This window comes from Bos taurus, chromosome 3, assembly GCF_002263795.3.
Source record: "Bos taurus isolate L1 Dominette 01449 registration number 42190680 breed Hereford chromosome 3, ARS-UCD2.0, whole genome shotgun sequence".
Lineage (NCBI taxonomy): Eukaryota > Metazoa > Chordata > Mammalia > Artiodactyla > Bovidae > Bos > Bos taurus.
Genome location: NC_037330.1, coordinates 106,016,821 through 106,079,393, shown reverse-complemented (window position 1 = coordinate 106,079,393; position 62,573 = coordinate 106,016,821). Strand labels below are relative to the sequence as shown.

Genomic DNA, 62,573 nt, shown 5'->3' with positions numbered 1-62,573 from the left:
CATGTACTTCTGATTTTCTGCTACCCCTCTGGTTGCCCCTTCTCATTTTCCTCTTCTGGATTCTTTTCTAATACACTATTTATATAGATCAATATCTCTGAATGACCCTTTTCTATAGTCTGTCAATTCTAGGATTTCTAAACCAACACCTCCTGCCTAGACTTGTCTTCTGAGCTCCAGTTCTATATGTCTACTTGCATATTCAAGAATCCAACAGATAAACAAACTGAACGTGTGAGTGTAGGAGTCATCACTTTCCCCAACAAACCTACTCTTCCTCCAGTGTCCCCAGTCTCTATAAGGAAATACCATCTACCCAACTGCTCAAGCCAGAAAGCTATAGTCTTGGCTACTCACCCTCTCTTACACACAGACAATCAATCACTAGTTCCTGTAATTCTACGTCTTGGATCACTCACTCTCAAATCTGTCCATTTCTTTTTGTCTACTGCTGCCAAGCAAGATGTAGGCCAAGCCATCATCATCCCTTGCCTGGACTTTTGTATCAGCCCCCTGCCTCTATCCAGCAGCCTCCTTGTACTCACTTTAGCTCTCCATGCTATTTGCTTGTTTAGGCACAAACAGGACGGTGCATTCCCTCAGTTTAAAGTCTGTCAATGATCTCCTACATCCTTGGAATTTACTACAAATTGCTTAAGATAGCTCATAAGACTTTGCATAATCTGGATTGTGCTGTCTCTTTCACCTCAGCCTCATATCATTTTCCTTTCTTTTCTGGAACCCGTCTCAATGATCTGCTCTCAATCCCTTGAACATACCAAGATTTTCTCACTTTTGGACCTTCACACTTTCCCTCTGCTTAAGCAGCTCTTCTCCATTCTCTTTGTCTGGCTCTCACTCATCCTTCAAGCCTCAGATTAATAACACTTCCTCAGGGCAGTTGACCCTAGCCCCCAGATTACGTCAGCTCACTCTGTTGCGTGTTTTCTTAACCTTTTGAACTTCTGCTTGGCAGCACTTTGCTTGTGATTCTTCTAATAAGTTAGTAGAGTATCTGTTTCATGTCCGCTTTCCCCACCAGAGTATTAGCTCCGTTACAACAGACCCTGCTTATTTTATTCATCATCGTAGATAAGCATGTAGTTAGATACTGAGTATTTCTGGACTGGCTGACAGCTGGGGGGCCCAAGTAGCACTGGTCTTGGGCACAGACTAGACTTGCCTGAGGCTATAACCCCCAACCTTTCCTCTCTTAAAGGAAGTTATAAGGACCAGAGGAAAAAAAAGTACTGGGTGACTTCATGCACTGTCTAGTACAATATGAAAGAGTATTCATCACAATTTTACTCATTAGAGTGAAAAATTTTAAAAAAAGCCAATAGCCCCTAAATGTCCAGCAATATGGGAATGGCTTCATACATTAACCAGTGGTTTAAAATAACTGCCTAATATATCTAAGCCTTGTTTTTCAAATAGAACCTCACATAGGACCCCAACGTAAGATGCATTAAAATTTGGCTATTCTGGTGAACATGGGAGGGGGCAGAGCTTCATCTTTTCGGCCTCCCCAGCTTTCCCTTTCTCTCACCTCCTCCACTCTTCATCCTTTCTCTTACAGGTCTTGAAGGTGTTCCAGTTCCTGGCTCTATTCTCTCTTTTCAAGTCAGGACATCATTTTCTGGGTTTCCATGAGACACTCCCAAATACTTTGTTGTGTCGTTGTTATGCTGACTCAAGTTGGTTTTCTGTTACTTGTAATTTTCAAAAACAAAAACATCTTAATACTGTTGCAGCTTGAAATTCATTTATGTAATGGAAAGAGAACTGCATTTGGAGTCAGAAAACTGTTTTTAAATCAATGTTCTGACTTCAGGCAAATAATCATTTTCAACTCAGTTTTCTCATCTGCGAACGGAGCTGAATTTTTGCAAGTATTAAAAAAACAATGTTAAAAAAAAAAAACATTGTTAATATATTAAAAAGATCAGTATTAAGCAGGCTTTCAACAAATGCTTAACAAATAAGATTAAAGTCTTGTTAGAGGTCCCTCCTACCCACTATAACTTGAAGGAGCATATTTAGTGCAGCCAAAGTTAGCAAGGCTGCCATCTTGTGGTAATTTACTGACGCACTGAATAGCGTCACGACACATTTGAAGTAAAACGTTCATGGTCACATCTCTCTCTTTTAAAAAAAAAAAAAAATTCTTTGGCAGCACCACGCAGCATGTGGGATCTTAGTTCCCTGACCAGGGATGGAACCTACAACCCCTGCATTGGAAGCACAGAGTCATAATCACTGGACTACCAGGGAAGTCCCATATCTCTTTTTCTGACTGACTCTCCTGCTTCCTTCTTTCTCTTATAAGCCTCCATGTGATTGTATTTGGCCTACACGAATAACCCAGGATCACCTCCCCATCTCAAGATCCTTAATTTAATCACATCTTCAAAATCCTTTTTGCCATGTAAGGTAGCATATTCACAGGTTCCAAAGATTTGAACGTGAACATCTTTGGAGAGTCATTATCCCACATATCACAGTGCATTTTTCTTCAGTATAACATTGGTAGCTTAAAACTGGCCATGATAGGAGTATTTACAATACAGAAATTGGCAAATGCTACAAATCAGGTATTTCCCCAGGGGAGCACATACTGCTAAAGTCTTACTGCATACCTCTGGTCCTGATGGTTTATTGAGGTGAAGAGCCATTAGAATTACGATATAATCCAGAGGATTCCTAGGGCACCTCCTAGTTCTGCCATGTTTAATGCAAAAAATTGTGGGAATTTTATGTAGGCAGGAGCACCAAGGTCTTCAATCCCTTAAGAAAAAAGTTTTGGGTGACCTACAGAAAATCAGTTATGGCTCCATCTAGAGGCTATATGATTAAGTTAAAGTTAATGCAGTATATGTGGAAGTGATATCTACCATTTATGGATCAGGACTTTTCCTTCATGCCCTACCTCTTTTTCCATCACTATGATCCTGATGAACGTAGGTGTTGGTTGAAAACAAAGAGAATATGGAATGTGTAGTGAATACGTGAAATCAAAATTATCAACTAAGGCCTTGTGATCAGTTCCAGAAAGATTGTGTCATGTCAGCTCAATAGGTATGCGTGTGGGCAGGCTAAGTTGCTTCTGTCGTATCTGACTCTTTGTGACCCTATGAACTGTAGCCCGGAAGGCTCCTTTGTCCCTGGGATCCTTTAGGCAAGAATACTGGAGTGGGTTGCCATGCCCTCCTCCAGGGGATCTTCCCGACCCAGGGATCAAACCCACGTCTCTCATGTCTCCTGCATTGGCAGGCAGATTCTTTACCACTTGTGCCCCTTGGTAAACTCTCAGTTAAACTGCATCTAATTTTCTTCTCCCCATCTTCCAATAGATATAGGGTGTGGCTTGTTGTGGTGGTTGCTCTTTGAAGTTCAATTCATAGGCTGATATACATTGATGAAGGGTCACTGTGGAAATGGAGGAAGATGAATATTATTCCAAAATCCTGGACTTGGAGCTGGATGAAGTAATTGATGAGACTTGGATCGATTCCTTTGCGGGGTGGGGGGTGGTAGGAGGATAAGTATAGTGATGACAATTTGGTTATAAAAGGGAGGGTTGTTTTAGTTAGGAGTTTTGGTTTGTTTTATTTATTAAAGTGTTAATATAGAAAGAAGAAGATATATTGCTCTTGGGCCATCCAGGGTTTATTATCATGACATCTATCACTTATTGGGCACTCAGCATCGGCCTGCGCTTCATATATCTGGGCAATACTATCAAGAAAGTGCACCTTTTATCATCAAAGCTGACAGAGCTCACTGTCCTTGTATAGCTGACCCAGCCAACTCCATTCCCTTTACTTTGAGTTCCCTGAGACGAGTGATTTGGGGAAAGGAGAAAAGCCATTAAAAGTTCATTAATGAATGGGTTCCTACTGTGGACAGATGGAGCTCAGTCCCTCTGGGGACCCTCAAAAACACTGAAACACACACCTGAAAATGTCCCTCCAAGGGACAAGGAAGCTGCAATATTTGTTGACTGTTGGTTCTGGCTTTGAGACAGAAAGTAGATTAGGCTTTGTGGAGTTCTTTAGGAAATTCTAGCTTTCAAGTCTCAGAAGCTGCAACTTCCCTTTTCTCTTTACTTACACATGATGTGATGGCTTGGGCTACAGCAACGAACTTGCAACTTTAAAAGTAAGTCAAGCTGAATCACAGAGCTATCAGCTTGGACATTGGCGAGCCAGTAAAAGTGCCCACTGACATTATTCTTGCGAGCAAAACATACTTAAAAAAAAAATGTTACCCTAGTCAATTTCTCTCTTATCTGCAGCCAAAAGCATTCATATTCCTGACTTATCTAGTCTTGCAGGCAAGGGCACATAGGCCCAGACTTTGAATCAAAAGTTAGTGATATAAAGGAAATTTACTGGTGGTCCAGTGTTTAGGACTTGGCACTTTCATGGCCTGAGCTCATTCCCTGATTGGAGAACTAAGATCCCACAAGCTTCAAGGTGAAGTTAAAAAAAAAAAAGTTAGTGATATAAAGAAGCAGACGCTTGGGACATTCCTGGTGGTCCAGTGGTTAAGAATCCACCTGCCAATGCAGGGGACACGAGTTCAATCCCTGGTCTTGGAAGATCCCACAAGCCTCGGAGCAACTAAGCCAGTGAGCCACAACTACTGAGCCCACATGCTCTAAAACCCATGCTCGGCAACAGAAGAAGCCACGACTATGAGAAGCCTATGCACCGCGACTAGAGAAAAGCATGTGTGCAACAACGAAGACCCAGTGCAGCCAAAAATAAAATACTAAATAACAATTGTTAAAAAGCAGATGCTCTTTGATGATGGGTCAGTAGTGGCAGAGCTTCTAATGGCACCATCCAGAATGTTGACCCTTCAGATCTTATTTTGCCTCCTAGTTACCTTTACCAGGGACAGAGACAATAGACTTTCAGAATCCAATAATAATGATTACTACTCATTGAATATTTAGTGAGCCAAATGTTTTTATAAGTTTTTTTCTAATTGCCATATCGATGATCCAAGATGAATTTTAACATATATGTTAAAAATTTTTTGGCTGCAGCATGTGGGATCTTAGATGAATTTTAACATACATATATATTTAAAAATTTTTTTGGCTGCAGCATGTGGAATCTTAGATTCCTGACCAGAGACCAAACCTACACCCCCTGAAGTAGAAGCACAAAGTCTTAATCACTGGGCCAACAGGGAAGTTCCTGGATTTTAATATCTTTTCCTGAGGTTAACTGCCTTGACCAAGATGACACGTTAAGTGGCAGTGTTGTGGTTCAGGTTCAGATGAGCGCGGTGCCAAAGCCAGATCTTAACCACTGTATTATCATACCTCCAATATCTCTTTTGCCAACTTGTAATGTTTGGACTTGAGAGCTTAACTCAGGCACTCTGTCCTAGGAGGAGAAGAAAGATGGGCTCACATAGATTGTCGTCTGTCAGCCCCTTCTGGCAGGGGGATACAGGATCTGCCCAAACACAGACAGGCTCTGGGCCAGGCAGCACAGATGCAGACACTCCTCTGAGCCAGGCTGGGAAACACTCCAGATGAACCAGCAGACTCTGTGTCTGAAACTCTGAGTGATAAGGAAGAATCTTGTGTGGCATCCTCTGAGACAAAGCGATCCTGCAGGTTTAGAATTTTGGTGAAATCCAGGCAAAATAAGTGGCAAAATACATGAAGAGGGGGCACATGTGAGAATCAATCAACTCTCTGCTGACAATTCTTGCTTGAGAAATAACTGCACTCCTTTCTTCCTTTCTCTTCCCAGGCTAGATTTTGAAGCTCTGAGGCTGAAACCCCCCAAATCCAGTCTTCCACTCACCTCCTATTTACCCATCTCCAAGTCTCAGAGCCACCTTGACCCCTCTCACCCTTTCGTTTAGTCACATTCTCCATAAATATCTATTGAGTATCAATTTTGTGCCAGAGAAGCAAGGACTCTAACCTCAAGGTACTTAACAAGATACTAAAAGATAATCACACAAATAATTATTTAAGACTGTGCTATCTGCCAAGAAGCAAAAGTAATATTCAATAGGAGTGGACCCCTGGGGAACTAGATCTAGTCTGAAGGTTCCTGTTCATCCTCTTTCCTCCTGTCTGCCTCCTCTTCACTGACCGCTTTGTACAAATGCTGTCTCCTGCACTGTCTTCTTTGTTGCATCCCCATGCTAAAGCCTTGATTCAGACCTCACTACATCTTTATAGCTGTTTTCTAACAGGTCTCCCTGCCTCTTTTTTCACTCACTCAAGCCCATGCTCTACACCAGAGTTGTATTTCTAAAATGCAATCTAACCTGCTCTGTCTCGCTTTCAGATTAGGGTTTCGCATCTCCTGCCTGGTACAACTTACTCAACCTCTTTTTTCAGGCTTATCTCCTATCCTTCTCCTCCAGGAAACTCTCACCTCATCCAGGCACAGATTCCCATCTCCCCTACTGTTTATTCATACTTGCCCTGCAATGAATTCATCTCAGCCCAGGGGAAGATTATTCTGAATTCAAGGGGCTCACTGAACATGGGCTTGATGAGAGTCCAGCATGGATGAGGCACTGAGCACTAGGCAATGAACAAGATCAGTGAGGAGGAAAAGCTGGAACCAGTAGTCAGCGCATCTTCTGATAATATCCCCCAGTGGTGATGTTGGTATCCACAATACATTGCGAAAGGTCCATGAGAGCAGTGAGAGGGCCTGACTTGTCTACTGCTGCACTCCTAGTTGTGCCTGGTACAAAGTAGTGTGGAGCTTAGCACAGAACCCAGTAATTTTTTTCAGTGTATAAATAAATGAAAAAAATAAAAGTCACAGATTTTAAAAAATTCTTAAACAGTCTTGCACTGGAGTCACAAGTGCCAATGCTCAGACTCTTTAAAAGATTAGAAGTTCCTGAAGGGCAGGCATGGTGTACACTCTTTACAAAGAATCACTTTACCAAATGGTTTTACATGGGTTACTGGTTCTGTTTCTCATTACAACCACATAAATTACTATCCTCAGTTTATACTTGGGGAAGATTTGTTCCTTATTTTCTTCATTCTCCTTTCTATTTCCTCCTTTCTCTCCCCTTCCTTTAGGATGTATGTATGGTTTAAGCATTTCCTGTCTCTAATCTAGAGAGACTTCAGTTCAGTTCAGTTCAGTTGCTCAGTTGTGTCTGACTCTTTGCGACCCCATGAATCACAGCACGCCAGGCCTCCCTGTCCATCACCATCTCCCGGAGTTCACTCAGACTCACATTCATCGAGTCAGTGATGCCATCCATCTCATCCTCTGTTGTCCCCTTCTCCTCCTGCCCCGGATCCCTCCCAGCATCAGAGTCTTTTCCAATGAGTCAACTCTTCGCATGAAGTGGCCAAAATACTGGAGTTTCAGCTCTAGCATCATTCCTTCCAAAGAAATCCCAGGGCTGATCTCCTTCAGAATGGACTGGTTGGATCTCCTTGCAGTCCAAGGGACTCTCAAGAGTCTTCTCCAACACCACAGTTCAAAAGCATCAATTCTTCTGCGCTCAGACTTCTTCACAGTCCAACTCTCACATCCATACATGACCACTGGAAAAACCATAGCCTTGACTAGACGGACCTTTGTTGGTAAAGTAATGTCTCTGCTTTAGAATATGCTATCTAGGTTGGTCATAACTTTCCTTCCAAGGAGTAAGTGTCTTTTAATTTCATGGCTGCAGTCACCATCTGCAGTGATTTTGGAGCCCCAAAAAACAAAGTCTGACACTGTTTCCACTGTTTCCCCATCTATTTCCCATGAATTGATGGGACCAGATGCCATGATCTTAGTTTTCTGAATGTTGAGCTTTAAGCCAACTTTTTCACTTTCCACTTTCACTTTCATCAGAGGCTTTTTAGTTCCTCTTCACTTTCTGCCATAAGGGTGGTGTCATCTGCATATCTGAGGTTATTGATATTTCTCCTGGCAATCTTGATTCCAGCTTGTGTTTCTTCCAGCCCAGCATTTCTCATGATGTACTCTGCACAGAAGTTAAATGAGCAGGGTGACAATACACAGCCTTGACATACTCCTTTTCCTATTTGGAACCAGTCTGTTGTTCTATGTCCAGTTCTAACTGATGCTTCCTGATCTGCATATAGGTTTCTCAAGAGGCAGGTCAGGTGGTCTGGTATTCCCATCTCTTTCCGAATTTTCCAGTTTATTGTGATCCACACAGTCAAAGGCCTTGGCATAGTCAGTAAAGCAGAAATAGATGTTTTTCTGGAACTCTCTTGCTTTTTTGATGATCCAGCAGATGTTGGCAATTTGATCTGTGGTTCCTCTGCATTTTCTAAAACCAGCTTGAACATCTGGAAGTTCACAGTTCACATATTGCTGAAGCCTGGCTTGGAGAATTTTGAGCATTACTTTACTAGCGTGTGAGATGAGTGCAATTGTGCGGTAGTTTGAGCATTCTTTGGCATTGCCTTTCTTTGGGATTGGAATGAAAACTGACCTTTTCCAGTCCTGTGGCCACTGCTGAGTTTTCCAGATTTGCTGCCATATTGAGTGCAGCACCTTCACAGCATCATCTTTCAGGATTTGGAATAGCTCAACTGGAATTCCATCACCTCCACTAGCTTTGTTCGTAGTGATGTTTTCTAAGGCCCACTTGACTTTACATTCCAGGATGTCTGGTTCTAGGTGAGTGACCACACCATTGTGATTATCTTGGTCTTGAAGATATTTTTGTACAGTTCTTCTGTGTATTCTTGCCACCTCTTCTTAATATCTTCTGCTTCTGTTAGGTCCATACCATTTCTGTCCTTTATGGAGCCCATCTTTGCATGTAATATTCCCTTGGTATCTCTAATTTTCTTGAAGAGATCTCTAGTCTTTCCCATTCTATTGTTTTCCTCTATTTCTTTGCATTGATCACTGAGGAAGGCTTTCTTATCTCTTCTTGCTATTCTTTGGAACTCTGCATTCAGATGCTTGTATCTTTCCTTTTCTCCTTTGCTTTTCGCTTCTCTTCTTTTCACAGCTATTTGTAAGGCCTCCCCAGACAGTCATTTTGCTTTTTTGCATTTCTTTTCTATGGGGATGGTCTTTTTTTTTTTTTTTTTATGGGGATGGTCTTGATCCCTGTCTCCTGTACAATGTCACGAACCTCCGTCCATAGTTCATCCGGCACTCTATCTATCAGATCTAGGCCCTTAAATCTATTTCTCACTTCCACTGTATAATCATAAGGGATTTGATTTAGGTCATACCTGAATGGTCTAGCAGTTTTCCTATTTTCTTCAATTTAAGTCTGAATTTGGCAATAAGGAGTTCATGGTCTGAGCCACAGTCAGCTCCTGGTCTTGTTTTTGCTCCATCTTTGGCTGCAAAGAATATAATTAATCTGATTTCGGTGTTGGCCATCTAGTGATGTCCATGTGTAGAGTCTTCTCTTGTATTGTTGGAAGAGGGTGTTTGCTATGACCAGTGCATTTTCTTGGCAAAATTCTATTAGTCTTTGTCCTGCTTCATTCCATATTCCAAGGCCAAATTTGCCTGTTACTCCAGGTGTTTCTTGACTTCCTACTTTTGCATCCAGTCCCCTATAATGAAAAGGACATCTTTTTTGGGTGTTAGTTCTAAAAGGTCTTGTAGGTCTTCATAGAACCGTTCAACTTCAGCTTCTTCAGCGTTACTGGTTGGGGCATAGACTTGGATTACTGTGATATTGAATGGTTTGCCTTGGAAATGAACAGAGATCATTCTGTTATTTTTGAGACTGCATCCACGCACTGCATTTCGGACTCTTGTTGACCATGATGGCTACTCCATTTCTTCTAAGGGATTCCTGCCCAAAGTAGTAGACATAATGGTCATCTGAGTTAAATTCACCCATTCCAGTCCATTTCAGTTCGCTGATTACTAGAATGTCGACGTTCACCCTTGCCATCTCTTGTATGACCACTTTCTATTTGCCTTGATTCATGGACCTGACATTCCAGGTTCCTATGCAATATTGCTCTTTACAGCATCGGACCTTGCTTCTATCACCAGTCACATCCACAACTGGGTGTTTTTGCTTTGGCTGCATCCCTTCATTCTTTCTGGAGTTATTTCTCCACTGATCTCCAGTAGCATATTGGGCACCTACTGACCTGGGGAGTTCCCCTTTCAGTATCCTATCATTTTGCTTTTCATACTGCTCATGGGGTTCTCAAGGCAAGAATACTGAAGTGGTTTGCCATTCCCTTCTCCTTGGACCACATTCTGTCAGACCTCTCCACCATCACCCGCCCGTCTTGGGTGGCCCCACAGGCATGGCTTAGTTTCATTGAGTTAGACAAGGCTGTGGTCCTAGTGTGATTAGATTGACTAGTTTTCTGTGAGTATGGTTTCAGTGAGTCTGCCCTCTGATGCCCTCTTGCAACACTTACCTCTTGCAACACCTACCGTTGCAAGAGACTTAGAATGGCTAAATGTAGAGCTGATTACAATGAAGGCCAGGCAGGCTACTTGCCTTGGGCTACCCACACAGGCTGGTTTCCCTGTTGACTCACATGGTAAACAATCTGCCTGCAACGTGGGAAACCTGGGTTCCAATCCTGGGTCAGGAAGATCCCCTGGAGGAGGGTGTGGCAACACACTCCAGTATTCTTGCCTGGAGCATCCCATGGACAGAGAAGCCTGGCAGGCTAGAGTCCAGAGGGTCTCAAAGAGTCTGAAGCAACTTAGCATGCATACGTGCACGCATGCGCACACACATACACACTCACACACACACACGAAGCACTCAAATATAATCTTTTGATGTTCAGTTCGGTTCAGTCGCTCAGTCCTGTTCGACTCTTTGTGACCCCATGTACTGCAGCATGCCAGGCCTCCCTGTCCATCACCAACTTCCAGAGTTTACTCAAACTCACGTCTATTGAATCCGTGATGCCATCCAACCATCTCATTCTCTGTCGTTCCCTTCTCCTTCTGCTTTCAATCATTCCCAGCATCAGGGTCTTTTCAAATGAGTCAGTTCTTCGAATCAGGTGGCCAAAGTATTGGAGTTTCAGTTTCAGCATCAGTCCTTCCAATGAATATTCAAGACTGATTTCCTTGAGGATGGACTGGTTGGATCTCCTTGCAGTCCAAGGGACTCTCAAGAGTCTCCTCAAACACCACAGTTCAAAAGCATCAATTCTTCAGTGCTCAGCTTTCTTTATGGTTCAACTCTCACATTCATACATGACTACTGGAAAAACCAAAGCTTTGGCTAGATGGACCTTTGTTGGCAAAGTAATGTCTCTGCTTTTAAATATACTATCTACGTTGGTCATAACTTTTTTTCCAAGGAGCAAGTGTCTTTTAATTTCACAGCTGCAGTCATTGTCTGTGGTGATTTTGGAGCCCCCCCAAAATAAAGTCTGTCACTGTTTCCACTGTTTCTCCATCTATTTGCCATGAAGCGATGGGACCAGATTCCATGATCTTGGCTTTCTGAATGTTGAGTTTCAAGCCAGCTTTTTCACTCTCCTCTTTCACTTTCATCAAGAGGCTCTTTAGTTCTTCTTCACTTTCTGCCATATGGGTGGTGTCATCTGCATATCTGCGGTTATTGATATTTCTCCTAGCAATCTCGATTCCAGCTTGTGCTTATTCCAGCCCAGTATTTCTCACGATGTACTCTGCATAGAAGTTAAATAAGCAGGGTGACAATATATAGCTTTGATATATTCCTTTCCCGATTTGGAACCAGTGTGTTGTTCCATGTCCAGTTCTAACTGTTGCTTCCTGACCCGCATACAGATTTCTTAGGAGGCTGTTCAGGAGTTCTGGTATTCCCATCTCTTTAAGAATTTTCCACAGTTTGTGGTGATCCATACAGTCAAAGGCCTTGGCATAGTCAGTAAAGCAGAAATAGATGTTTTTCTGGAACTCTCTTGCTTTTTCGATGATCCAGCACATGTTGGCAATTTGATCTCTGGTTCCTCTACCTTTTCTAAATCCAGCTTGAACATCTGGAAGTTCACAGTTCACGGACTGTTGAAGCCTGGCTTGGAGAATTTTGAGCATTACTTTGCTAGCCTGTGAGATGCGTGCAGTTGTGTGGTAGTTTGAGCATTCTTTGGCATTGCCTTTCTTTGGGATTGGAATGAAAACTGACCTTTTCCAGTCCTGTGGTCACTGCTGAGTTTTCCAACTTTTGATGTTATGTCTGAATAAAATTTATGTGTGAGACACTGTTCTTGTTAAATGTCATTATTTAAAATATACTCCAATTTTTGTTCCATATTTTGTCACGTGATTTTTTTCTGTTAACTATTCCGGGAGTCATAAAACTGAGAAGAGCCCCAAGTTTAGAGAACTTAGGTAACCTGACCAAATTCTGACCCCTTGCAAAGCACCTAAGCCATAGCTGGAACCCCAGATGTCTTCCCACCAGGGCTATCACTGCCTCCAAATTGCAGTAGATGATTCCAGTATGGTCTATGACAGGGGTTACGTTCTGGGGTTTAGTCACATAAATGTGTTTCCTCTAAAATTCCGATACTTTGTGAACTTGGCAAATAATTCAGCATCCTCGCTTGAAAACTGGAGGCCATAATGGTACCTACCGCGGAGAGTTCCTATTAGAGTTAAGTGAAAATGAGCTTGAAGCTTTCAGCAGAGGCCTGGCATGTACTCAGCGCGCAGTAAATGGTAGTCGTTATTATAAGAATTGTATTTGTTGAATGAGTGACTCTGGCATATAACGCTTGCATTGAACTTGACACTTGGAGCTGTCAGAGGCGTTGAACTGAAGGGGTGGCATCTTGCCAATTTTTTTCTGGAAATAAAATCTTTGTGGGAGGATAATCACTGGTTGGAAAGCGTGAGCCTTGAGAGAACAAAGCTCAGATCCCCAGGCCCAAGGAGCACGGAAGCGAAGTCTTCCTTGCGCTTAGCGGCCACCTTGCTGAACCTCCCCCGGACTGAGTGGCAGCCGGCTGGAAACGCCCAGCCGGGGCAAAGATGCCTCAGAAGCCAGGTTTTAGCAGAGTGAAGCAAGATCTCTTCTAATTCTGCTCATCTTTTTTTCCCCTCTCGATTATCTTATTTTCGGGGACCACACCCTGAGTGCGGGGAAGAAGGACTCCTAAACCGCGGGGCGGAGGCTTCCGCGCGGCCCCAGACCTGACCATCTATGGTCACAGAGCGCACCGAACTAACAGGAAGTGGGTTGCGCTTCCACCTTCCCAGCCCCGGCGAGAGCTAGCAAGGCAGCGGCGGCGGGTACGCCCAGAAATCCTGGGCTATGCCTGAGCGCCCCCGCCGACCCCTCCCCACACCCAGCCTCCGCAGGTCCTCTCGAGACACTGCCCAGAGCAATGGCCTCCTAACATCACAAACGGGGAAACCGAGGTATCCACGCCCAGAGGGAGGCGGAGCTTAGCTTCGGCTACTACTGTTGGAGGGCGTGGTCTAGCCTTCCGTCGCTCCCGCCTCGGGGGCGGGGCTCTTTTACCAAGCTAGAGGGGAATTCTTACTCCCGGGCGTGGCGGGTAAGGGGCGGAGTCACTAGCCGGGCGGCCAGACTTCCTCCCGGGTCCCTCCACTAGGCCGGCGTTTTAGCCGGCCCTTCATTTCCGGTGGGGGTGCCGCGCCCAGTGAGGGCCCGGAAGTGGGTCGCGCGAAGGTTGCTGGGCGGTTCTTGCCGGAAGTGGAGAGAGGCTGATCACAGTCCAGAGGTGAGACAGAAGTCTGAGGTGAGTGTGCGCGGTGGGGAGTGACTGGGGTCCACTCCTCGGCCCACTGGCCTTTGACGTTATTAATGGCCTTTCTGGCCTAGGTGCGTGCGGTGAGCCCTCCTGAGGGGGCCGGCGTTGTGGGGCTCTTACGCCGACCCCGGATCCTGGGCGCGGTCTCTTGAGGTGGGGCCGGGGTGACCAACTGAGCCGGGCTCTCCTGTGGAGGCCCTCCCTCCGCTGGACCTAGCGGTTCTGGAGGTCAGTCTCAACGGAGGCCTGATTCCTAAGGAGCTCTCACTGAAAGAAACCTCCGAGACCTTAGAGTCTTCACTAGTCCTGGTCTCGCCCCCATTGCTTGGATGGGTAAACTGATTCCCGAAGAGAAGAGGCTTGTCTTACTGCGAAACAATCGGAAACAATCTTTAACAGGGAAACAATCGGAATCTAGACCTCAGTTCCTTGGTTTACCAGCCCCAGATCCTTCCCCCGTTCATTTCCCAGGAACCTTTCTGTACCTTGGGGTGGTCTTCCGGTAGGTGTCTCTCAGGCAGTTGCAGGTTTAAAGGCTACCCGCTGCGTGGAACTTTTGTTTAAAAATACAGCATGTTTGGAATGCCTGGGGAGTTTTTTTTTTTTTTTTTTTAAAGAGTGGAGCAGGTCTTTGTGTTTGCAATTTGAGAGCCTCCCCTTTCTCTTAGTCTGTAGTTCTTATCTTGAAAACCCAAGTTAACTTTATTGAAGGTATCTCATACTTCTGGTCATAAAATCTGTTGGCTCAGGTTTGGTCTGGCTCCACTGCAAAGCCCCGGTAGCCATAGGTGCTTTATTTACTTTGTTTGAGCCTCATTTTTTCTCATCTTTTAAGTGAAGATCTCTGCTCACCTCACAGGATTAAATTCTGTGTAACAAATTATGTTCATTCTTTGTTAGGCACTCTGCCATATCCAGGGGTTGCAGAAACAAAATAAGGTAGACCCTGCCCTTGTGGATCTGACATTGGTCACAGGGAATTTAACAAATATTATAAATGTGATGCCTGTTAGGAAAGAACAGGGTACTATGGCAGTATGTAACAAGGGGCTCAGGAAAATCGCTTCTGCAGAAGCAGGGTTTAAGATGAGTTTCAAACAACGAAGAGCTCGATGAAGACAGGATGAGAAACTTAAAGCAGAGGTTAGTATCAGAACTGTCAGTTGAAGCTCTTTATAGGGATCCCTGTTCAAGTGATAAACGGGGTGGGGAGCCCAGCACGTTTATCATTTGCTAGTCATTTATTGAATATGTGTGAGGCACGTATGAAATGAGACGCTTGGCCCTGGTGACCAAGAATACAGTAGTTCTCTTGGAATGGAGGAGGAAGCAGACAAGTAAATCGAGGGTAGCTTACAGTGTTGAGGTGCGCTGTGTGAGCACAGGACTACCTGAGCCAGGTTTCCAGGCTTTGGGGAGGAAGTGGGAGAGTAAGTCTTGCAGGATTTATTTAGCCATATGGTGAATCTGAAAAAAGAATTTCCAGCCAAAGAGTCCAATGCAAGAAATGGAGACTGGGTGTTGAAAGACCAAGACTGGAGTTCCAGTAAAGCTCAGAGAAGTGAAGGAGGTGGGCAGTGGTGGGATCAAATATGAAGGCCCTTGTAAACCCTGCTAAGGAATTTGGAGCTTACCCTGAATGCTGTGGGGAGGCTTTGAACACTCTTAAGTAGGAAAATGATATGGTCAGATTGATGTTTTATTAATAATTTGCCTCTGGAGGGGGGAGGGGAAGGACCTTAATGGGGAAGTAGACGGGTGTTCGCAAGGTTGAACAATGGCTTGAACAAAGACAGTGAGAATGGAAAGAAGAGGAGGGATCAAATTTGAGCAATATGAAAAAGATGGAATCCATAGATTTGGAGGCTGATTACTTATGGAAATGAAAAAATAGAGCCTAGGACAATTGTCTGATTTTCTGGTTTAGGGAAGTGGTAGTACTATTTACCAAGATAGGTACTCAGTGAAGAAGGTTAACTGGAGAGGTGATATGGAAAGAAAATAAATTTTGGACGTATTTAGTTTGAGGTGTTTGCAGCACATCTAGGCAAAGGTGTCTAATAAGGTATCCCGGCTAGAAGAAACAGCACGAACAAAGATTTGGAGGCAGGAGAGGGTTTATATTGTTCAGTGAAATACTGGGGTCTTGGGTTTGTAGGGGAAGATAAAACCAGAAAGAAAAGGTAGGTGCTCCCAGGTTGTCAGGGGCTTTTGATGCCTTGTTTGAATGCATTTGGATTTATTCTGTGGTTGCCATTTTGCTTTTTGTTTTGAGTTACTGCTGTTCAGTATAAAGAAATTACAGTTGAATTTTCTTCCCCCTTCCCCAGAAATACTTCGTCAGATGTTTTGGAGGAGTTTAAATAAAGTGGTAGTAGTGAAAATACTTTGTCAAGTACAACCTGTCATACAAATCAAAAGTGGTAGTATTGCTAAGCTTCAGTGTGTGTATTTTTGATTTGCAGAGGTTAGCTGTTTAGTTTGTAAAATGTTTCCAGCCTGAAGGATTGAAGCCTTTTTTTCATCCCTTTTCTTCCTTATACATACCTTTGTTTAGTTGCAGTTATTTTTCAACTAGGAACTGAGCCTTTAAAAAGTGACTTCCTTCTTTCAGTTTTCTGTGAGGCGTGGTGAATCAAAGATGCATTTTACTTAAGCAAATGCAGTGTCATTGGAAACTGAACCTTCTGGTTTGAAATTTAATCCTGAGATTTGAAATCTGAGGATCATCAAGCCATATCTTAGGCAGTCCTACTGATTATTTCTTTGCCTTACCCTCATCAGTTTATTTTCTATTAAGCTGGCTTTCATATTGATACTTAAGCTTTTCAACCAAACCAGACTGCTTTTTTGAAAAGAACCATTTTCATCTTGTTACCCCTTCACTGGCTTCATTTTCCCAGAAAATCAAGTCTAAACTCTTTTGTCCAATTTACAGAGTTCTCCAGAGTCAGATCCTTAATTTAGTTTTCATTGGGTGGTACAGATTGACATTCTGATTTAGAGAGTTCCAAACTATTAGCATTTTATTTGTACCTTTTGCACTTACCTTTTGCTCATGATTACATTAGAACAGAGTTTCTCAACCTCAGCATAATTCACATTTTGGGCCAAATAATTCTTCATTTTGCAGGGTTGTGCTGTGCATTGTAGGATTTCAGCAGTATCCCTGGCCTCTACCTATAAGATGCTAGGGGCAGTCCTTCATCTGTGATAACCAAAAATGTCTTCAGATATTGCCAGATGTCTCCCGCATGGAGAATAGTGCATGAGAAAATATCTTAGCTCTGATTGTGTGGTGTCTTATCTTCAATTCAGTTCTCTGAGAGCAGGCTCCATTGCCGTGATTAACACAGTGTATGGCACATGATAAGCGCAGTGTACTTTGCAAGAAATGGGTCATGGGTTTCGTTGAAGCGTCAAGAATTGTTTATTCAAGGAATTTCTGGGTGGGCTTTGAAGGACTGGCTGTTTTGTGGTTTTTTTCCCCTCAGAGAATGTGATTTTAATGAAGAAAGCCATTGTTAAGGCACTCACTAGAAATGAGATTTGTATTAGTTGACAGCACAAGTCAGCCGATTTATATTTCTCCTATATTGGAGGTATATAAATTCCTCTTTTCTTTGCCTGCACTTAGGCAGCTTTCTTTAGCAAACAGGGATTCTCATTTTATTTATTTATTTTTGGTTGTGCTGGATCTTCACTGCTGCGCACAGGCTTTCTCTAGTTGCGGCGACTGGGGGTTACTCTTGGTTGCAGTGCATGGGCTTCTCGTTGAAGTGGCTTCTCTTGTTGCAGAGCATGGGCTCTAGGTGCATGGGCTTCAGCAGTTGTAATACTCAGACTCAGTAGTTGTGGGCTCTAGAGCTCAGACTCAGTAGTTGTGTCGAATGGGCTTAGTTGCTCTGAGGCATGTGGAATCTTCCTGGACCAAGGATGGAGCCAATGTCCCCTGTATTGGCAGGTAGATTCTTATCCTCTGTATTATCTTCTGGATTCTTAGCCACCAGGAAGGTCCCTATCATTTAGTTTAAATTGCATGCAGTTTATGGTGTTGTTATTCAACATTTATTTTGACTGATAAAATTGTTATATAGTTGACCCTCGTACAACATGGATTTTCAAGGGTTCAGTTACACAGAAGGATATGGAGGGCTGGCTGTAAAGTTATTTGTGGAGTTCCTGCTGCACTGAGGGCCTGTGCTCATACCTCCAAGTAGTTCAAGGGTCGACTGTAGTTTCATGACCGTAAAGTTAATGCAGCTCTAGCATTCACCGTGGAACTATTTGTTCTTGATATGCCATCACGTAAACATAATAAAAACTATCAAAGCTCTAAAAATACTCCTCAGCTACAATGCAGCTTTGTTTGCCTTATATTACCAGACCTGTTGTGTCACATTTTTCCATTCCACTGCAAAACATAGTTGAAATGTTTAAAGAGTGAGCTTTGTTGTTGTTGTCTTTTTCCCTCCAGGGGTCAGTAAAATTCCTGTACTTAAGTTAATTATAGAGGTACAGTCACAGATCTTTTCATATGTGTAGCTGTAGCTGAATCATGGCTAGGGACAAATGACATCCTTGAATCTATCTTTATGCATGAGAATGGGAAATGCTGTTCTGTTTAAAGCAACTACCAACTGAAATCAACCAATGTGGTTTTTCCTTATATAATGTAAAAGATGCCTACTGAGTGTTTTTATGCTGTTAGTCTTCATAATATGAATGAATGTTCATTGAATATAAGAGAGAAGGTAACCCATGACCACACAAAGTTATCTCTTTGCCCCAAAGCATTGAAACAGCTAGTTCTTAAATCTGACATCAGCTTGTGCAGTTACTAACTTTACTCACTCCTGGAGCTTTAGATAGAGGACATGTTTATTGAGGGAACAGGAGACAAGTGCTGATATTAGGCAGAATTCTTTCCCTCTCTAGAAGACAGACCTTTCTTGCTGGGATGGCAGTGACTTGGGCACTAAATGTCATTGGTTTCATCAGAGAAACCAAATGCTTGGGGAAGAACATTGGCTCCTGATTTGGGTTAGATTTAGATAGCATCTTTACTGGGGTGAAGTGCTGTCTGTTCTTTGGTTTCTGGGTTACAAGCCAACTTGTAAGTATCCTGTTAGCATGTGTAGGTTTTGCTCTGTAACATGTTAGAGCCTAGTGATGAGAATTTCTATATTGTTAGGAGTAGAACTAAACTAATGCCTTATGGTTTAGCAGTAGCTTAGAAGAGATATCCAAGTGGAACTGTTTTGTTGTCTTTTGTTTAAAAGAAATTATATAACTATGTTTTTTTTTTTTTTTTTTAAAGTTTGGAAAACAGAAGGGGAAATTGTGCAAAAATCCATTGCTCTAACTTGGCAAATATTGTAAATCTTGTGTTCTTTTCAAGTCTTTTTCCACAGTGCATGTAGCTATTTCCCTGTAATTAGAAGTCTAAGCTAACACTGCAGTGAACATCATCATGCCTGTCACTTTTCCCACATTAGTATTACTTCCTTAGGATAACATCCTGGGAACAGAATTCCAAAGTAAAGGCCAGCAGAAGCATTTTGAAGCAGATCGGGTGGGCTACAATAATATACAGGGTGACTTGTATAGTTGCTTTATTTTCATTTCTACTTAAGGGTATGACCTACAGGAACAACTACCAGACAAAGCAGAAAACATTTGATCATAGCAGCTTTTTGTAAGTAGAAATTCATTCCACTGCCTTAATTGCCTAGTGAAAAGAGGCAAGAACTGCAGGAGTAACCTGGTTCCATTTACTTCTGAATGACAGGTAGAAGGAATTGGGTTGTTTGAATTGTTAGAATGAGGAGAATATGGAGCAGCTTTGGCAGGAGTCACTGACCATTTCTGATTTCACTTAGTTTCAAACCACAAAAGAAGTTGCTGGAGAATCAAGCTCCTCGTTTCTTTTTGTTCTGCATAATATCCCTCCAAAAGCCTATGCATTCTCATTACTTAATGATGTTTCCTTGCTGATGACTTGTAAACTTTGATCTCCAGCCTTGATCTTTCCCCAAGCTTATTTCTAACTATTTATTGGATATTCCTACTTGGAAACTTCATCTTCTGTTCAAACTGTGTATCCAAGATTGATCTCATGTTCTTGCCTTAGTTAGAACATGCCAGAAACGTGTTTTTGCCTATAGCATCATCATTCTCTTACTCCCCTGAATTTGCCACTGTGGAGTCATCTTTGACTTCCTTCTCTGAATGCTACTATACTCAGCAGTACCAGACAGTTAATACTTGTTCTGTGTTTAATGCTCACTTGGTTTGTGTGACCTCAGAGGGCAGAACCAAGATCAGTGGGTGGAAGTTACAGGGAGACTGGTTTTGCCTCCATATAAGGAAGAACTTTTAAATACTTTGAGCTGTGCGAATGGAATAGGCTGCCTCCAGAAGTCTTGAGTTCTCCAACTGAGGGTGTTTGAACAGAGGCTACCTGACTAATTGCTGAGGATGTTGAAAGATTTGTTCTTGCATCTGATTATGCTTTCTAGACTCTTTCCCGATCCTGAGAGCCAGTGATTCGGTGAAAGATAGCTTTGTCACTCCTGCTAGACTCCCTCAGAACAGAAAAACTATTTTACTGTTAATTCAGGTGCTGGTCACTTAGTGGCCTAAAAGTGATTTTTTTTTTTCCTTTGCAATATCAAAAATGTTTTTTTGCAGTAGCACTTTTATTTTGCAGCTAGTTGAATAGCTTTCAACCTAACCTAAATCCTAATATCGTCCTTCTTTCCCCCTAAAACTGATTCTCTCAGTACTTGTAAAAATTTTGCTTTCATCATATTACTCCTTCATTCAACATCCTTGAAAGGCTTCACATTTATCACAGCACGAAATTCAAATGCTGCCTGGCCCTCGGTGCCCTCCATAACTAGCCCACCTTGCTTACCCCATAATACTCTGTAGACTGTCCGCTCACACTCTGTACTGAGCCTCCTTGGTCTCGATTTGCTTTTCATTGCTCTAGAATGTCTTCTCTTTTTTCTTTTAGTTTTTCTGCCCCACTTCTCTCCTGAAACCCCTGAGACTAACTCTAGTCCTCATTGATTTCTTCTGAACTCCAAGCATATAGTCATTTATACTCTAATTTAGGACCATACAACATCTTACAAAGAAAAAGCTCCAGTGTATTGGTTGATACTTTAACTTTTCCCAATCCAAATGAAATTAATCTCTTAACAGAACTTTAAAACACATAGTCTTCAGTATTTATTCCATTGGCATTTGTGTTGTCCTTCTCAATAAGAATGAAAGCTTCTAGATGGCAGAGACCGTGCGTCTGCCATTTCTTCAGTAGCTGTGACAGTCTGAGCACTTTCATGTTATGAGCATCTCCTATGTGCCAGGTTTTCTAGATGCTGGAAATTTGGGGGTGGGGGGGCAGTTAGGGGAGCAGAGGCAGGGAGAATGAAGAAATTTCCCATGCTTCTGGAGCCTATATTCTGGTACGTGGTAGGCAGTGATAACATTTTACCTTTGAACTGCATTTTAAGGCTCCCAAAGAGACTGTGCTTAGTCGCTCTGTTGTGTCTGACTCTTTGTGACTGTAACCTGCCTGGCTCCTCTGTCCATGGGGATTCTCCAGGCAAGAATACTGGAGTGGGTTGCCATGCCCTCCTCCCCAGGGGTCTTCCTAACTCAGGGATCAAACCCAGATCTCCTGCATTACAGGTGGATTCTTTACAGTTTGAGCCACCAGGGAATCCCATGAATACTGAAGTGGGTAGCCTATCCCTTCTCCAGGGGATCTTCCCCACCTAGAAATCAAACTGGGGTCGCCTACATAGCAGGCGGATTCTTTACTACCAGCTGAGCTACTTATCTATAAAACCAACTCATTGGATCCTTACATCTCCATGTGCTAGGTGCATGCATGCTAAGTCACTTCAGTTGCATCTGACTGTGTGACCATATGGACTGAAGCCTGCCAGGTTCCTCTGTCCATGGGATTCTCCAGGCAAGGATATTGGAGTGGGTTGCCATTTCCTTCAACCCAGGGGCTGAATCCGTATCTCTTAGGTCTCCTGCATAGGCAGGGTTGCTGTTCACCACTGGCCCCATCTGGGAAGCCCCAGGTGTGCCAGGTGATGATCCATTAAATGACTGTCCTGAAGTTTCACAGCTAATACATGACAGAGTCGGGACTCAAACCTTGGTCTCCTGAATCCTAGTTTTATTAAGACTTGAGTAATTAAGACTGCCTCGCCTTCTGAGGGTTTTATGATGAACACATAAATAGTTGGGAATCTGTATATTCATTTATGGACACTTACATACAGTTGTTGGCTATTGGCAACCAAAAATGGCAGGGAACAAGATTAGATTCTGTATTGGGAAAAATCTTATTGTAAATATTTACCTTCCAAATATGTGTCATCTCTACTGAAGGTGAAAAAAATATTGGCCTCCATGGAGGAAATTGAAGGCTGCTAATAATGTGACTCAGGATACCATAAAGAGACCTTGAAGCCACAGTGCTGTGCTCAGCAAACAGCTGGGGCTGGATGCTGTGATGAACCCGTTAGTCCCTTAAGCGCTTGAAAGCCATGTAGAGTGGTGGGAAGAGCCTGAGAATTTGTGTTCTCCCCACTCTAACTTCTGTCAGTTTCTTTCCTCTAAAGATGGGGATCAGTATCTTTGTAACATACATCATAGAATTACTAGACAAAGAAGCGGTAGTTTGATGATGTAAAGCACAACTATAACGGACTTTTGTTTTTTTTTTTCTTTATAAATTTTTGTTTTGTTGGCTGCACCTTGGGGTGTGCAGGATCTTAGTTCCCCGACCGAGGATTGAACCTGTGCCCCTTGCATTGGGATTGTGGAGTCCTAACCACTGGACTGTCAGGGAAGTCGAGGAATTTTGTTTTTAATTGATAGTATATCATCTAATAAAGTTATCTTCCTTAAGGTATTTGGTTTGACAATCTCCATATCAGTGTAATTTGTGCCCAAGAAGGCTGTGTTTATTTGAAAGACAATGTTTGTTAGATCCTACAATTGGGGGGAAAATTTTTTTTTAAGAAAGGGGGAAAAACACCCCACACGTCTCCTCAGACTTGACACAGAGAGGAGACAGCCAGGCTTGTGTTGAGGGGAGAGAGGGTAAAGGCCCTTATTATTATCATTTTTTTCAAGACCTATATTAACCTATTGTGTTTAGTGCCTACCACATTTATAATACTGGAATTACAAAGGCAAGACATGGTCTCTTCTGTAGGGTGACTAATTGCCTGTTGACTATTGAATGATTTTAAAGCTGTGTGTGAAATGTATGGTAGAAATAAGTACACAATGAAATATTGTGGGAGACATACTGGAAATGCTTCTTGGTGAGATGATACCTTGGCTGAGATTTAATAGATGGTAGGAATTCTAGGGGCAGATTGAGAAGGGAAAGCGTACCAAACCGGAAAAAACTTGCTAGAGGAGGTGATAGCGTAGCTGAATCTGAAAAAGGTAGTAGGAGTTATGAGATAAGGAACAGGTTGGGAGGGAAAGCAACCAAGCAGAGTGGATAGCATTGAAAAGTCTTAAAAGTGAGAGAAAGCGTAACTCTTTCTGGAGATTGCCAGTAGTTTGGGTTGCTGTGGAATGTTGAGGAAAGGTGTGGCAGGAGATAAAACTGGCGGAGAGGTGGGAAATTTAAAACAGGGCCAGATTGTGGAAACCCTTGTTTGGACTTTACTATGAGTCACTGTGGTAATAAGGAGAATGGATAAGAGGGTGTGTTACTGAAATTAGAGGACTAGTGAAGAGGTTATTGCAGTAATCTAGGCAACGTCATGATGGCTGAATTTTTATAAATCAGGATGAAGACAAGGGGCATTTATTTATGATACACAAAATAGAGCCTATGGATTTTGATGACTGATGAGATTAGTAAGAAGACAATTTAGTTAATGTTTATGGAATCCTAGCCATGTTTCAGGACTGAGCCAGTCAAGCAATTGCACATGTATTTCCTCACGTATTCTTTCTATAGCCCTTTGGATTTTATGCTGTTGTTCCTGTTTTACAAATAAGGAAGCTGAGGTTCAAAAAGTTTGGTAACACTCAGACACAGAGACTCCTAATCTATCTGACTTTTCTGAAGAATAATGCTATTAACCACTATACTGTACTGCTTAACAGTTTCCAGGTTACTGTCTTTTTTTTTTTTTAATTGGAGTATGGCTACTTTACAATGTTGTATTAGTTTCTGCTGTACAGCAGAGTGAATCAGTTATATGTATACATATATCCCCTCTTTTTAGATTTCCTTCCCATTTAGGTCACCACAGAGCATTGAGTAGAGTTCCCTGTGCTATACAGTAGGTTCTCATTAGTTATCTATTTTATACATCAGTTTATACGTCAGCTCAGTTGTGTCCAATTCTTTGCGACCCCATGGACTGCAGTACACAGGGCTTCCCTGTCCATCACCAACTCCCGGAGCTTGCTCAAACTCATGTCCATTGAGTCAGTGATGCCATCCAACCATCTCATCCTCTGTCGTCCCCTTCTCCTCCTGCCTTCAATCATTCCCAGCATCAGGGTCTTTTCAAATGGGTCAGCTCTTCGAATCAGGTGGCCAAAGTATTGGAGTTTCAGCTTCATTGTCAGTCCTTCCAATGAATATTTAGGACTGATCTCCTTTAGGATGGACTAGTTGGATCTCCTTGCAGTCCAAGGGACTCTCAAGAGTCTTCTCCAATACCACAGTTCAAAAGCATCAATTCTTCAGCGCTCAGCTTTCTTCACAGTCCAACTCTCACATCCATACATGATTACTGGAAAAGCCAAAGCTTTGGCTAGACGGACCTTTGTTGGCAAAGTAATATCTCTGCTTTTTAATATGCTGTCTAGGTTGGTCATAAATTTTCTTCCAAGGAGCAAGCGTCTTTTAATTTCACAGCTGCAGTCATTGTCTGCAATGATTTTGGAGCCCCCCAAAATAAAGTCTGTCACTGTTTCCATTGTTTCCCCGTCTATTTGCCATGAAGTGATGGGATCAGATTCCATGATCTTGGCTTTTTGAATGTTGAGTTTCAAGCCAGCTTTTTCACTCTCCTCTTTCACTTTCATCAAGAGGCTCTTTAGTTCTTCTTCACTTTCTGCCATAAGTGTGGTGCCATCTGCATATCTGAGGTTATTGATACTTCTTCCGGCAACCTTGATACCAGCTTGTGCTTCATCCAGTCCAGCATTTCTCATGATGTACTTTGCATGTAAGTTAAATAAGCAGGTTAACAATATACAGCCAATGTATTTTATATATAGTAGTGTATGTATGTGAATCCCAATCTCCAAATTCATCCCATCCCCCTTCCTCCCCATCCCTGATATCCATAAGTTTATTCTCTACATCTGTATCTCTGTTTCTGCTTTGCACATAAGTTCTTCTGTACAACTTTTCTAGATTCCACATATAAATGATACTGTATGATGCTTGTTTTTCTGACTTCACTCTGTATTACAGTCTCTAGGTCTGCCCGTGCCTCTTCATATGGCACTATTTTGTTCCTTTTTATGGCTGAGTAATGTTTTATCATGTGTATGTTATATTTTCTTTATCCATTCCTCTATTGATGGACATACAGGTTGCGTCCATGTCCTGGCTGTTGTAAATAGTGCTGCAATGAGTTTTGGGGTGCAGGTTACTGTCTTGATTACCTCAAGTGATTGGTGGCAGTGCTGTAAGTGCTGTATTACTGAAACAGTGAGGGTGGGGTCTGGAGGAGCAGTGTTAGGGAAAGTGATGAGTTCTGTTTTGGACATTTCCTTTGGGACATCTAGTTGATGTCTAGGTGGGAGCTTGATCTAAAATTCTGAATTCCAGAAGGATGGCCTGAGCTGGATACACTGCTCTGGGAATTGTTAGTCTGTAGGTGGTTGTGGTGGTATCACTCGGCGAGTGGACTGAATAGTAATATGATAATACTGGTTGACAGCTTTGGAGTGGACATGACCACCTAAAGATTGGTATATACGTCATAGAGCATAAGACAAGGTATGTCTTTTGGTCCCTTCAATTCTAGGCATTCTGAAAGAATGTCTAGAATACATACATCTCAAATTTCAGTCCCCCCCACCAAAAACAAACTAGGTACTGTTTTCCAATATTTGATTAGTGGTGGAATGAGATAGCTTTAATGATAGCCGTTTTGTCCTTTCTCATTCTGCTTAAGTTAAACAGCAGAACGATAGCTTGTTTAGAATTAAAAACTTGTAAGTACAAATGAAAAATGGAAAAGAAGAAACCAAAGTCCCATGAAGCTGTATTATTAAGCTATTAAGACTGGTAAGTGTTCATTCGGCAACCCTGGCAGCCTGTAGAGACACTTGTACTGTGTAACCATGTTAACAGTGGCCTCAACCTATAGCATCCAGTATGTATGAAGGAACATGTTTTATAACAGAATGAGTGGTATCTGTTAATGGAAGGTAACTTGGGAGTTTATTGCATTCACTGCCTTTCCCCATGGTATTAACATAGTGTGATGGATTATATATATCAGTCTGTCCCTGGATAGTACCCAGAACAAACCGGGCAGCAGTTGGGATACTCAGTGATCATGCTGTGACGTAAGGGAGAGTTATGGATGCTTCTGGTCTGCTCCATAGTCTGTTCATTTTCAGTAAGAATTTGGAGGCTTCTGGTGCCTCTCCAGGCCAGGGAATGGAAAGGTTTATTTGGTTCACATTCTCATCTTTCTCTTTGATTAGCTTTTAAACAACACACTTTGGCAAATCACTAGCCTCTGAGAGATCAGAGCCTGTACACAGAAAAGAGTGGGCAGATCAGATCAGATCAGATCAGTCGCTCAGTCGTGTCCGACTCTTTGCGACCCCATGAATCGCAGCACGCCAGTCCTCCCTGTCCATCACCAACTCCCAGAGTTCACTCAGACTCACGTCCATCGAGTCAGTGATGCCATCCAGCCATCTCATCCTCTGTCGTCCCCTTCTCCTCCTGCCCCCAATCCCTCCCAGCATCAGAGTCTTTTCCAATGAGTCAACTCTTCGCATGAGGTGGCCAAAGTATTGGAGTTTCAGCTTCAGCATCATTCCTTCCAAAGAACACCCAGGGCTGATCTCCTTTAGAGTGGACTGGTTGGATCTCCTTGTAGTCCAAGGGACTCTCAAGAGTCTTCTCCAACACCACAGTTCAAAAGCATCAATTCTTCGGCGCTCAGCCTTCTTCACAGTCCAACTCTCATATCCATACATGACCACAGAAAAACCATAGCCTTGACTAGACGAACCTTTGTTGGCAAAGTAATGTCTCTGCTTTTGAATATGCTATCTAGGTTGGTCATAACTTTCCTTCCAAGGAGTAAGCGTCTTTTAATTTCATGGCTGCAGTCACCATCTGCAGTGATTTTGGAGCCCAGAAAAATAAAGTCTGACACTGTTTCCACTGTTTCCCCATCTATTTCCCATGAAGTGGTGGGACTGGATGCCATGATCTTCATTTTCTGAATGTTGAGCTTTAAGCCAACTTTTTCACTCTCCGCTTTCACTTTCATCAAGAGGCTTTTGAGTTCCTCTTCACTTTCTGCCATAAGGGTGGTGTCATCTGCATATGTGAGGTTATTGATATTTCTCCCGGCAATCTTGATTCCAGCTTGTGTTTGTTCTAGTCCAGCGTTTCTCATGATGTACTCTGCATAGAAGTTAAATAACCAGGTGACAATATACAGCCTTGATGTACTCCTTTTCCTATTTGGAACCAGTCTGTTAGGGATGATCTTAGTTTATCTCGTGAGTTGCTTCTCTCTTCCACAGGGAAGACAATGTGTTAAATCAAGGTATTCGGTCATGTCGTCATCTTTGAGGGAATTGTGATTCTGTCGTCATTTTAGGTGGCTTCAAGGGAGTTGAGTCTTCAGTTACCTGACCAGATTAATGCTTTGAAATGAAATCTTTTCAAGTCTTTGGCTCAAATTTCATGTGACTGATTTTTACAAGATCACTTACAGTCTCAGCCACTTTATATTGATGTATGTTGATAACGTTAACACTTATATGGGTTTGTGGGCAACTTTCAGAACCCTTGTCCCTTTGGAGTTCTGAGATTCTATGCTTCAGGTTCATTGACTTCATAAATATTTATCGAACACTTTCTACCTGCCAGGTAGTGGCCTAGATGGTAGAGGATAAACTTGTTTAGGAAACAAACCAGAAAAGGTCCCTTCTCTTTTGAGAAGAAAGGAGCTTCCTTTCTTTAGGATATCAGACATTGAATGAGGCTAGTTCAGTAAGTTGGTATTTGTGAAAAGATCTATAACAAGCCCTTCTGGATATGTCTTGTTTTCCTTCTCTACTGCATATCTAGATCCTGCCCATCCTCCTTGGAAGCCTGGCTCAATTGGCAGCTTCTCCCTGATAGCCTTATCTGACCCTTTCAGCTGATATAGCCTTCTCTTCTCTGAAATCCTATGTTATTTTGCCTGCAACTTACATCACCTTAAATAATTTTCTGTTTGTTTTTAATAGTTTTAGTGCACAGTGTACAGTTCTCTGTTAGACTATAAGTTATTGTGGGTAGAATAAATATCCTGTTCATCTTGGCCTTGGGCATTCCGCATGCAGGCAGCAGGATGTTGTAGGAAAAAACACTGAACTTAGAGCCAGAAGACTTGATTTGAGTACTGGCTTCCCAACTAACTAACTTTGTGACTATAGGCAAGTCATTTAACTTCATTGAATTTGTTTCCTATCTTTAAGAATATATTAATTATCTTTCCATTCATAAGTAGTTGTTGAGAGGCTTATTAAACTGAGAGAACATATGTGACTGTTCCTTGTAAATTCTAAATTCTTACACAAATACTTAGTTGATGATATCATAGTAAATATTCAGTAAGTATTTGGATGAGTAAGTATTTGCTTTCAGTTAACACTGTTTCCTGGGTAGTTCTTTTGCTTAATGAGGTCTCTAGGCTTCTGCAAATATGCTAAACTATCTTCCGTCTTACTTTACTGTAAAATGATTCTGTTCCTCAGAATTGGCATCTTCTTTATCTCCAGGGCATTCTCCCCCCACCCCCCCACCCCAGGTTCTGTGTCATATTAAAACAACAAATAACATTTGGTCTGTTTCAGCAGGTGGTGCATTATGGCTGACATGCGAAATCTGGTAGAAAGATTGGAGAGAGTGGTGGGCCGCCTGGAGGCAGTCTCCCATGCCTCTGACACACACTGTGGGTATGGAGACAGTGCTGCAAAAGGTAAGCAGTATACGTGCCAGTAGAGTGCTTTGAGTGAAACTTGGTGTCCTGGCCTGAAATTTTTCTCTCTTGGTATGATCTCTTCTTTGGAGCTAACTTGCTGAAACATTAAATTTAGAAAGTTCATCGCCTGTAAGATAAGGGAGGAAGTGACTTCTTTGCAGGGAGGCCTGTGGTTAAGTTATTTTAACACGAGAACTTCCTGCTTCCTGTTCTTTCTTTAGCAAAATGACTCTAGTATAAGTCAAATGACAAGTGATATTAAAATTTCCTCTCTCCAAATTATTGGCAGATTGACCACATGTACCAGTTGAATTATAGAATGTTAGGCTAAAAGGAACTTTGGTGGGGGGTAATTTTGTTTATTTTCATTCTGTTGATCAAGAAAATCAAGCTCAGTTAGGAATGGGGACTTAGCTAGGATCACATAAGAAGTTAATGGTGATTCTGGAGCTAGAATGCAAACTCCTGACTTACACTCCAGCCTTCTGTTTACTGTTACCTTGCCTCTCCGCTTTCATATGGAAGTGCCTTTAACAAACTCTCTCATGTGTGACCATTCTTGGTGGTGTGACTGTCTTCAGCAGGAACGACTCCATATGTGCAAGCATTTGACTCACTGCTGGCCGGTCCTGTGGCAGAGTACCTCAAGATCAGTAAAGAGATTGGGGGAGATGTGCAGAAACATGTAAGGAGGTTTGGCCCTTTTTCCCATCTTTTACGGACTGGTGGCTTTCTTCAAATCATAGTCATGCTTGGTTTAAGAGCCCCTTGAGAGGCTCCTGGCTTCTTCTACCTGCATTGAGGAACTCAGTCTATGCACTGAAACAGTTTTTCACATTTTTTCCCAGGCCCTCTGCTTTTATCACATGCTCTTATGGGCTTCTTTTATATAGATAGCGTGCTCTGCTCATCTTGGTAGTGAGAATATGCTACCCCACCATGTTATATAACCAAGCCTGGGGTGGCTTATTCAAAGGACTCATCATCATGACTTAGCATTTATGAAACTGTGCTTGGTAGTTATGCTAAAACTATGCTAATGTGAGTTATTTTCACACTTAGCCCACAGTAAGAATACGAAGTAGGCACTGACAGGTGCTCTCCACCCACCTCCCTTCATGTGCTGCTACCCACGTTGTCACCACCGCCCCCCCCACCACCACTCTTTCTCTTCGGGACCCAGAACCTTACTGCTAGTCTTTGAGTGATCCTTTGTAAGCAGTAACCATGTTTAGGATCAGCCTGACCCTTCAGTAAAACTGTTTGCCTGATATTTGAAAGATCTATTTGAAGCCTCTTAGATACCATCTGTTGGCAGTGGTGTTAACTCTAGAGAGTGGGACTGGGACTTAGGAGTATGGTGCTTGCATTTTTACTTTATACAGTAGATAACATTTGGAAAAGTTTAAAACATATCAGTTCTACATTTAAAAAATACAAACCCAGAAAAATGACTTGACTTTGAATTTTTATATGTGGTAGTGCTTATAGCTTCATGCTTCTTAATATTCATTTGTCCATGGCCCTCAGTAAGAAATACATATTTGTAACCAAGATATGCATGTGTGCTAAGTCTCTTTAGTCGTGTCCGACTCTTTGCCACCCTAGGGACTGTAGCCTGCCAGGCTTCTCTGTCCATGGAATTCTCCAGGCAAGGATACTGCAGTGGGTCGCCCATGCCCTCCTCTAGGGATCTTTCCGACCCAGGGATCGAAACCGTGCCTCTTACATCTCCTTCGTTGGCAGGCAGGTTCTTTACCACTAGCACCACCTGGGAAGACCAGTTGAGATAGATGTTTCACAAAATAGTGTTTATGCTACTTGTATTGAACCTTAAAAAAAAATTTCTAATTGCTGTATTGCACTCATTGTTCTACTATACTTCACTGAATGAAGTGCTCATTATGTGTCACAAAGTTGATTTAATTACCTGTGATAGGTCATGGTCCAACACCTGAAAACAGCTTTAACCTTATGGAGTAAATACCTTAAGAATTTGAGGCATAAGCTTAGGCTTTTGCTTTTACTCCTACCTCTGGTTTTTGAAAATAATTTTTTTTTGGTGATGAGAGGTAGGAGAGATTTTTCAGTGCACTTCGTACCACACATGTGCAGTTGCAAACTTGACTTCTTTGAAAGCCCTAAGTATCTTCATTTCCAACTCTGGATATACAACCTGATTAGTTCCAACAGGAGCAATGGTATATGTAATTCTGCTATCAGTCCCTGAAATCTGGATTACTTAAAGAAATCAACATGAAGTGCCTGGGTTGCTGCCAGAATACATGAACATGGAGGCTTCAGGTTATTCTTATCAGGACCTGTCCAGTTGTGAAGTATCGCTGATAGCTGGTTCTTTTCCTGTCTTCTTGTTTCCAGGCGGAGATGGTCCACACAGGTCTGAAGTTAGAGCGAGCTCTCTTGGTTACAGCCTCTCAGTGCCAGCAGCCAGCAGGCGTAAGTTCACTGCTAGTTGGTTTTGTTATGGTTTGACGTGCAGGACAGGTTGAGGGCTTTCTGCTGAGCTATTACAACATGTTAAGATAGATCTACCAGGCACCAAGTCCCAGGAGAGTCTGATTTTAAGCCCCACTATGGGAATGTGCCATTTGACAGTCTTTTCTAGCCTCTTGGCTTAGCCCAAATTCATCATATTGTCTCCTAAGTTCATTAGGCCCTAGAAAGTGATTCTCTTACTCCACTGTGGATGTGCTTTTATTAGTAAGACTGCTGGGGAGATCGTAAAAGTATTGCTTCTCCCCTCACCCTAAGTGGTTGGACATCTCTCTTAAACTTTATTCCTACCTCAAAATTTTAAGCTGCCAAAGTATGAAAATAAATTTGAGAAAATTTAGATTTTTCTCAGAGCCACACATTTTAGTTTTGTTTTGTTTCTTCTTTTTTGCATTTGGCTCTCCTAGGTAGAGGGTAATAACATAAGTTTTCGTGCTAATGCTGTATTAAAACCTGTGAACCCTCAACATGCCTAAACAATGTAAAAGTAGCAGAAGTAAGGTTAAATATGTTAGACTCTAATTTTTAATCTTAAAAGACAAAAGGTTAAAGCATTTTGTCTAAACCTTTTTTCCCAACCCCACACTTTTCACAACAATTCAGGCTGCTGAGACATTATTGTATTCCCCTTACTTTAGATCCAGGATTGGCAGACTGTAGTCTGCAGGCCAAATCGGCCCACCACCTGTTTTAAGTGAAGTTTTTTTGAACACAGCCATGTCCATTCTTTTAAGTGTTGTCTGTTGTTGCTCTATGCACTACAACAGCAGAGTTAAGAAATAGCAACAGAGCCCGTATGGCCTGCAAAGACTGAAATATTTACGGTCTGGCTCTTTACAGAAAGTTTACCAATTCCTGCTTTAGACTGTTCTCATACTGAGATCTGAGAATCGAGATGTTCAGGAAACCAGGCTTTGTGGGAAGGATGAAAACACAGAAACACAAGATTGGTCCATTATGCTAAGCTTCCTGCTCAAATGCCAAGTCCTCTAATTGCATTTGATTCAGCAGATCTCTTCTCAGCAGCTGCTATATGGCTAGCACTGTGTTGAGGGCTGTGGAGATTATAAAATAGGGCTAAAACAAAGCCCTTGTGTTTGAAGAATTAATGAGAAAGAAAAACATGTTCACATGGGTTCATTAATAAATGGTTGCATGGTAAGGTGCCAGAATTGGCTCTGCTGACGAGAGATGCTGTAGGAGGCCAGTGTGGCTGGGGTTGGAGGGCTGTTCCTCATGAAGCAGAGGATCACGTGGATAGATGGAAAGACAAGAGCCCATCGTGAGTCAGGGCCCAGAAATGAGCTGGTAGCTCCTGTTAGTGGGACAGAAAAGAGACAAATGACGGAAATGGTAGAATTTTGTGGTACAGCTGGGGTATGGGTCCTGATCATGAAGAACCACAAAATCCTGCCTGAGAAGTTGGAACTCTGAGGAGAGTGAGGTGTTGAGTAGTAGTGTAGCCATATGAATCTTTGGAGATAAATACAGAGTTTATGTGCATGCTTGTTGTAGTTCATGAAGAATTCTTGCCTTACAAGATGAGAGTTGAGCAACATAAAACATAGAAGGACTCTAACCTCTGTCTTTTCCTGCCTCTTTTTTTCTAGAACAAGCTTTCTGACTTGTTGGCACCCATCTCCGAGCAGATCCAAGAAGTGGTGACCTTCCGGGAGAAGAACCGAGGCAGCAAGTTGTTCAATCACCTATCAGCTGTCAGCGAAAGTATCCAGGCCCTGGGTTGGGTGGCTATGGTGAGCTGTGCAGCTTCTATGGGAGGGAAGGGATAGAGATCAGGAGATGTGGCTGGAAAGGCCCTGCGTCACTGACAGCTTTTTCTTTTTCTAGGCTCCCAAGCCTGGTCCCTATGTGAAGGAAATGAATGATGCTGCCATGTTTTATACAAATCGAGTCCTCAAGGAGTACAAAGATGTGTAAGTCCAGCTTGTCCTCAAGGGGTCAAGAACAAACCCAGCTGGTTACTTGACTTGCTAGAGTAGGGCTTTGGGTTAAGTTAAGGCTGGCCATGGCTGCTGTGTTTATTCTCTTATCTCAGGGCTGCTTTTTGGAAAGTGTGATAGATGTTGACTCATAGAAGCTGCATTTGCAAGCAGAAAGTGTTTCTTCTTCCTCTTCTGCTTTTTATCTGGGGTTTGTAGGGGGCTTTTGAGTTTTCTCATCCTTGCCTTTACGGTTTAGGAGCTTTTGCTGGATATGAAAATGAACTAATGCCCTTTTTTTTTGGCCTGTGTGGATAAGATTTTGTTCCTTTTTGAAAACTTCTAACTGGCTCAATGGCAAAAGTTACAACAAGATTTACTATAAAGTGACCCTGACTATTCTTATAGTCAGGTAAAGTGAGAGGAAGGCTGCCTGACCATTGCAGGTGTTGCGTAAGGGGAGTTACTATATGTCCAACCACATGTGTCCACCAGTGTGAACTTCTCCATCACTGGTTTTGAGCTGGAGTGACTACAGGCACCTGTTACTTGGCCACGTAACTCTCCAAACCCTTCTTTTCTTCCCTCCATTTGTCCTCAGTAATCAGCATATGTTGAGTGACTGCTCTGAAGGAATGAGCCTTCATGTGGGTCTGAAATATCTCCCAGAACACCAGGCAGTTCCTTGATCCTTCCAGTAATCTGGAATTAAGCATCACAACATTCTGATTATATTCCACTATTATACTCCACAATTTACAGTTGAGGAAATTGGGTTTTAAGCTCAGTTCAGTTTAGTCGCTCAGTTATGTCCGACTCTTTGTGACCCCATGGTCTATAGCATGCCAGGCTTCCCTGTCCATCACCAACTCCCGGAGCTTACTCAAACTCATCTCCATTGGGTCGGTGATGCCATCCAACCATCTCATCCTCTGTCGTCCTCTTCTCCTCCTGCCTTCGATCTTTCCCAGTGAGTCAGTTCTTTGCATCAGGTGGACAGAGTATTGGAGCTTCAACATCAGACCTTCCATTGAATACTCAGGACTGATTTCCTTTAGGATGGACTGGGTTGATCTCCTTGCAGTCCAAGGGACTCTCAAGAGTCTTCTCCAACACCACAGTTCAAAGCATCAATTCTTTGGCGCTCAATAATCAAAGTCTTCCAGCTAATAATATGTAAGAGAGGAGACTTGAACTACAGTGCAGTGCTACTTCTGTAATTTAATACTGATTCAGTTCAAACGCTCAGTTGTGTCCGACTCTGCGACCCCATGAATTGCAGCACGCCAGGCCTCCCTGTCCATCACCAGCTCCTGGAGTTCATTCAAACTCAGGTCCATCCAGTCGGTGATGCCGTCCAGCCATCTCATCCTCTGCTGTCCCCTTCTCCTCCTGCCCCCAATCCCTCCCAGCATCAGAGTCTTTTCCAATGAGTCAAATCTTCGCATGAGGTGGCCAAAGTACTGGAGTTGCAGCTTCAGCATCATTTCTTCCAAGGAACACCCAGGACTGATCTCCTTTAGAATGGACTGGTTGGATCTCCTTGCAGTCCAAGGGACTCTCAAGAGTCTTCTCCAGCACCACAGTTCAAAAGCATCAATTCTTCAGCACTCAGCTTTTCTTCACAGTCCAGCTCTCACATCCATACATGACTACTGGAAAAACCATAGCCTTGACTAGATGGACCTTTGTTGGCAAAGTAACATCTCTGCTTTTGAATATGCTATCTAGGTTGGTCATAACTTTCCTTCTAAGGAGTAAGTGTCTTTTAATTTCATGGCTGCAGTCACCATCTGCAGTGATTTTGGAGCCCAGAAAAATAAAGTCTGACACTGTTTCCACTGTTTCCTCATCTATTTGCCATGAAGTGATGGGACCAGATGCCATGATCTTAGTTTTCTGAATGTTGAGCTTTAAGCCAACTTTTTCACTCTCCTCTTTCACTTTGATCAAGAGGCTTTTTAGTTCCTCTTCACTTTCTGCCATAAGGGTGGTGTCATCTGCATATGTGAGGTTATTGATATTTCTCCCGGCAATCTTGATTCCAGCTTGTGTTTCTTCTAGTCCAGCGTTTCTCATGATGTACTCTGCATAGACGTTAAATGAGCAGGGTGACAGTATACAGTCTTGATTGACATACTCCTTTTCCTGTTTGGAACCAGTCTGTTCCATGCCCAGTTCTAACTGTTGCTTCCTGACTTGCATATAGGTTTCTCAAGAGGCAGGTCAGGTGGTCTGGTATTCCCATCTCTTTCAGAATTTTCCACAGTTTATTGTGATCCACATAGTCAAAGGCTTTGGCGTAGTCAACAAAGCAGAAATAGATGTTTTTCTGGAACTGTCTTGCTTTTTGGATGATCCAGCGGATGTTGGCAATTTGATCTCTGGTTCCTCTGCCTTTTCTAAAACCAGCTTGAACATCTGGAAGTTCACTATTCACATGTTGCTGAAGCCTGGCTTGGAGAATTTTGAGCATTACTTTACTAGTGTGTGAGATGAGTGTAATTGTGCGGTAGTCGGAGCATTCTTTGGCGTTGCCTTTCTTTGGGATTGGAATGAAAACTGATTTTTTCCAGTCCTGTGGCCACTGCTGAGTTTTCCAAATTTGCTGACATATTGAGTGCAGCACTTTCACAGCATCATCTTTCCTCCTAAAGGGAAGTGTTTTATTTTTAATTTTTTGGAGGAAGGCATATTTTTGACCTAAGGCATTGTGTTACAAGGCAGTTGAGTTTCTTGGAGTCCTAAAGATGCATAGTGATGCTTGAGCGCCTTCCTGACCATGGCTTCAGGCACAGAATATTTGCTCTTTTCAGTTTTTTATATAAGATTATGCCTAAGGTCTTATTATGCTTTGAAAAAACAGTTTGTTACTTTAAAAAGTTTAAGGCATATTGCTATAAGAGGTAGAGATATAGAGTCCCTGTCAGTATGGACTTTGGTCTAATTAGGGTAAGAAAATAGGTTTAAAAAAGAAAAGAGAAGCTCAGTTATGATAGAAAAGCTGCCATTGAGCAGAGCCTAAGGAGCATCACAGGCAGGAAAATGTGAGCTCATAGATAGGAAGGATCTGGAATCATTGTTGTAATGTACCCTGATTGCCTGCAGTGAGTCGTTCTTTAATTCTCCCAGGGATAAAAAGCACGTGGACTGGGTCAAAGCTTACTTGAGTATATGGACAGAGCTGCAGGCTTACATTAAGGAGTTCCATACCACCGGACTGGCCTGGAGCAGAACAGTGAGTTCTTGTCCCCTACTGTCATTCCTCCAGGAAGTAGGAGAGGAGGAAAAGGGGTAGAAGAGTAAAGAAAGCGAGGGTAAGGGAAAGAATACTCAGTTCTATTCAGTGTCGGTAAACATGGGTCAGGGACATGCTTGGGCTGGAGGGGAGATAGATGAATAAATAGCATCATCCCAACCCTCAGGAAGCTTAAAAACAGATACGAAACCCCAGTACCAATCACCAGGCCAAGTGGTATTATAAAGGTACACACTACAGAGTATGAGAAAGTGTGATTCTCACCTGGGAGAGACTGTACTTTAAGGAGTCATATTCTCATCTGAGACTTTTCAGGTATAGGATGGAAGTGGGCGAGATGGGTAACAGCAAAGCTTAAAGTAAATGCAGAATAAATGTCATCTGCCTTCAGTAAGAAGAGAGAGTCAAATTTTTAGGAGGAAGGGATGAAAAGGAAGTAGTTGAGACATTTAGACTTTGTAACAAGTGATAAGGGGACTTCCTTGGTGGTCCAGTGGCTAAGACTCTGCACTCCTAATGCAGGGGACCTGGGTTCAATCCCTGGTTAGGGAACTAGATCCCAACGTGCCACAACAAGGACCTGGCACAGCCACATAAATACTTTTTTTTTTAATTGATGATAAGAAACTATAATAGGTGTTTGAGCAAAATAGTGGTAATGATCAGATTTGTCTTTAAAAGAGTCTTAGTATATAGATTAGGGGCAAGGACTAATGTAAGTACTATGTGAGTACTATGTAAGTACTATTGAAGTACTCATGGTGCAAGAGGCTGATACAGACAAACTTAGGGAGATACAACCAAGATAATAGAATGAGTTAATGAGAAGATGATTGAACAGTCAAGCTTGGATGGTAATACCTTTCGCTAGAATAGAAATGGGGTGATTGTACAGGAAGGGGAGCAGGCAGGAGATGGTGAAATCAAACTTGGATTTTGTAAGTCTGAGGTATTGCTGATACACTAAGATTTTTAGAACTCTAGGTTTAGAGCTGGAAAAATGGAGCTGAGTTGGGTGTGGGTTGGGAGCATTAATCATTGCATCAAGAACTACAGTAAAAATCCCATGTATCTTGGACACATGTAAGGCCCTGTTGGGGCTGGTACCGAGGGGAAGAAAAGTTGACTGTGTTCCCTGCACTTACTGTTCCAGGGGCCTGTGGCAAAAGAACTGAGTGGCTTGCCATCTGGACCCTCTGCTGGATCTGGTCCTCCTCCTCCCCCCCCAGGCCCACCTCCCCCTCCAGTCCCCACCAGTTCAGGCTCAGATGACTCTGCTTCACGCTCAGCACTGTTTGCGCAGATTAATCAGGGGGAGAGCATCACACATGGTAAGTGAACGCTTTGGCAAGAGGAGTCAGTAAACAACTTGTTTTGGCAAGAACTTACCGGCTAGCAACCTGGTAGTCTGTAAACCAGAATCATGGTTTGTTTATGGGAGGTTCTTTTGGGTTGTTACATTCTTTCAGGTTGCCTAAAGGGACAGCAGAGCTGGCTTAAATGGAAATTGAAAATGGGTCATTATAGTTGTGGGAATCTCTCTTCCCATTGGAAGTGATTTAAGGGGCACGTACAGAGTACCTTCTGTATTGTGCCAAGGCATGGTGCCAGTGGTTCTCCCTAGAGCTTTTTCCATGTTACCACACGGTCTCTTTGGGAAGTCATCATGGAAGAGGGTGGTTAACTTCTTCCGAGGATGTATATTAGTCATAACGGAAAACTTGCATAAGAATGACCTAATGTTGGCATAGAAAAGGCTCATATACAGTAGGTTGAAGTCTAAATTATACAACACTCTCCTAAGAATCTATCTATAAAAATATTCAAAGGACAAGTTTTAGACATTATTATTTATAGTGGCTAAGAATGGTATAACAATCTGTATATCCAACTTTAAGAGAAATGGTTAACTGTGGTATGTTCCTTTTGATGGAATATTATGCAACCGTTAAGTCTTTTTTCTGCCATGAACCATGCAGTGTTTAAAGAAAAAAACTAACCACACGGAGTGGTGATACTAAAAAGCTAGTGTTGCTTATGTAGATTGGGCTCTGTTCATAAGCAAGGCACGTGTCAGCCTATTGAGGGCGATTGTGGAGTTTTTTTTCCCTTAAAAAAATATATTTTTAGAAACTATAGGCTAACTTGAGAAAAATTGTACTGTGTTAATTGGTTAAACCAAGTTTTTTTTGGTCTAAGTGTGTATGCTTACATCTAAATAAAAAACAACTATGAATAGAAAAATCATTGGAAGGGAAGTTTCAAGTGCCAGCACTGATTGGGGGTGGGTGGTAAGTTAGCTGTGAATGAGGTTATTTTTCCTTTTACCAAATTTTCTTTATTATCACATAGTACTTTTTCTTCCTCTGTTGATTTAAAAACTGTGTACGTATTTTGTGAGTATATACTTAGTGTTGTTCTAGATCTTTTTCTTGTGTTTTTATCCCCATCCCCCCATATATACACATTCTGCATTTTATTTATTTTTTAGTGGAATTTTATAATTTAACCTTGAGGTAGAAGAGAATTATACAAGTGCTTCTCCAACGGTGTGAGAGAGAACATCTCAGAGGCTCTGGGTTTTGGCTTTGAATTTTTGGTTAAGGATCAGTGTAACTTCTGATAGCAGAAGTTGATTATTGCCTCAGCTCAAAGCCCTGGTATGAAGGACAGGAACAAAGCAGCTGTTGTTCTTACAGCCCTGAAACACGTATCTGATGACATGAAGACTCACAAGAACCCTGCCTTGAAGGCTCAGAGTGGTCTGATACGAAGTGGCCCCAAACCCTTCTCTGCATCTAAACCAGATCCCCCCAAACCAGTCGCAAAGAAGGAGCCAGCCCTACTTGAACTGGAGGGCAAGAAGTGGAGAGTGGTGAGTTAAAAATGCCCAGAGTGGGGGAACAAGTGGGGGCACAGAGACTAAACGGGGCGCAGCCAAACGAGTACAGGCTTTTGATTACAAGAAAGAAAGTTTGGCATAGTCTGGTTTTGGGGGTGTGCTTAGTGATGAGGTTCCTAAAAAGGGATCTCTTTAACAGGAAAATCAGGAGAATGTTTCCAACCTGATGATAGAGGATACAGAGCTGAAACAGGTGGCTTACATATTCAAGTGTGTGAACTCAACATTGCAGATCAAGGGCAAAATTAACTCCATTACTGTAGGTGAGTTCTTCTTGGCCCAGGCAGGCTCTGTCCTAGAGCTTAAGAGGGCTGGCACCCTACCTCCCCTATTTCTAGAGATTCTTAATAGAGTGTTTTCCTTTAAATTTATACTGTTAACCTGCTCCCTTTCTTCTCCTAGATAACTGTAAGAAACTTGGTCTGGTGTTTGATGACGTGGTGGGCATTGTGGAGATAATCAATAGTAAGGATGTCAAAGTTCAGGTAACTCGATACCTTGGCTCCTTCCTTTGGTCTCGGGGATTAATTGAAAGAGACACAGCCGACCCACAGATGTTGCCCTGGTAGAAATCTGACTCTGTGGGGTCTGTAAGCTGAGCTGCTCCGTATGTGGCAGGAAAAGAGTTGGCCCTTAGCGTGAGCTGTTTCCAGCACCATCCCCACCCACCCCTAGTATCCAGTATCTGTTGTACACCTGTGAGTTGTTCATGTGCTCCTGTGAAACAGGGAAAGCTTTTCCCACAGTTAACTGTTGTTCTTCCAGAGGCCAGAACTCAGTGCTCTTGGTTTCCTCTGCAGGTAATGGGTAAAGTGCCAACCATTTCCATCAACAAAACAGATGGCTGCCACGTTTACCTGAGCAAGAACTCCCTGGATTGTGAGATAGTCAGTGCCAAATCTTCTGAGATGAATGTCCTCATTCCTACAGAAGGCGGTGACTTCGTAAGTTTCTTGATCCCTTTAGTAGTATGATGTGAAAACAGAAGGGCCTGAAGGCTAGTGTTGGAGAAAGCTAGTTGATGGACATTCTGCACCGAGTGAGGTCCAACCCAGCCGTGCACACCTCAAGCACATGGAAGCCTGAGGTGGTCCCACAGAGTAGACCCCCTAAGGAGAGTGGTTTCTGGCTTTCTTAGGCTGAGCAGATGCTCAGGGTAGCAGAAAGGACTGGGGTTGAGTCACAGCACCCTGCTGAGCCATTCACATTCCCATCTGTACTTCACAGGCGTAACAGCTGTCCAGGGTCACTGGTCAGTAGGAAATAGACTGCCACCTCCATCTGTCTAGCTTTGGAGGCTCTGTCCTCATTCCTGCACTGCACTGCTTCGTCACTGTGTCAGTGGTGGGGCAGGTGGTCTCTAAGATGTGGTGCTGCCAGTTCCATAGCCCCCATAGCCAGGCTTTCACAAGAGGATTCCGTTTCCCTCATTACATCCTACTTGCTCTCACAGTTTAGTGCAAACAGGCATTGGGAGAAAAGTGTTAAGATTTAATTAGCCCCATGTTGCCTAGCTCAGGTTTAAACTTGTTGTTTCTCTATTTGCAGAATGAGTTCCCAGTCCCTGAGCAGTTTAAGACCCTATGGAATGGGCAGAAGTTGGTCACCACAGTGACAGAAATTGCTGGATAAGCGAAGTGCCACTGGGTTCCTTGTCCTCTCCCTCACACCATGGGATAAATCTGTATCAAGACGGTTCTTTTTTAGATTTCCTCTACCTTTCTGCTCTTAAACTGCTTCTCTGCTTTGAGAAGCACAGCTACCTGCCTTCACTGAAATATACCTCAGGCTGAGATTTGGGGTGGGATAGCAGGTCAGTTGATCTTCCGCAGGAAGGTGCAGCTCTTTCATATCAGCTCAACCACACCGCCAGTCCATTTTTAAGCAACTGCAGACCAGGACAGGTGTGTTTTAGCTTTCAGCCTTTGGGGTTATTTGACCAACAAATAGTCTTTTGGGAAGACTATAGCAGTCCCAGGAATTAACAGGTCAGAATGTTCACACAAGTTAACCTTTTTCTAACAACAAGTGTGAAGGTAACAGAAGCTGATCCTAGTTAGTTCTTCTAACTTAAACTAATTATCACTATTGACAAGTGCGTCAAGGGTTGCATGGGACCAAAGGCTGAAGCTTGGCCATCTAGCATTCCTAGGAAAATGATTTCCTACGAGCATTCCTTTTCTTCTGCATTCCATCCCGCACCTGGCCAAACCTGGCCGTAGGTTGTCCTGTGGAGGCTGCTGTGGTGGTGCCCTGCCCCCAGGCCAGCTAAGGGAGTCTCGGACCCTTTCTCTCTTGGGCCCCTGCCCAGCACCTTCCTACAGAGATGACTTTAAAAGAGTGAAAAAAAAGGAAAACTGCACCATTCCCAGCAATCTGGCTCCCTTTCTCCTTCCATTCTAGGTGCCCATCATCCGTCTTCACTGCTTCCATGGCCCTGTCACGCTCACAACTTGTGGCTTCTGTCTGGGCACCTGAACAAAGGACCAGAAATCTGCACTGCAGGCTGTTTTAGGTCTTGTGTAAAAACCTTGCACAGCCTTGCTAATGCAACTTTCAGTTTTTCCTCTAGGACAGACACTTTACCAAAATATGCAACTTTTTTTTGGTGGGAAGAGAGATTGTCCTGTGATTTCTACCCATTTCCTGAGGCCTGTGGAAATAAACCTTTATGTACTTAAAGTTATACAGAAAATAGAATAAAATTAATACCAAACTCGCTTAGTATTTATGTATAATATTTGCTGAACAGAGATGTAAGAACTTTGAAAAGAAAAATGACACCAAGGATAAGAAACTACTCTTTATTTTAGACGACTTCATAAAATTGTTTTCACCCGTCCCCACTTCTTGCCTTTCATCCCCTTGTTTCAGTTGAAAAGTCTTGAAAGAGGTGAAGGAAAACCAGAAGGTAAACTTTGTAGCACTTAAGAAAGTGCTTCCCCCAAATGCAGCTAATCATTTCCACAGATGGGGCATTCTGCAGAACAGTCTTCCAGAAGTGGTGCTAGGATGTCATGGGGTAAGGGAGTCAGGGGCTAAGATGTTGTCTTTAGCAGAAATTCTCAAAAGAGTCCTTAATAGTCTAAGGTGGGTTGATCTCCAAGAGAAAAGGGATATGGAATGTTCCCTAAGCTTTCTTGAGCAATCTTTTTTTTTTTTTCACAGAACACATCAGAAGCAGTTTGGAGTGTGCTGGTAATACACATTTTTGAGATGGAAGTTAGAAAGCCTGATCTGTTCATATTTTTCCCCCTCCCATTCTTTGCTAACGCCAGCAATAGAGTAATTCTGGAATCCAGACCACCAGTCATATTCAGAAGGGACAGGTTTATCAAGGGTGGAATGGAAAGAACCAGCTACCTCCTCCTTTTTAAATTTTTACATTTTTCTTTAAACCTCCCTATCGTCCCCATCTAAGTTAAGCAATATGTATACTTCCTGCCTTAAGCAATCCAGTTGGGTGCTACTTCCCTCCTTTTGTGACAGAGCAACTAATTCATCACTACCTAAGGAGACAGTGCTACCAAGGCAAGATCACGGGCTGCCGGAATTTGTAAAATAATACCCAAGACACACAGAAAGCAACATACTCAGAGGAGGACAGCCGTAAAGAAATTACATGGATGCATTAGCCAAGCGATACTTTTCCGAGCACTGGTCAAATCACCAGAACAGTTAAAGCATTTTTTGTGAATACCTCAGGCCTGAGTACTGGCCCCTTGGCTTGAGATGTGGCTAGATTTTCCTGAGAAAGTCACTCATCTTAGACTATTTCATTGGTTCAGTTTGTTCAGTCTCATCCAGGCCTGGGCAAAGCTCTGGCACTGACCTGCAGCGAACTCCTGATTCCTAAAAGAGTCTGGCCATATCAAAGGCTGTAAAACAAGCTCCACGGCTATCAGCTAATTACATTGGCATTCAGCACCATCTGCTGACAGGGTGAGGCAAAGGGTAAGGTTCGTATCTTGGATCTTTCCAAGCGGGGCATGTTCGATGATGACTAGAGAAAAGGATTAGTTGCTAGCTGGATCTGAGCTCAGGCTTGGGCATAGAGGGAACTGGTTTGGGAGTGGGAGGGGTTCCCTGAGCTCGGGTTCAGACTACAAGGGTTTCACTCAAGGAAGGGTATGATGTGGGCGTAAAACCATTCTTCAGACAGTTGAAGATGGTCACCTTCAAGAGCCAGGAACACCAGCTGTCCGGCCTTGTCCATTGCCTTTAGCCCCAGGCGGTCCTGTAGAGGATAAGGCCATAATTAAGAAGCTTAATGGTTTCACAGTAAAATCATTAATGTTAACGAGATATTCTCAAAAATGCAGTATTTTCTCTTGAGTATTAAAATTTAGGTAAATGAAATGCAAATAAGGATACTTCCCTCCCATTTTTTCCCCTGAATATTAAAAACGTGTTTTTGATGGCTGTTCCTCTCCTTGCTTGAAGCCTTGGGTGGTAGGGTTTTGGTCCACTGTGTATCTAAGCTGATCGGTCTTCTCTCAGGACACCATGGGGATGGGCGGTGGTCCATTACTGTCTTCTGATTTTTATGGAGTCAAGCAATTGGGAAAAAAGTTACGTGCCATTGAGGTTGTTCTATACAGACTTTTATACTCTGCTTTCTGGAAAGTCTCCCAAAGCTTCCGGAGGACCACCTACAAGTGGGCAAGCCATGGACAAAACCGCCTCAAAATGTCAACTGGGACTGAGCCAAAGATGGGAGAACATTAGCTAGAGAACTTAAAACATACCCAACTCTTAGATAACAAAACTCAGACACTTCAACATTCGGCAGCTGGATAAGTCATGACAGCTGGGTTGTTGAACAAGTGTGGCTGGGAAGATGAGCAGTTAGGATGGTGCCAGAATGCTGCTCCTGCTGTTCAGTCTCTCAGTCGTGTCCAACTGAGACCCCGTGGACTGCAGCATGCCAGGCGTCCCTATTCACCAACTCCCAGAGTTTACCCAAACTCATGTCCATTGAGTCAGTGATGCCATCCAGCCACCTCATCCTCTGTCCCCTTCTCCTGCCCTCAATCTTTGCCAACATCAGGGTCTTTTCAAATGAGTCAGCTCTTTGCATCAGGTGGCCAAAGTACTGCAGTTTCAGCTTCAACATCAGTCCTTCCAATGAACACTCAGGACTGATCTTTAGTATGGACTGGTTGGATCTCCTTGCTGTCCAAGGGACTCTCATGAGTCTTCTCCAACACCACAGTTCAAAAGCATCAAACCACCAATTTGAGTTTCATGACAAGTTCTTAATTGTAGCTTGCAAAACTCTTAACAGACCCTAGCTTCCTTTTACCTCACCCGCAGCAGAGCACCAGAGGCAGGAGAAAAGCCAAGAGATGACAGTTGGCCTCTGAAATTACTTGGGATCTGAATAGAAGGCAAGTGGTTCAGATGTATCATTTCTGCACTTTAGGAAAAGTATCTCCAAGATAAAAGCCTGAGAATGTGGGAGACTCCAGAACTGGGAGTGGTGAAAAGCTGCTTGAGAAAAAAGCCTACCCTGAACAAAATTCATAGCTCTGTTCCTCCCAGTCTCCTGCAGGAGGAGCTTTCCCCTGTCAGTGCCTGGTTTAACAGCATCTATTGATATTAGTGTTTTGAAGTAACAGCCCTCCATATTTTCTCATGTGGGGGCTCTTTGGATTTGTGATGGACTGTGCCTCAGCAAAGGAAGCCAGTTCTAACCCTGTTATCAGAAGGAGTTAGAGATATGTTCCTTGCCCAGGCCTGAAAACACGAGGAACAGGTCCTTTAACCTTCAGGATGGAGACTTCAGTAAACCAGTGCCTGATAAGCTGGTGCCAGAATCAGCAGCCTAACGAGTCTTGCCCACAGCACCTGCTGTGCTGGAGTGTACAGGACCAGGTATGTCACCAAAGCACCTAGCAGCTCCCAGAACTGAGCTGACAAGGACGGCACCTCCCCTCCCCAGTTACCTGTGTGTATAGGGTGCTCTCCTGTAAGGGAATGGTCTCCTTGGCTTGGCCACTTCTGTAAAATCCAAACCACTACAGGAGAGGAGGAAGAAAGGAGGTCAGATCAGATACACACGCACATCGCCAACTACTTCAAGACTGGCTAGTAGCTAAGACTACTGACGAACAACTCCCTAAGACTGCAGCAAGGAGGGGCAACAAAGCATGTCTTGAGTCATTTCTTCTTAAGGGTGGATCCTGAGGTGTGAGTTAATCATTCCGAAGAGCTTTCCAGTTCCCTAGAATTGCTGCTTCCTACAGTTACTGAGCACCTACTCTGAAAATCCTTGTGCGGTATAAACATTCCAAGATGAATTTATGTATACAGTCCCTACTTTTAAGCAGCTCTGGTCCAATGCACAGACACAACTAATTGTTTAGCATGGAAGTCAGCAAACTTTTCCATAATAAACACAAAATAATTCAGGCTTTAAGGGGCCACGTGGTTGCAACTACTAAATACTGCCATTGTAATACAAAAGCCACGAGCCAGTATTTTTTAAATGAATATGGCTGCATTCTTTTTTTCCTCTGTCTCTGCCCACCAGCTCCCAGCTGCATCCCAGCATGGCATGCGGGATCCTGGCCAGGCATCAAACCCACGTCCCCTGCAGTGGAAGCTTGGAGTCTTAACCAGTGGACTGCCAGGGAAGTCTCAATATGGCTGCATTCTAATGAAACTATTTATAGACACTGAAATTTGTAACTCATGTAATTTTCACATTATCAAAGTTTTTTACTTTTTTCTACCATTTAAAAACAAAAACCATTTTCCTTCGTGGGCCATACAAAAGCAGGTGCAGGGTGGATTCAGCCCATAGGCTGTGGTGTGCTCTGACACAGTGTGATGAACACTGATATGATAGAGGCTGATAATTCTTAAGAGGGAGCAAATTCTGCCTAGAAGAGGGGTGGCTTTCTGGATGGAGGAAATGACATCTGAGCTGAACAGGAGCCTGTCAGGTGGAGAAGCCCAGGGAAGGGCATTTTAGAGACTAAAGCATGAACAAAGGAACACAAGAAACCCGGGCCGGGAGCAGGGCATTTCCAGTAGCGCAATATGACTTGGTCCAAGAGGGGATGAAGGGATCATGAAGTAAGATTAGGTTGGAAAGAAATCAAAGCCAAGTCAAGGCTGAACGTGAATGTGAACCTCAGGGAGTTACAGATTTTGGACTGGTGCTGCTGAACCTTTTCTGGATCACAGATCTCTGAAAATCTGATAAAAAATTTCCAGACCCTTCCTCAGAGAATGCAACTTCAGCTTACCCTTGAACAACATGGGTGTGAACTGCTTGGGTCCACTTATATGTGGGTTTTGTTCAGTACTGTGGATGCTGAGGGACAACTGTAAGTTATATGTAGATTTCTGACTGTGCAAAGCACCAGCGTCCCTAACCCCTATGTTGTTCAAGGGTCAACTGTATATAAGTTTGCAAACAGTTTTGGGTTGTGGGGGGTTACAACCCTGAGTGTCCCATTTATAGACCTCAGAACCCCTGCTCTACACAAATGTGGGTGGAAGGGACTGACAATTCTTCCAAGCAGGCAGCTGTGGGGTTTTTTTTATTTGTTTTTTTAAAATTGATTTATTTATTTGGCTACATTGGGTCTTGGTTGCAGCATGTGGGATCTTAGTTCCCTGACCAGGGACTGAAGCTGCATCCCCTGCATTGGGAGAACAGAGTTTTAACCCCTGAACCACCAGGGAAGTCCTCAGGCAGCTATGTTTTAATGCCATTTTCTCTGCCAGTCTCCTGGCATGTTGTGGCCTAAGAAGCGTCTCACCTCAGAATCCACAGGGTCCACAATGGTATCATTGAGGAATTTCACCATCACAAACTTCTTGAGGGCCATCAGGTTTTTCTTGTAGGACTCATTGACACCCTGGAGGAAAAGTCAATAGTAAGACCGTGGGGACATTACCATCAGATTCTAGCCAGGGAATTAAAAGTTTGCAGTGCTCTGGTCTGCGTGACCCTGGGTTTCTTCTCCATGGTAATGGGCTGCTTTTCTCGCTTCCTGCCCAGAACACACTAGGTACAGCCTTTTTCTTAACATGCTATCTGATTGACAATGCTCCCAGCAACCATGGCGGACAGATGGCCACCATGAATCTCTCACTGCACTCCACAGGTCTCCATCACATAGGTTAAAGGCTTCTAGCCAGAGAAAGCCAAGGCAAAATAAGAAACTGCGAACTCTGAGTGGTTCTGCCATACTATTCTGTTCCCATCGCCCCCCTCTTCAAATTCTGTTTTTGTTTGTTTGTTTTAAACCTCCAGATACGCCAATAAAAACTGAGCCAGAATCTCCCAACCCATGTTCATCTCTGGGACGCACTCAGTGCCCTGTGCAGTCTCTCTTCTTAAGTAAATCACTCTTCTGAAAAAATACGACCCCAAAGCGATCCACTGGAAAGGCTTCCCTCAGTAAGGCAGCAGTTGAGTTTCCTGCCAGCCAGCACCTATTGAGTTCACCCCGCTGCTTCAACACTAGGCAACAGGAAGAATCCACAGGAAGAAAGCCAAATGAATTTCAGCCTCCCTAAAGCGACTTAGCAGCAGCAGCAGCAGCAGAAGGAACTGAACCTCATAAGCACCGCCTCCCCCAACACAGAACTTCCGGTTTCCTGGGTTCTGCCTGGGATATTTGGACAGTCACTGCTCATCTGTTTATAACGTCCCTAACAGGAAAGGGAATGCACAATTATGGTAGCCTGGCTTGGGTCCTTACTCTCTCTTGATTAATATCTGCCAGGAAGATGCTGTGGTTGCGGTATATGTCCTCCCTGATGGGGTCGTGCCAGTATTCTGCTTGCACCAGGCTGCGGGAGAAAAAAAAATAAAGGTGACCAAGCGGCACACTAGTCAGTATGCCTGGGGCTGGCCCTGGGCACAGGCCACCAAGAGACCGAAGGGGCAGAAGACCAGAGCCTTCTGTTCCTGCTGCCTGATCCCTTTTTCCTTAGCATTTCCTATGCTCCTTCCTTCTTGTCCTTGAGACCTAGCTTAAATATCTTTTCTTCAAAGACCATTCTGGCCAAACTAGGCACCTCCTCCACTGCTGTCCATCACTGCATCTTGTTTCTGCCACAGCCTTAGCTGGTACTAAGGGGGGTCTAGTTCCCTGATCAGGGATCGAACCCAGGCTCCCTTGCATTGGGAACTCAGAGTCTTAACCACTGGACCATCAGGGAAGTCCCTGGGCTATCTTATTTTGAACTTCCAGGATCTCTCTCTTACTCTTTAATGATTGGTTTTATTTGAATTCTTTTCTAGAGTCATGGATGATCTCTTTCTCTCTGAAGATAATAATATAGGCTTTTTTTTTGTTTAAGGTTTCCTTCAGCTTCTTGAATTGCCATCTGTTTCTTCCAAGTCCCTTTTTACTTTTTGTTGTTTTGATCTATCTTCTATTTTGGAAGCTTTCCTCAGATGTCTGATGGAGGGGTGGGTGGCGGTCCTTGGCTCACTGTTCATATTTAAACAAGAGCTTCCCTGATAGCTCAGTTGGTAAAGAATCTGCCTGCAATGCAGGAGACCCTGGTTCAATTCCTGGGTGGGGAAGATCGGCTGGAGAAGGGATAGACTACCCACTCCAGATTTCTTGGGCTTCCCTTGTGGTTCAGCTGGTTAAGAATCCGCCTGCAATGCGGGAGACCTAGGTTCAATCCCTGGGTTGGGAAGATCCCCTGGAGACAGGAAAGGCTCCCCACTCCAATATTCTGGCCTGGAGAATTCCATGGACTGTATTGTTCATGGGGTTGCAAAGAGTCAGACACAACTGAGCCACTTTCACTTTCACTGAGCTGAATGGAAGTTCTTCACACAGTTGGAAGTTCTTCACACAGTTCAGTTCAGTCGCTCAGTCATGTCCAACTCTTTGCGACCCCATGAACTGACGCATGCCAGGCCTCCCTGTCCATCACCAACTCCCGGAGTCTACCCAAACCCATGTCCATTGAGTTGGTGATGCCATCCAACCATCTCATCCTCTGTTGTCCCCTTCTCCTCCTGCCCCCAATCCCTCCCAGCATCCGGGTCTTTTCAAATGAGTCAGCTCTTCGCATGAGGTGGCCAAAATACTGGAGTTTCAGCTTCAACATGAGTCCTTTCAATGAACACCCAGGACTGATCTTTAGAATGGACTGGTTGGATCTCCTTGCAGTCCAAGGGACTCTCAAGAGTCTTCTCCAACACCACAGTTCAAAAGCATCAATTCTTCGGCGCTCAGCTTTCTTCACAGTCCAACTCTCACGTCCATACATGACCACTGAAAAAACCATAGCCTTGACTAGACGGATCTTTGTTGACAAAGTAATGTCTCTGCATTTTAATATGCTGTCTAGGTTGGTCATAACTTTCCTTCCAAGGAGTAAGTGTCTTTTAATTTAGACAGCTATCTACTGGTGGTTCCACTACGTGCTAGTCAAAAGGAGTCCTGATTTGTTGGAGGATTGCAAAACATCAACCTGCAGATCTCTCTGGGACCAATCAGTTTTTTCAGGGAGGGATCCATCAAACTTCTGCCAAGGAGGAATAACCTGGCTGCTATCATTCTGGGAATCAAACAGGAGGAGGTGGGTTTTCACTATGGTATCTTATCACCATCCTGTGTTTATTATCACAAAGTCTGGTACTTCTTGAGTTAAACTGCTCCAGAAAATAAATTTGGCTTCTCTTGTCAGGGTTGGGGACGAGCAGTCACTTGGACATACACTTAAGGGATTCGGGGAGTCTGATCACTGTTTCTACAGATTTTCAACAAAGAGTCTCATGCACTTACTCTACCAAAGTATCTTAGATGTCAAATTCCTGAGTCTTTCTGAGATTATAAAAAGTGAACTGGTCCCTTCTTGTCAGTGTTTCCTTCAACAGACATAAAGGTTTCAGAATTTTCTGCTCTGCTAAAACAGTTATCACTCATTCATCTGCTTTCTTTCAAAAAACATACTGACATCTTTTTCATCATCTCTTCTCTCCTCTCTGTTCTCTTTGCCCTTGTGAGTTTATCACAGTTTATTCTTTTAGCTTCCCTGGTCGCTCAGAGGTTATAGTGTCTGCCTGCAACGCCAAAGACTCTGGTTCGACCCCTGGGTCGGGAACATCCCCTGGAGAAGGGAATGGCAACCCACTCGAGTATTCTTGCCTGGAGAATCCCATGGACAGAGGAGCCTGGTGGGCTACAGTCCACGGGGTCGCAAAGAGTCGGACACGACTGAGCACTCTTGCCACGTTGTTGCCATTCTTTTGCTTTGTTGTTGTTTAGTCACTAAGTCATGTCTGATTCCTCTGTGACCCCATGGATTGTAGCTCATCAGGCTCCTCTGTCCAAGGGATTCTCCAGGCAAGAATACTCGAGTGGGTTGCCATGCCCTCCTCCAGGGGATCTCCCTGACCCAGGGATCAAACCCAGTCTCTTACGTCTCCTGCATTGGCAGGCAGGCTCTTTACCACTAGCGCCACCTGGGAAGCCCCATAACCATACTAGTTGATCCCAAATCTCAGCTATCACCCAGAATATTCTAGACCTACTAAATCCAAATTTCTAGGGATGAAGCTCTGGAATTCATTATTAATGAATTTCCCAGGGGGTCTGACATATAATTTAGCTTTGGGAACAACTGAAGGACAACATACTCCAAAAGTAATTCTGAATATGTTTAAATACCCAAACATATGTAGTTGAGGACACTGATGTAAGAGGTTAACCCTTTGCTGCTGACAATATAAAGAATCTGTCCTTCAAATATTAACAGTAGTTTCTTAGCTTGAGTAATTTCTATAGGCTTGTTTTTTTTTTAAAGATGAAAATGTATTGTTGTAATTACATTCTTCTTATATAGAAGAATGTCCTCCCTTTCTTTAAATTACTATTAGAGCAGCTTTAGATTTACAATAAAATGAAGCAGATAGTATAAAGATATTCACAATCATTTGAATATCATTTAAATATCACTAGCAACTACTCCTAGAATCACGGTTAGCATGCAAGTCCGAGTGATATCATCATGCGGTGACAGTTCTGCATCCTTCTCGGCCAACCGTACATACCGTTCCTGTATAGCCTTGTTGTAAGCCCCAGCGTTCAGTGTTTTTCTGATGAAGTCACAGATGTGTGAGCTTTCTCCTGGGCACCGAGGGAGTCCAAAAACACCTACAGCAGCAGAAGACAAATACCCATGCCTTTAATAATCATGTCCTGAATACCTACTATGTGCAGGGCATTGAGAGAAACAAAAAAACCAGCAATAGATCCTGATTTCATTCATTCATTTCTTAAGGAAATAATGTCTTTGGAATTAATACTCTAACCGGCTCCCTCCTCCTCCGGTGTTCCCTCTCCTTTCTGCCTCAGGCCCTTTGCACCCACTCCCCTCTGAAGGATGTGCCTCTCTCACTGCTTCAACAGGGGGCCTCATTCTCATCTCTTGGGTCTTGGCTTAGAGAAGTCATATCTGAGAACCCTAACTCAAGCAGTGCTCAACCCCTGTTCCTCCCCCAACCCAGTTATACCTGCGTCCTCATCAATAACATTTTGCGGGGTACCAGACATACCAATTCTAAGCATATATTGGCAATAATTAATTTAATCCTTACAATCACCCTGTGGAGTAGAAATCATTATTTAGAGCATATTACAGATAGGAAAGTTTTAAATGGAGAAGTTAGATACTTTGAGGTTAGACAGTAAGTGATGGAGCCAAGATATGAACATGAGCATTCTGGTTCCAGCGGCCAGGCCTTTCACAAATATAACCACTGTTCTTCCATTATTGTATTTTTTTCTTTATCACAGTTACTGCTATCTGTATTTATTTTGTTTGCTTACTTGTTTCGTGTCTACTCTCCCCTAGTAGGATGGAAGTTTCATGAAGACAGAAACCTTATCGGTCTTGTTTTGAGGTTTTCAATAAATATTCATGGAATCAATGAATGAATGATAAAGCTGTTTCTACCAATGTGCATCTGAATAAAACATATACTTTTAAAAAGTATTTTCCTACCTGTTATTTTATTTCCTCCTCTGAAAAATTCCTGTAAGATGGGCAGTGTCTTATTTTAGCTTCTTTCTGTGAGAGGGACCCTACGATACCAAATTACTTGCCCAATTAACACTTAATTGGATGAATTCAATTTACTGATTATAAGGGGAATCCTGCTCCTACACTCAACCAGCTTAACAGCTAAATCCATCAGAACAGAAATAAAGTTCTATCCCAAGACACATCTGCCCCAAAAGTTTATTAATTCTATCTAAATAGCAAACCTGTTGGGGTTTTTTTTTTTTTGAAAGATTTAATCTCTGCTGTTAATTTTACAGACCAAAAAAGTCTAGACACTATTCACTGCCTAAGTCCCAATTCAATATGACACCACTCACGTCACAACAGGAAAGGTTGTTGGACTTGCCAAACTCCTCAACCACTGCCTGCTACACGGCTGCAACCATCTCAACTGCAGGAAATCACGTCAATTATATTAGAGAAAAGTAGGCAGTAATGTAATGACTCCCCTGTGTTCCAGGTGTCTGGAATCCGGTTTTGTCATCACTGCTGGCTAGTTTGTTATAGCTTAGCAAAACAGGGTTTGGGGGAGGATGGCTGACTTCTTGTACAAATAGAGATGCTGGAATATTCTAGGTAAAAAGGACAAAGCTACCTTGATGTTGTCCCCCAACTGAGATGAGGTTGACCATGGGAGGTGATGGGCATCTCTGAGCCACTGCCCGCCTGGAGGAAAAAAAAGGGATCATCAGTTTCCACTGTCAGATGGAAATAGATCGTCAATAATCAACTCCCCAGGGGAGTCTGGGGGAGAATGGGTACATATATATGTATGGCTGAGTCCCTTCACTGTTCACCGGAAACTCACATTATCTGCTAATCAACTATACCTCAATACAAAATTAAAAGTTAAAAAAAAAAAAACTTCCCAGATTAAGTTACTTAATCTGTGGTTCCCCAAAGCCACAAAGTTTCAGGATTTATTTTCCTCTGATACAGCCAAACACAAATCTTTATTCCTTCAGAGAAAATAAATTAAGTTCCACAGAGCTTCTTTCAAGGGGCTATTTTAGAAGAGTTTCCCATCCAAGGTAGATGAAGATTCCAGAAACACTAAACGGATAGATCTACCTGCATTAAAGGGCAAACAGTCAGTTTCACGTGATACGATATATAAGTGGTATGATATAACAGAAAGGGACTTACAGAAACTGGCCTCCCTGGGAGAATCCCATAGCATTGTAGCCTTGCTGCAATTTAGGATCCTTAGCAAGAATCTGACACACTGTTGTTACTTGGGAGTTGACATTCAAAAAGAAGCTGTTCTCCACATCCTAAAAGAGAAATCAAAGGACGGGGCTGAACACAAGCACTGGCACCTTCTCTAAGAGGCAAACTTGTTTAGGTTGGTACCCTCATAAGCCACTCAAGAACTTAAGTATCATTGTATGGTCTTCTGCTAAAAATGCAAGGTAATGCATTTTAATATTACATTCTACGAAATCAGTCAGCAAACCTTCAAAGGAACTGAACGGTGAAGCGCCTCACCTCTCTGAGAGTCTTCCCAATCTCTAAAGACAAGACGTGAATTCCAGGTATTTTCTTCTCAACCATTTTTTTAATAGCACCCATACTTAAGGGATTACAACAGCTGTCTCCTAGACAACAAAGACAATCATGGAAACTTATGAGTAAACACAACATTATTTAACTTTTTAAAACTTTGTACTTCAAAAGCATTAATGAAAATATGCAAAGTCAACACAGAGAAGAAAATATTTGCAAAACATACTTAATAAGCATTTAATATCTGAAATATACAAAGAACTCTACGAGTCAGCAAGAAGATAATCTAATTAAAATAGGAAAAGGACTTGAACAGACATCTCTTCAAAGAAGATATACAAATGGCCAACAAGCACATGAAATTATGTTCAACATCACTGATCATTAAGGAAATGCACATCAAAATCACAATGAGGTACCAATGCAAACCTACTAAGATGCCTTTAAAGCCTTCAATATTTTTTTTAATTAACTTATTTAAAAATGGAAAATAACAGACTTACCTGGTGGTCCAGTAGTTAAGAATCCACCTGCCAATGCAGGGGACGTGGTCCTAGAAGACTCCACATGCCACAGGGAACTAAGCCTGTGTGCCACAACTACTGAGCCCACTCACCCCAGAGCCCCTGCACCACAAGAGGAGCCACCGCAACGAGAAACCCATACACTGCGACCAGAGAAAGCCCTCACACAGCAACGAAGACCCAGTGCAGCCAAAATAAAAAATAAATGTAAAAAACTTTTTTTTCGTGTGTGTGTGCAGTTAATTATGAAGAGACCTTGTCCGCCTTGTCAGATAAGTTTAACGTTTTCGTTTGAGGCATGAAGAAGAAAAGGGTTTCTGTTCTCCAGCAGTGAGCCTTAGCGTCAGCCATTAGTTTAAGAAAAATGAAGGAAAAATTGTGCAATTTTTTGTTTCGTGAGCACATTAGTGCTTCGCCTTTGGCCGCGGCCGTGGCCGTCTTGCCGTTTTCAGACTTGGGAGACGATGTGGCTGTTGTAATTGCTGATCCTGTGAGAATGTGAAACTGGATAATATATGAAACGCAAAATAAAAAGAAATCATCCAAAGCAAAAAAAAAAAAAAACTTTTAAATAGAAAATAACAAGTGTTGGCAAAGACAGGGAGAAACAGGAACTCTTCACATTGCTGGTGGAAACTGTGAAAACAATTGGATGGTTCCTCAAAAAGTTAAATACACAATGACCATTTGATCCATTAATTTCAATTCTAAATACATAACCAAGAAAAGGGAAAACATATGTCCCTACAGAGCCCTGTACAAGAATATTTAAAGCAGCATTATCTGTAATAGCTAAAGGTGGGAAACACTCAAAAGTCCATCAATGGATGACTGGATAAACAAATTATGGTAGATATATACAAGCAAATACTATTCTGCCATAAAAAGGAACAAAGTATTGAAACATGCTACAACATGGATGAACCTCAAAAATGTTATTTTAAGTGAAATAAGCCAGAAATGAAAGCTTACATACTGTATAGTTCCTTTTATATGACACATCCAGAACAGGCACATCCACTGAAACAGAAAGCAGACTGAACATTTCCTGGGGTGATGGGAAGACGGGGTGAAGAGTGATTCCTTAAAACGGGGCACACATGTTTGCTGCGGTGATGAAAAAGTTTTGAAACTAGAGAGAAGTGGTGGTTGCACAACACGAATACACTAAATGCCACTGAACTTATGCTTTAACATGGTTAAGTGTATGTTACATGAATTTCACCTCAACGACAACAAAAAGAACAACATTTTTTGCTCCGCTCATGTTGTTAACAAGTAATAACTTCAAAAGCCCAACACGGTATCATAGGGACCCCAAATTCACAATTGAAAATAAGCAGAGGTGCGTGTTCTCTTATCATCTAGAGCATCTGCGGCTCACAGGCCCCAAGGCACCTTGAAATCTTCTCTCTCTTTAGGGCCAGGACTAGAGCAAGACAAGTAAAGAAAGCTCAGGTAAGTGCTGACGCTGAACTCACATTCTGCACTTTTTTTTCTTCCTGTTTCAGGGAACCAAGAACTAAGAATAGGAAGCAAAGTGACTGACTGCTGAGTAGGATAAGTGGACTAAGATCATTTTCCATTTTGAACTTAATCTTTCCATTTTCAACCTGAAAGCTAAACTTAAAAATTCGTTTTTAAAGAAGGAAAAGAGCTCGAGCATGTTCTATTTCTCACACTGAACTATAATCACGGGTTACTTAGGTGGCTTCCAAATAGACTGTGCTCTGGGAGAACACAGAGCTCTCATGCTCTCTCTTAACTCCACTGCAGTAGCCTGAGGCCCTGGCACAGACCCTTGAAAGAACAATCTCTACTTACTGACTCTAATTCCTCTCTGAACATTTTTCTTTCACCTATTCCAATAAGGTTCTCACTCTCACCACTCCCCTAAAAGTGGTTTAATCAAGGTCATTACTGATCTTCCCATTGTTAAATCCAATAACCAATTCTTAGCCCTCATCTTAGTTGACCTATCACCAACATTTCACAGTTTGCTATCCCTTCCTCTTGAAACATTTTCACGTGGTTTCCAAGACATTGCACTCTCCTTGACTCCACCTTCTCCCTAGCTGTTCTATCTCTGTCTCCTTTGCTAGTTCCTCTCCATCCCCTTGGGGGCTTCCCTGGTGGCTTAAGGGTAAAGAATCTGGTTTGATCCCTGGGTAGGGAAGATCCCCTGGAGAAGGAAATGGCAACCCACTCCAGTATTCTTGCCTGGAGAATTCCATGGACAGAGGAGCCTGGCGGGCTACAGTCCACAGGCTCAAAAGAGTCAGACATGACTGAAGTGACTTAGCACACATGCATTCCATCTCTACATCCTCCAGATGCTGGGAATGCCTCAGAGCTCGGTCTTTAGACCTCTTTCCTCTTCTGAATATCGTCACTCCCTAGGTGATCTTGTCCAGTCTCACGGCTTTAAATACTAGCCATATGCCAAAGGTTCCCAACTTAATCCTCCAGCCTGTATCTGTCTCAAGACTCCAAACTCCAAATGCCTCTACATCTCCTGAATATGTAACAAACATCTCAAATTTAGTAAGTCCCAAAGCACATCCTTGATTTTCACCCTACAGGCTCCCCCATTTTGGTAAAATGACAACCTCATCCTTCTCGTTGTCCAGGCCATGGAATCATCCTTGACTCCTTTCTCACGCCATATATAATCTGTTAGCAAATCCTACTGGTTCTATCTTCAAACTGTTTCCAAATGTTGACTACTTTCCAACATCTCCCCTTTTACTATACTTTTTCAAGTCACCGTCACCTCATTTCAGTTCAGTTCAGTCGCTCAGTCATGTCTGACTCTTTGTGACCCCATGGACTGCAGCACGCCAGGCGTCCCTGTCGATCACCAACTCCCAGAGTTTACTCACTCATGTCCATTGAGTCGGTGATGCCATTCAACCATCTCATCCTCTGTCGTCCCCTTCTCCTCCCACCTTCAATCTTTCCCAGCATCTTGTTTAGATTATTGCAAAAGCTTTCTAACTTTTTTCCCTGCAAAGGTCCATGACCTCCTACAATCTAGTCTCAATATAGCAACTTGTCTTTGTTCTGTCACTCAGTTGTGTCTGACTCTTTTTGACCCCATGGACTGCAGCATGCCAGGCTTCCCTATCCTTCACCACCTCCCGGAGCTTGTTCAAACTCATGTCCATTGAGTTGCTGATGCCATCCAACCATCTCATCCTCTGTCGTCCCCTTCTCCTCCCACCTTCAATCATTCCCAGCATCAGGGAATATAGGAACTAGAGTGCTTTTAAAATGCAAATCAGATCATGTCACTCATCTGCTCAAAACTCACAACAATGTCCCATCTCTTCTAGCCAAAGTTCCTACAGTAGCCTTAGTAGCCCCAACAACATATGCAGGCCATCCTCCTACCCCTATTTTCTTCTGACTCACTGCGTTTCAGCTACACTGACCTGAGTGTTGCTCCTTGAACACACTAGACATACTAGATATACTTCTGCCTCATGGCTTTGCATTTGCTGATCTTTCCACCATATACTCACATGGCATCTTCTCTCATGGACTTCAGGCCTTTGCTCAGATAATCACTTTTTCAGTAAATCCTGACTTTGCTCTATGAAACTGCAAGCCCTCACTTGCACTCTCTATCCTCCCCCTCCCCTGCTTTATTTTCCTCCATTGCACGAATCACCATTTGACATATGTTTATTTATCGTTTGTCTCTTCCACTGGGAAGTTCTAAAAGAGCAAAGAATTTAGTCTGTTTAGTTTACTGTATCCTCAGGATCCAGTAGGTAGTCAATAGCTACGCGTCAAAAGTATAAACGAATTACAGGTGCCTAAGAAATCTCTGTTCAATGCATGAATGAACAAAAGGATGGAGATACCGCGGTCGCGCAGGCACAACCCTGCCTTCCCGAGCGAGAGTCGGATGCTGCACCCTGACGCCACTGCCGTGAGATTAAACCAGGACACCGCGTAAAACCCTACCGCAGTGCACAGCCTGCTGTGAGCGCTTACCAAAAGACAGCTCCTTCCTCATCATCTCCCTTTCCAATGCAGGATAACCCCTAAATCCTAAAACGTGGAGCCAGTCCGGTCCTGTGTGACCACGGTCCCCGCCCTCCACACTTGCACTTTGCAGACGCGAACCCAGGCTCGGAGAGGGAAAGGGTCGCGAAACCTTTTTGACTCTCTTCTCACTCCCTCCTTCACTCACCCATCCCATGCCAGATCACCAGCGGCAGGGGAGCCGGCGGGTCGAGATGCCCCAGCGCCAGGGAAGCGCAGGAACCCAGCAGGAAAGCGAGAGCCAAGAGCCACAAGCAGCTGGACGACGCCATCTTGACTCTATCACGTGACCGCGCTCCCCTGGCCCCGGCCTCTATGCAGGCGCGGGCGCGAGGGCGGCCGCGGCCGCGGGCGCATCGCATCCGCCACACCTCCGTCTGGGTTGCCCCGGTCCGACGGGCGTCTCTCCTGGCTAGTTACCCCAGTAGACTGCTCGCCATCAGAAATCAAACGCGTGCCAACATATTCTCAGTGCTTCCTGTGCATCAAGCACTGTTCTAAGCGCTTTACATCTGGTAACTGCTTTAATTCCCATCACGCCCAAATACCCTTCTCCCCATTTTACAGGTCAGGACACTTGAGGCACTGAGAATGTGGGTTAGTAACCAATGTCACAGAGATAGTACGTTGGTGGATCCAAAGGCTTTGCTCTTACCCTTGCATCGCCCTGCCTTTGGAAGAAAAGTACTTTGTGAAAGAGAAGGAAGAAAGAAAAAAGAGCTGACTCAGCTCTTTGTCAGAAATTGAAGGAGAGTTATAATTTCCAGGGCTAATCATAGCAGTGTGGTGTTTGCTATCGTGAAGGAAAGATAGAACTTCAAAAGGCAAAGATAAAATGCCAGAGAAGGACTGGTATAAGCTAAGATAGAGAGGGAAGGTACATGTTTTCTAGAAGTGTCACAACTTCCAGATTGACAAGAGCGTATAATGGATGTAAGCATGGTGGGAAAAGCCACTGCCATTTTCTGGTATAATCTCAAAAGCTGAATTATGGTAGGAACCTCTCATCCACCATTTCCCACTTTTCATTTGCCTCTAGATTAGTAATCTCAATCCTTGCCCGCAAAAGAAAAAAATGATTTTTTTCAGCAAAACTTTGAAATTGTTTAAATGGAGAGTTTAAGTGAATTAAAGTGTATCCATTATATAATGGAAAATTGTGAGGTGGATTTTATTAAAGGATAGGTAAATTTGTATATGTGGTGCTGGTTGTTTAGTCTCTTAAGTCATGTCTGACTCTTTCGCAACCCCATGGACTGCAGCCTCCCAGCCTCCTCTGTCCCTAGGGTTCTCCAGGCAGGAATAGGGGAGTGGGTTGCCATACTCTCCTCCAGGGGATCTTCCCCACCCAGCGATCGACCCTACCTCTCTTGCATTGGCAGGAGAGTTCTTTACAACTAGCACCACCCGGGAAGCCCAAAGTTGTATATAGTGACATGGGAAAATGTTTTTGATCTATTTTAAAGGAAAAACTAGGAACTGTATTTTTACAGGAAATATATATGTTGTTCTGAGGGGCAACTACTGAGTCCCATGCTCTGCAACCAGAGAAGCTGTGGCAACACTCAGGGCAAATAGAGAAAGCCACAAGCAGCAACAAAGACCCAGTGCAATCAAAAATAAATAAATAATAAAAAATTTTTTTAAAAGAAGTATTTATATTGTGATGGATATACCACTCTATCTTTACTGAAAATTGTTGGATTGTCCACATGAAATTGGTGAACATTATGATATGTAAAACCTAGCTTAATAAAGCTGTTCTTCCAACATCTGTATATTCACATGTTTCTCCTGATTTTGACTGAAAGGCTGAAGCACTGACAAGCAAAAAGAAAGAAAATAAATATATACAAAGATCAGGAAGCTGTCAAAAGTGACATCTGGGGGATGGTATTATGTCAACTGAAAAAAAGTGCACAACATAAGAGCTGTGATGTGAGTTTTATTTGGGGCAAAGTGAGGACTATAGCCCAGAGATAATTTCTCAGAGAGCTCTGAGGATCTGCTCCAAAGAGGTTAAGGGGCGGATGTCAGTGTATAATGTGATTTTGGTGAAGCAAGAGACCTGCAATCAAGTGCTTATTTTGGCAGAGGGTTGCTGCTTTTCGCTATAAGGTAGCTGCTGGTCAGGAGGAGCAGATGCTTCTGTTGAGGATTTTAGTGCTTTCCTGGGCATGAGAAGATGCAAGAATTGGGGCTCATAAAATCTCCTGAAAATCTCTGACTACCTGGAGGCCTGTTCTGCCAGTTGTTTCCAGAGCCCACTGTGCTTCATTCCCGATCTCCAGCCTGAACTCCCTTCAGGGGATGTTGAAGGTCAGAGACTGAAGGCTAGTGACTTCATGCTTGTAGTGCCGCACAATGAGCGACAGTCTTCAGTTGCCAATTATAAGGCACTTTCATTTTGTGTTTTATACGCTTCTGTATGGTTTTAATTTTTATAGGAAGGATATATAACTTATGTTTCCCCCAGTTTTATTGAAATATAGCTACAACATTGTGTTAGTTTGAGGTATCCAACATAATGAATATGTATAATAGATACATAACTTTTATAATCAGTAAAAGATATATATGTACATTAAAAATTATTGTGTTTCTCGGTTAAGGCAATGAAATAAAGCTTTCTCATAGACTCTGTTTCCACCAATACCCAAGAAAGTTTTAAAAGTTAAAATTTCATCCACAGCACGCAAAGAGTAACAGCTTAATATCTTAAATGTCAACAAGTGGCAGTCAAGGAAAGATATAGAAGATTCTGGTCTGGAGCATTCCATCAATACTCATACTGCTAAAACTCAAAATCCTAGAAATTAACACATACATATATGCACATATATCCTGAGAGAAAAGTAAGTGGTTTCCTTATCTTTTATCTCTTCTCTCCGGAGATGTGAAAATGGCTGCTGAGGAGAAGAAGGTGGAGTGAGAAGTGGAGAATAGACTAAGTCTTTAGGTAGCAGTGAAGACTCCAGGAAAGCCTAGTGAATCAGGGGAGGCTCTTTCCCATAGTAGAGTGAATTCTGAAGTAGACCCTTGAAACCTCAGAAGTGACTGCAGAATATTTGTATTCTAACAAAGACTGCATCCTACCTCCCCTAAGTTCTGCACCCTCCTCTCCTTCAAACTAGCTTATAAGTCATAGAAAAATAACAGCCTCAAATTGCTGTTCCTTAGGAAAATCAAACCAGTTTAAGATCAAGTAGGAAGGAATTCAAGAGGCAAATAGAGAATCAGAAAAAACCACTCCAAGTGCTTTCAGCACTAAAATAATCTAAAAAGAAAATAAACTCAGTAGGCAAAACTCAAAAATGAGACAATAAAACAACTGGAAGAGATGGACAGAGAAATCGCACATCTGATAAAGTAGAGACCAAAACAGTGTCATTAAAGAACTAATAAATACATTAAAACAGCAAGGAACAGAAAAGACATGGCTGGAAGTTGAATTATCGATGTGGAAAAAGGCTTGAAATAATTATAATAAAGGCAAATGGAAAAACACCAAGAGATTAAAACAATCAGAGAGAAGCTACTAGATATGGAAGACAGAAGTTGTTGGTGTCCTCAGAGTTAAGAACTCTTAATGGAATAAGAAGTATTAAAAAATATAAGAACAGAAGTTCCTCTAAAATGATGTTAGTCTGTAGCTTGAAAGGTCAAATATTTGATACAGAATATTTAACCCTGAGATGTATTTCAGTTATTTTATTGAAATTCAGACATCCAGGCAGAAAAAAAGGCAAATCATCTCTAAGGAAAAAAGTCAGACTGTCCTCAGATATCTCAACAGCAACATTCAGAGACAGAAGACAGTGGAGCAGTTCTGATAGGTTTCTGAAAGGGTTCTGAAAGGACAAATCTGT

The 62,573-nt window shown here is 42.9% G+C and overlaps 2 protein-coding genes, 1 long non-coding RNA gene and 2 other non-coding genes across 11 annotated transcripts; 4 read left to right on the top strand and 1 right to left on the bottom strand.

Annotated features, from left to right (window-relative positions):
- Window positions 1–13,646: 13,646 nt before the first annotated feature.
- On the top strand, window positions 13,647–42,284 carry CAP1 (cyclase associated actin cytoskeleton regulatory protein 1). Of its 7 annotated transcripts, none has more exons than XM_005204657.3 (13): window positions 13,647–13,672; window positions 28,826–28,947; window positions 29,535–29,635; window positions 31,330–31,407; window positions 33,075–33,218; window positions 33,313–33,398; window positions 36,537–36,642; window positions 37,817–37,994; window positions 39,363–39,538; window positions 39,705–39,828; window positions 39,968–40,050; window positions 40,366–40,509; window positions 41,114–42,284. In XM_005204657.3, the coding sequence occupies exons 2-13, from the start codon at window positions 28,836–28,838 to the stop codon at window positions 41,195–41,197; spliced, it is 1,416 nt and encodes a 471-aa protein (XP_005204714.1). In that variant the 5' UTR covers window positions 13,647–13,672; window positions 28,826–28,835; the 3' UTR covers window positions 41,198–42,284.
- Window positions 37,143–37,215, top strand: TRNAR-CCU (transfer RNA arginine (anticodon CCU)). The gene has a single exon. It is a non-coding gene; the product is annotated as a tRNA-Arg (tRNA).
- A 326-nt stretch (window positions 42,285–42,610) lies between the features above and the next one.
- PPT1 (palmitoyl-protein thioesterase 1) lies at window positions 42,611–58,982 on the bottom strand. The gene is given in 9 exon segments (NM_174154.2): window positions 42,611–43,802; window positions 45,514–45,585; window positions 47,341–47,439; window positions 48,289–48,379; window positions 51,609–51,711; window positions 53,217–53,287; window positions 53,768–53,895; window positions 54,110–54,219; window positions 58,853–58,982. Coding segments are annotated over 9 exon segments (921 nt in total). The 5' UTR covers window positions 58,977–58,982; the 3' UTR covers window positions 42,611–43,679.
- Window positions 43,802–52,552, top strand: LOC132344934 (uncharacterized). The gene is made up of 2 exons (XR_009494023.1): window positions 43,802–45,442; window positions 46,101–52,552. It is a non-coding gene; the product is annotated as an uncharacterized lncRNA (long non-coding RNA).
- LOC112446123 (small nucleolar RNA SNORA79) lies at window positions 43,981–44,127 on the top strand. The gene has a single exon (XR_003034194.1). It is a non-coding gene; the product is annotated as a small nucleolar RNA SNORA79 (small nucleolar RNA).
- Window positions 58,983–62,573: the final 3,591 nt, after the last annotated feature.

Excerpts from the sequence above, each read along its gene's own strand:
- CAP1 (XM_005204654.5), top strand. The coding sequence starts at position 28,836 with ATGGCTGACATGCGAAATCTGGTAGAAAGATTGGAGAGAGTGGTGGGC. Across the intron at positions 33,219-33,312 it reads CCCTGGGTTGGGTGGCTATG|GCTCCCAAGCCTGGTCCCTA; the intron begins GTGAGCTGTGCA and ends TTCTTTTTCTAG. Across the intron at positions 40,510-41,113 it reads CTACAGAAGGCGGTGACTTC|AATGAGTTCCCAGTCCCTGA; the intron begins GTAAGTTTCTTG and ends CTCTATTTGCAG.